This window comes from Urocampus carinirostris, chromosome 6 (assembly GCF_059441175.1).
Source record: "Urocampus carinirostris isolate Australia breed hairy pipefish chromosome 6, RoL_Ucar_1.0, whole genome shotgun sequence".
NCBI classification, from domain to species: Eukaryota; Metazoa; Chordata; class Actinopteri; order Syngnathiformes; family Syngnathidae; genus Urocampus; species Urocampus carinirostris.
The window spans coordinates 34,316,997-34,377,944 of NC_142354.1; the positions used below are offsets into that span (position 1 = coordinate 34,316,997).

The 60,948-nt window shown below is 39.0% G+C and overlaps 2 protein-coding genes across 2 annotated transcripts; both read left to right on the plus strand.

Moving 5' to 3' along the window:
* Window positions 1-23,378: 23,378 nt before the first annotated feature.
* On the plus strand, window positions 23,379-26,162 carry sp7 (Sp7 transcription factor). The gene is made up of 2 exons (XM_088337237.1): window positions 23,379-23,414; window positions 24,843-26,162. Exons 1-2 carry the CDS (start codon window positions 23,379-23,381, stop codon window positions 26,160-26,162), a joined length of 1,356 nt encoding a protein of 451 aa, XP_088193363.1.
* Window positions 26,163-51,658: 25,496 nt separating this feature from the next.
* Window positions 51,659-60,656, plus strand: tarbp2 (TAR (HIV) RNA binding protein 2). Its single transcript, XM_088338834.1, has 7 exons — window positions 51,659-51,889; window positions 53,094-53,408; window positions 53,637-53,718; window positions 53,792-53,909; window positions 56,752-56,879; window positions 56,998-57,193; window positions 58,322-60,656. Exons 1-7 carry the CDS (start codon window positions 51,837-51,839, stop codon window positions 58,477-58,479), a joined length of 1,050 nt encoding a protein of 349 aa, XP_088194960.1. The 5' UTR covers window positions 51,659-51,836; the 3' UTR covers window positions 58,480-60,656.
* The last annotated feature ends 292 nt before the right edge of the window (window positions 60,657-60,948 follow it).

Sequence of the window (60,948 nt, forward strand, 5' to 3'; positions counted from 1 at the left end):
ATAAGATGTATTCATCATTTTGTAGATTCATAAAAAAACATTCTTGTTAAATCAGATACAGTGAACCCCCATTCATCACGGGGGTTAGTTTCCAAGAAGAACCCGTGATAGGTGAAATCGATGAAATAGAACATTTTATCTTTGTTGTGTCCCTTATCATACAATTAACAAATCTTATAATAATAATAATAATAATAATAATAATAATTTCCTTGTATTGTCATTCTGTGCAACAATGTACACAGAACAAAATGTCGATTGCACCTGACCCGTTGTCGCGAGCCGATGCAGCCGCAGCCAACAGAGGGCGCCGCCGACCACTTTTTAAGTCTTAGGAATGACTCGGCCGGGGCGCGAACCACCGACCTCCCAGTCTCAAAGCGGGCGCCTTACCATCTAGGCTACTGAGGCATTGTAACTAAAGAACAAACCTTTTTTCACGCCCAAGAATTTCACAAATATTTACTGTACCGTCAAATAATGGGTGAAGAGACTAATTCAGAATGCGGAGCACAACGCACGATACAAATCAGTAAAGTAATGAGACTAAAAATGAAATTGCGTTATAGCGAGGGTTCACTGTATATACGAACTCAATGCAAAATGCAAACTCAAAAAAATGAATAACACACAAGTTGAAAAATCTATGCATCTAATTAAAAAAAAACAACCTTAAACTATTAATGTCAGGCTAAACCAACTCTTGAGTACAACGCCAAATATTATACAATTTCCTCCAAAATAAAGGCATATATATTGAAGTTTAGCATATACAATCATACTGAACATGCTTCATTTTGTTATCACTTCCTTAAAATAAGAGGGTTGGAGGGGCAGGCCTTGGCGTGGATGACCTTGGGATGAGGAGAGAACTGAAGATGAAAGTCTCTGGGGGAGAAAGTTGTAGTTTCGGCAGGTGAATGTCTTGAGCAGGAATCAAAACGCATTAGATACGTGAGGTGGGAGTCTGCTGTATTTATAGTAGAGGTGGAATTGTGAGGAAGACTTGAAAATGGGGTATTATAGATAAAATATATATTTATTGTTGATAATACACTCGAAAAAATCTTAAGAAAAGTCATGAATCTCTCAAGGGTAGGAACCGATAACAGTATTGAAGTCTTTTCCAAGTACAAATACTTTGAAATATGGCCAGGTATTAGGCTAGTGCATGGTAAGTCATGGTATTGGTACTCAACAATCCCTTACTGTATGTTTAAGTATTCCCGTTGGCAATACTTGTTGAGTATTTCGAATCAAAAGATTACTTTACTAGGCCATTGTCATGTTCTTTCAGCCCACAACTGTTAATATCAGCCTTAAACCCGTTCAGTTCCTCAAGGGCCAAAACCAGTATCGATGTCTATCTCAAGAACCGATAACTGAAAATAGGGTCTGGTATCTGCCCGATACAATACTTACCCATCGCTCTGAATGAGTATTGCTACAAGCAAACTTTCTTATATTTCAAATTAGATCAATACCATATTGTCAATGTATTTTATCAGTAAAACATTTGTAAAAATACCTGTTTATTTCCACTAGCCGTTTGCTTGTTTCTCTGCATTGTATTTAAAAAAAAAGGATTCCGTTTTGGGGCTTTCAATGGCAAAATGTTGGGTCCCACACTGCCTGATGTAAAGAGGCAGCGTGTGGGCAGGAGCACTGGGTGGTCTGACGAAAAGAAGTCAGGCTTCCTCTTGCACTCACATATGGCGCAGCTCGGGCCTTTTTTGTGTTTGTTTTGATTTTTGGGGTTTCAGGTTATAAGTAATAAAAGTCCGGCCCTGCTATATGCTTATTTTACCTTGCTTATAAGACCATTTCTATTTCACGACTGCGTTCCGACTCCACCCGCCTTGACTTTTTTTTTCCCTTCTTCCATTTTTCCCAATCTGAGTTGGTTGAATATGACAGCCTCTCCAATTTGGTTTCATCTTGATCCCTTTTTCTCATCTTGACCAGGAAGTGGCCGCACATCAATGCCCTCTCCTCAAAAGGAAATACAAATCAAGCACACTTCACTTGGGTTGCACCCAATCACTCAATAAAAGAGGGGGACACCCGATACTCCGGGTCACCCGACTCCCGAGACCAGGAGAACTGACGTGCTTGAAGATCCGCTCTTGCCGCCAACTCAATATGTCTCTGATAAATAAACGACGGCTCCCGAAGATCTCCTCCAAACCGCAACGTTGCGGGTGTGAGGAGGCATCGAGTGCGAAGTTCCCGGAGATTCTCCATCAACGGAAAAGGCGCTTGAGAGAGGGACATTTTTGTCTTCTGATCCGTGGTTGATAAATACGCTTTTTAGGAGACGTTTTCAGAGACATATTTTCCCTGAATGCTGCAAGTAAAATAAATTTGTCCCTTAATGTGATCAAACACACGAATAGACCTTAAATAGCACCACCAATATTTGTTGCCCTGGAGAGGGATGGGTGCCTCCAGGCTGTACTTGCCCAAGACACACCACAGGAAATGGTGCCCCTTCAACTCTATTGGTTAAGGGGTACTATTTTACAACATGCTTGATCAACGATCATTGTTTAATTATGATGATAATAAAGATTAATATATCGGTAAAAAATCAAAATATAATTGTATTATACAATTTATTGCTAACGCTTCAACGGCAGACACTCGTACACCATTTTTGTATTTCACTATAATTTTCTTCTTCTACTTAATTGTCGTCGTAACTGTTTTCCACTTTTCCTTTCCCTTATCTCTGACTTTCTTTGGAACCTATATTATGGGCAGAAAATGAGATGTGTTCCCTCTCCAACACATACAGATACAGATGCTCCCCTACTTACGACCCTTCGACTCATGAAAAACGGTAGATACGAACATTTTTTTTCGGGATGTCGAAAAATATCCGGACATTGCTGTCAGTTAGATTTAGTTTTGTGTGCACCTTTTTCCAAGTAGAGGACAGTACTGTAGTGGTTCTTTCTGCCGCGTGGCGCTGTGAGAGGTCACCCAGCATTCACCCCAAAGAAGAAATCCGGCTTCTACTTCCTAGTTTGTGTGTAAACATACTACATGTACTGTATCTCTGGTGCGCTAAGAACTTTGACGTTTTCATTATTCAATATCTCGTGCATCCATTCAATATAATTGGTGTGAAGTGTAAAGAAGAGGCGAGCCGTTTCTTTTGAGATGAAAGTGGAATAAGAAAGCTTGATGCGGTTGCGAAAATGGTTGGATCGCTTTTTTTTTTCGTCCACTCTACCACGAAGCAGGACGTCTTGAAGCAAATCTTCCCAAAGTCAGTTAAACTTTACTATATTTATCTTTATAGAGCATATTGTTTTATGAAATGTTTATTTTTTGGTACAAAACAATACAGGTTACTTATACAAGCCTTAAACATAGAAAATATAGCACTGAAGCAACTTACAATCAAATTTACCTTACGAACGATCGTCTCGTTCATAAGTCGGGCAGTGTCTGTAATGCTGATTGACTGAACAGGAAGAAGAGATCAGGCATTAACGTGTCTACCAAAGGAGTGTTATTGACCCTCCTTTTATTTCTTTGTTTTAGCATTATTTTGCCAGGGCAAAGGCTCACGACCCACTGAAAACAGATCTGCGACCCACTTTTGGGTCCTGACCCACCGGTCGGGAAAATATGTACTAAATAAAACATATTTTTCACTTTTAATCTGTTTTACTTGCACTGGACGGAGAAGCCCTCCAATTTTGTTATACTTGTATAATGCAGTGTTCATTTTACCCCTAAAAGTGATGGGTCCCGGGGACTCGCATGCCAAAAAATCTATGGGTCCCAACAGAGATCTATGGATCCCCAAAATTTAGTGTGCTCCATCCCCTTACAAACTGTCGTATTTTCCCTTACAATTTAAAAAAAAAAATTTTCAAACATGTTTATTTATGTAGTTTAACATGTTATATTGTACATGTGTTTCCTTATATCATATATCATATACTGGACTGTCTCAGAAAATTAGAATATTGTGATAAAGTTCTTTATTTTCTGTAATGCAATTAAAAAAACAAAAATGTCATACATTCTGGATTCATTACACATCAACTGAACTATTTCAAGCCTTTTATTATTTGAATATTGCTGATTTTGGCTTACAGCTGAAAAAAACTCAAAAATCCTATCTCAAAATATTAGAATACTTCCTCAGACCAAGTAAAAAAATAATTTTATAACAGCAAAACTAAATCAAACATTTGAAAATGTCCATTGATGCACTCAGTACTTGGTTGTGAATCCTTTTGCACGGATTACTGCATCAATCCGGCGTGGCATGGAGGCAATAAGCCTGTGGCATTGCTGAGGTGTATTGATGCCCAGGATGCTTCGATAGCGGCCTTCAGCTCATTTGCATTTGTAGGTCTGGTGTCTTTCATCTTCTTCTTAACTATACCCCACAAATTCTCGATGGGGTTCAGGTCAGGGGAATTAGCAGGCCAATCAAGGACAGTGATGCCATGGTCAGTGCACCAGTTACTGGTGGTTTTGGCACTGTGGGCAGGTGCCAGATCATTCTGGAAAATGAAATCCTCATCTCCATAGAGCTTTTCAGCAGATGGAAGCATGTAGTGCTCTAAAATCTCTTGGTACACAGTTGCATTTACTCTGGACTTGATGAAACACAGTGGACCAACACCAGCAGCTGACATGGCTCCCCAAACCATTGCTGACTGTGGGAACTTCACACTGGATTTCAAGCAACTTGGATTTTGCTCCTCTCCAGCCTTTCTCCAGACTCTGGCGCCTTGACTTCCAAATGAAATGCAAAACTTGCTTTCGTCTGAAAGAGGACTTTGGACCACTCTGCAACTGTCCAGTGCTTCTTCTCCATAGCCCAAGTCAGACGCTTCTTCCGTTGTCTTGAGTTCAGAAGTGGCTTGACCATGGGAATACGGCTATTGTAGCCCATTTCCCGGACACGTCTGTGAACTGTGGCTTTTGATACCTGGACTCCAGCTTCAGCCCACTGTCTTTGAAGCTCCCCCAAATTCTGGAAGCGGCTCTTCGTCACAATTTGGTTAAGGCTGCGGTCATCTCTCTTGATTGTGCAGCGTTTCCGGCCACATTTTTCCCTTCCAACAGACTTTTTGTGGATATGCTTTGAAACTGCACTCTGTGAACAGCCTGCTCTTTGAGAATTTTCCTCTTGTGTCTTACCCTCCTGATGGAGGGTATCAATGATGGTCCTCTGGACAGCAGTCTTCCCCATACTTGTGATTTAGTTTACTGAACCAAGCTGAGTGTTTTTAAGGCTCAGGAAACCCTCGCAAGGTGTTTCGAGTTAATTAGATGATTCAGGTGATTAGTTGAATAGCCTACTTGTATACTTTTTCATGATATTCTAATATTTTGAGATAGGATTTTTGAGTTTTCTTAAGCTTTAAGCCAAATTCAGCAATATTAAAATAATAAAAGGCTTGAAATAGTTCAGTTGATGTGTAATGAATCCAGAATGTATGACATTTTTGTTTTTTTAATTGCATTACAGAAAATAAAGAACTTTATCACAATATTCTAATTTTCTGAGACAGTCCAGTATATTGTTAATGAACATTTTGTTGTGAGACACCGAGTTGCTCGACATGAATGAGGTTTATTATAAAAAAAGTTCAAAAATGAAGTCGCTTGGACGTTCACTGTAGAAGGAAAAAATACATGCAAATATAATCAAGTAGAATAATAAATTTTCTTATTCAAATTATTAATTCATTTTCTGCATTAAATTATTGTTGGTGATATACTGATTAAAAGGGATCACCGCAAATCTGTCTTTTTTCATTTTCTCCTTTTATACTTCCTTTTTTTCTTAACTTATTTATACAACATAATCATTCGTAATATAATGCATCAAAGCCAGTGAGCTGTTTGAGAGCCGGTCTCTTCAATGAGTTGAGCTGAAAAAGCCGGTTCTCTAAAAAGAAACGGACTTTCACTACACAACTCGAACTGGAGATCGGCGTGCAGACGAAAATTCGAACCGCGAGACCAAAACAATAATGGCGGATCTGCCTCGCAAAAAGTTTGGAGTGCAGTAAATCTTTGTTAAAAAATGATGATGACAATTTCGTGTCAAAAAAGTTGCGGCCCGGGGACGCACGTTGATTTGACACGATGCGTCCCCAGCAAAAATAATGCGTCTTGGATGCAGGGACGCGGGCAAACGAGAACACTGATAATGACAATAAACATTCATTCAAATATTCTTTCAATCATGTATTGATTCATTTATTCATTCATTCATAGATGTATTCATTCATTCATAGATGTATACATTCATACATCAAATACATTTCAATTGGCAAAGAAATATCACTATAAAAGAATAAATAAATAAAAACATGCAAGCAAACAGAAGACACCCAGCTAATATTTAAGACTTGTTTGGACATGATATCTCCTTAAAGTAGCATTTGGAAAGAAAATGGATAAACGTGTGACGAAATTAAAAGTGAGTTCTTTCAACTAACAGAGCTATTTTGCCGCATCCTGAATTCCCAAAAACGGAAGCCAATTCATGTTAAATCGGGGCGTGTACGGGTTGCCGCACACCGGCACACGCGCTACACATGGAACCGATCAGGACGCGGATAGCGTAAAGATTTGGCCATATGAAGTAAAGCAGCCCAAAAAAAGAAAGCCTCCCTGACTTTTTTGGCTAGGCTCCACCGCGAAGTAATGAGCTCCCACCCAAACCTCAGCGGCAGCTGCTGTCAGGGTCTGGGGGCAACTGACTAAATATATAAGAAGCAGTTAGACAAGAGGGGAAGGTGCAGCTCACCCACCCGTGAAAGATGCCATTTTTCCGCCTATATTGCTCCATGCTATAAACGGCACTGACACGAAACCAGGGGCACGCAGTTAGCTTGGCGATTTGCCATTTTTGGAGAAAGGTGTGTGAGGCTATATTAGATACTTTTTGTTTCAAGTATGGGGTGGACAAACTACTGCCTGGAGCCCGTATACAGCCCGTCGGGATTTTTAATCTGCCCCGGCAAACAAAAATGTTAAAAGTGATAATATACATAAAATGGTTTAAAAAAAAAAAGATACAGTGGAACCTCGGTTCTCGACCATAATCCGTTCCAGAACCCTGTTCGAAAACCGATTTGTTCGATCACCGAAATCATTTTTCCCATTAAAAATAATGTAAATCGTTTTAATCCGTTCCAACACCCTGAATGCTTAACGTAAACATAAAGCTAACCCAGGCTAATCGTACGTCCGCGTTATCGTAATCTTCCGTACGAAAGATTACGCTAACATGAACGTGTAAAAAAAAAAAAAGGATAAAGAAAATAATTATGAATAGGATTTCTTACCTTTGTGGTGGTCAGCAGAAGGCGCAGGTGGACAGTGGGGTATTCCCTACCAAGATCAGACACTCGCACACCTCCTTCATATTTTGCTATTATTTCTTTCTAATTGCAATAGTTGTACGCACTACTTTTCTTTTTTCACCTGTAGTAACTTTGCTGCTTGCACTGACTTTCTTCGGAAGCATAATTAGGGGCTAAAACACTTCGTACACCTATATTAAAAGCGAAAGCAAAACAAAGCATGTCCGCACGCGATAACAGTTGGTCACGAAAAGAGCGATCTACACCCGTACGCCGCTCAGCATCGCACCCTAGTGTACGCACTCACGCATTACCGGCGTTCGAACTCCGAATTTTTGACCGAACAGCGAAGCAAGAATTTTATCGAAATTTTTGGTCGGACTCCGATTTGTTCGAACTGAGAGGCGTTCGAAAACCGAGGTTCCACTGTACTACTAATGCAGGGCTCACCAACCTTTTTGAAGCTAAGAGCTAACTTTAGTTAATAAATTGGCATGAAGGGCCGATGATATACATTTCTGAAATAACAATTTGTTGTCACTATGTTGTTACTATGTAATTACTAGGTTGTAACTATTTAAAGTTAAGTCAACCACAAAAACATCACTTCAATTTGAAATCGAATTTACTGTAAAATCGCCATCACTGGGGATCTATTTTCAGAAACTGTCCGAAGGGCTACTAAGGTGTTCTTAGGGGGCTACTTAGTGCCTGCGGACACCACAGAGACCCCCGCACTAATGTGTAATGGGCTCAAGGGAAGTATTAAATTATCTGTAACAAAAGATAAACAACACCTGGACATAATCTTTGGCTTTGTTAAGGTACTTTAAAGCAATGAAATTAAGCTGACAGAGTTGGAGTTAGTATTAATGGACAAAGTATAATTAACATTACATGATTCAAATATTTTGAATGCCAGCAAGGAAGGGTTTACAGGCCCTCACGGTCCACCACTGTTTTTTAGAAGTTTCTCTCCTTAATCTCAGGTGATCATTATCTGTTCATTAGAGAACTGACAGGAGCTTGTTAGGGGTCCTGAGTTGAAGAAGTGAAACCTCCCAAAAATACAGGACATGTGGCCCCTGAGGACCAGGTTGCCCAGCTCTGTTTTTTGCCTTTTTTACATTTAATGATAATGTTCGGATTAAGATTTTACATAGACAAACGAGTGAAAATGAGAAAAAGATGTGATATGTTTTTCACATGCAACAACTATTTATTGCCTTTACAACACTGTAAAAGCTGATTTGCTGAAACGTAAATCTAAACATACAGTATTGAAATCCATTCCACTGTGAGGAAAAGAAGTCAAATAAAACATGAAGAAAAGCAATTCCACATGACACATATCAAGACCAGGAAACATCCACGTGTCTTTCTGGCTCGACTCACAAATGAGTTATTGTCGCCCACCACACTCAGCTTCACCAGCTACAATGACTCCACGACTCATGTGGTGGCTTTCTTGTGTGTCTGACTTAGCAAGCTTAGACCACCAAGTTTACTGTCGAAGGGAACAATTGGTGTCATTTTGAAGTTTTGCAGTTCCAGACCCCCTAACTTTTCAAAAGTCTGTGCAGTGCTACCCTCTGTCATCGTGCCCAAGATTTTCTATAGAGGCCGTTGACCGGTGTTGGGCGCATTCCTGAAAAGCAGTAGTGACAGTCACTCGTTATTCCATTTAAAAAGTAATTGAATTAAGTCCAGACTACTGACACTGAAAAGTAGCACGTTACTCTGAAAGTAACCCTAGTTAATATACACTCGAAAAAGAAACCGACCTCCTAACACTGCTTTAAAATAGCCACAGAATCCATCCATCCATCCATTATCTGTACCGCTTATCCTCAGTAGGGTCACAGGGGTACTGGAGCCCATCCCAGCCACCTCCGAGCAGTGGGCAGGGGACACAGGGACAGACAACTCGCTCGCTCATTCACACCTAGGTACAATTTAGACCGGCCAATTCACCTGAAATGAAACCCACGCAAGCACGGGGAGAACATGCAAACTCCGCAAAGGAAGGTTGGTAGCTGGATTTGAACCCATGAACTCAGAACTGTGCCGCACACGCGCTAACCACTGCGCCGCCGTGCTGCCCCCAGCCACAGAATCAAATATATAAAATAACACGTGTACAAAAACCCTTGGAAAATGCAACACCTTCACATTTCTTGGCTTTTGCAATCTTAAGCGCTTGCAAACAAACATTTAGCCAAGATACATCCATTTTTACGTATGAACTAGGGTTGCAACAACATATCGATACATCAATTTAAATCGATTATTAAAAGTGTTGACAACGAATATCATGATCGATTCGTTGTTCTGCGTGATGTATGTTCAGCACGTTAAATTAATGCTACGAAGAGTGCATTGAACTTCGGTGTGACATTATAGTGTAGTTGGGCTGTTGAGGGGTACCACGGCGATCCACCGGAAGGCGACTCGAGACAGCATTTTGTTGCGCGAAGTCCTATTGATCCAGCTCTTTAGTCTCCCAGAGGACGCCTCAAGAACATATTTTGATGCACATGGTCCTCTTGATCCAAAGAAGTACTCACATTCTTCTCCAATCTTGCCTCTTCTTTTCTCGTGCTTTTTAAAACAAATTATCTTACATATTTACAAAACCACCAAATAGATTTGTATGTATTTTTGTTTATTATCAAGCTATTTTTACATACACTCGGACGTTTTGCTTTATATTATAGAATATCCTGTTGTTTTGTGCACTCGTTAGTAATGTTTATTTGTATTTCCCTTAATCACAAGAAGTCTCAAAGAGCTGTCCGTCTAAAATTTTAATATTTAAATAGAGGAAGAAATGTAAAATGTGTTTTTTGAATCCGATTCATCCATCCATCCATTCAACCATGATCTAAACCGCTTGTCACCGTAGGGTTGCAGGGTGTGCTTGAGCCCAGCTATCTTCGGGCAGTGGTCAGGGGACACCCTGAACTGGTTGCCAGTCAGTTGCAGGGCACACAGAGACAGACAACTCACTCACTCAATCACACCTAGGGACGGCCAATTAACCTGACGTGACGACCTGATGTTTTTGGAATGTGGGAGGAAACCAGAGTGCCCGGAGGAAACCCAAGCAAGCATTGGGAGAACATGCAAACTCCACACAGGAAGATTTGATCCGATTCATCAATTATTTAAAAAAAAAAAAAAATTAAACTGATTAATTGATAACAAAAACATTTTTTGTTGCAGCCCTACTTCAAACTCCTTGAAGATCTCCTTCTCCATTTCTGGCTACTCTTACTTTTTTCTCTAGATATGCCATTACACAAAAAACAATCCAGTAAAAAGACCAAAATTCAGCACACTTTTACTATAAATTCTGTGCACACCTTTGCTCCAATGATTTGTTGTTCAAGTATTAGCCACGCCCCCTTCCCCACACGCAGCCCACCATTCGCTAATATTGACAAAAATACAAATATGTGCATGCAAGCTCACCCCTGAATTAAGTATTTTATTATCTCATCTCATTTCATCTCATTAGCCATACCGCTTATCCTCATTAGGGTCGCGGGGGGCTGGAGCCCATCCCAGCCATCTCCGGGCAGTGGGCAGGGGACACCCTGAACTGGTTGCCAGCCAGTCGCAGGGCACACAGGGACAGACAGCTCATTCGCTCATTCACACCTTGGGACAATTTGGACCGGCCAATCCACCTGAAATGCATGTCTTTGGAATGTGGGAGGAAACCGGAGTGCACGGAGGAAACCCACGCAAGCACGGGGAGAACATACAAACTCCGCACAGGAAGTCTGGAGCTGGATTTGAACCCACGACAGGTTCCCGAGACATGAACTGTGCCGCACAAGCGCTAACCACTGCGCCGCCGTGCTGCCCGTATATACTTCTAAATTTTGGCTTAGGTGTGAGTATATTTGTATGGTAATGGGGATATTTATTAATTATAAATTAGCGCCCTCCTACTCTGTGCTTGAGCCGGTGCCACCAAACCTGTATTTAGTTCTAATGATGTTTCTGATTGATTAAAATGTATGTGTGACAACTCGATGGGTGCAAGAGTATTGCGCAATCAGGACACTGTGTAGGTCACGGGTCTCCAACGTGGTGCCTGAGGGTACCAGGGTGCCCTCTTAGGAAAGCCAAGGTGATTGTGATTTTCTGGTAAGTTGATTTTGGCAGAGTATATTTTACCCTACTGGTAGTTATTTTAGGAATGCAATTCAAACTGAGTGCTCTTTGCACAAATTAGTAACATAAAGTAGCTCAGCTGCTAATCTGTACATCTGTTTGTTTTGTTTTTTTGTCCTTGCACTACTGGCAGTTCTCTTATACCTAGCCACTCCTTTGCACATCTGTTCTCCTCTGCACTCTCGTACTCCAGTGTTATTGTTATTGTATAGTGACTTGTTTACCTGACTGCCCATTTTGCACATCTGGATAGCTGCTCCTCTTGCACTCTTTGCACTACTGTATAATACTATACATAGCTATAATTATTTAGTATATTATTAGTACTTCAATACTCCAACTCAATACAACATTTTATTTATATCCGTACATTCAAGGAAACTGTGCGGGTCAGATGTATCGATATTTTGTTCTGTATACACGTGTATAAGAATGACAATAAAGTATATCTGAATCTGAATCTGAATCTTAACTTGGAAAAAGGTTGAAGACCCCTGGTCTAGTTAGTGGAATAATGCAGTGATGCACCATGGAGCGACGACAGTAGAATTACAACATTTTATTATGTTATTATTATTGTTACTGTATTCGTTACCGAGAAAGTAATTGCATTCCAGGAACGCATTCCTTTTTTCCGTGTTAGTCCCAACACTGCCAGTGACACACTGCAAAAAAATGGGGGAAATGTCAGAATTGCCCGCAATGCAAAAGACGTGGCATTATGTCTGAGTTACATTTAAATGGCTTTGATAAGTTGCTCAGACAGTATTTCTCAAGAAAACGCTTTTCACTTTATTATGTTATACTTGGCTCCAACGTCCATTGGGAAGACGTATGGCACCGAGCCTCCACCGCTGCTGTTAAGGTTCCATTTTTGGGTTTGTTTTCTTTTACTTAAACAAGAGCCTTTCAGTTTGATTGTTTAGACAATTGCCCGAGTGTAATATTTCTGCCATGTGAAAATATTACACGGGGAGACCAACGCCAAGGGGATGGTATAAAACACAAGTCACTCATTCATACTTTAACAAAAAAGTACCAAGAGACCTGTCCAAAACATACTCGCCATCCCCTGTGAACTGGTCTTCTTTCTGGAGTTTCCTTGGAGCTGGAGTTCATCATTTTTTGGAACACTGATCAACCAAAAAGCTCAGCTATCCATTCATGTTCCTCATTGCTTGTCTCTAAAATGACTGAACGTGCTCTTTAGATGCATACTCCAATTGTTCAAGATCCTTCAAGCACATAAAACAGAAAGAGTAGTAATTCGAGTGATACAAAGGAGGTAAATGGGTCATAACTTCATAGTAATTAAATTCTCGGATTCGTGTTTGTATATTATATTTCTGTATAACATGGATGGAAAATAATTTTGGAAGTGGATGAGGGAGAAAGTACAAACATTGAAGCCACATATGATCAGTGAATCATGCAATCGAGGATATATTTGTAAAAAAAAAAAAAGTTTGACAATTGTGAATTTGATTGTATTTCAAATGATTAAATGATGAAAACATACAGACATAGGAAGATAAATGAAAAATAGGTACCATCAAATTTGAAGGAAAATTATCATAAAAACGCTAAAACTGTTTTAACTCCAAAGTTATGCAGGTTTTAAAACACCTACACTCAAAGCTAGAATAGTCAACTTTTGACTGCATCGATTTTACAAAACAAATTAATTCATTCTTTTATTCATTAGTTTATTAATTTATTGTGCGATGAGAGTCACTGGCAACCATTTCCAGGCACGGCCAAAAAGGAGGAATTGTACTAAAGACAATAAATAGATGTATCAAAATTCCATTTTTTTACAGATTTGAGCAAGAAAATGTATAGAGAAGTTTATAAATTGGTAGACACTCAAACTAAGAAGAGAAGACATCAATAAATTTTAAACTTGCAAGGAGAACAGGAGAGGACTGTACGGAAAACCCTAACAATGGCAGATTCCAAATCTGTTTAAAAAGCTCTCTTACAAGCACTGTCTTTTTTATTAAATCTCTTAGGTTACAAAAGCTAATCGACCCTAAAGGGTTTGGAAATCAAAGAACAGCAACGTTATTGACTAATAGCGACAATGATGTAATATCCTGTGATGTGTCTTGAGCAAGTACAGCCTGGTGGCACCGATCCCTCTCCAGAATAATATATGTTTCCACTCAGTCTTGAACCGGAGACCTTTCTGGTGTTAGATGAAGGTGCTAAACACTGCACTACTAAAACAAACAGTGCATAGTAGTCAAAATAACAAACTCATAGCCTATGTAATCTCCTTTGCAGGTGTATAATATAAGAAACATAATACACTCATCACTTATACTATAAAAGTAGATAAACTGCTGGAAATATATCATAAGAGGCAACATTTTATTATTTAGAAGTTTATGTTTTTTTTCTTGAAGATATTTGCTCAATTAAAGCTGTTTTTAAAAATATTCTTATTTTGAAATGTTTCCTTAGGGGGACCGTGTGTATTATGTATAAATAAAAATAAAAGAGCAATATTGATTTTTTTAAAAATAGCAAAAATACATTAGCCATCATATGAAGCATGTTTTAAAATACTCGTAGGTTGAGGAATCTGCATTGAGAGAGCAATTGTAGTCATAACAATTGCACACCATCGTGTTATGACTACAACCAAAGACCCAACATTTTGTGAAAGACTAGGCAAAAAAATTGAAAGAAAAATGGGGCTATTTGGTCACTTTGAGTCTCTGTAGTTTGTCTTCTTGCCTGTACTTTATAGCACGTGTTTACGGTTGCACTACACCAATAATCTAGCAGTCAAATAAAACACAATGTCCCTTTAACACTTACAGGCTCACACTTCAAAACTTCTAGAAAAATCATTTGAAAGAAATACAATAAAAACACTAATCCGTAAAAAGAGAACACAATAATGCCTAAAAATTGGCAAAATTGTTCGTCGAAAACAATCTGTATAATTTCTTTAAATGCCTTTGGTTTGATTAGATGGTTTCCCCTACTTATTGATGTTGTTTTTGTGTTTTATTGTAAGGTGGGCCATGATCGGACATTGCTTGAACTTGGAGAAATTGCAATCATATTTTTCAGTCGACAGCAGGTGGCAAAAAGGTCACCTCCTGACAAGGGGTGGAATTAAATGCCTAGAATTTGTTCGATTAACATTTAAGAAATACACTAAAATCACAGCCGGGCCTTTGTTTTTACATGTCTTCACATTAAAAGAGGCCCATTTAGTGACTTTGGGTGGACAGGAAGTGGCCCACGAACCATACTTTACACAATCCTTTTGAAATGTCTTCTTGAAATCAGGACGTGCCTACACAAATGTTTTAAAAATACCATTAGCTTGGTTCCACAGTGAAAGCGAAAAAACAGCTAATGCTATACAAAAATACCCGTTTTCATCTGGACATGGCCGCAGTCCAATGGAGAAGTGAGATTTGATACCGTTGGAAACACACAAAGGGGATTTCAGTCTCCTTGATGGACGTCATCTCCCAGTTTGCATCATGCCATTCGGAAAAATGTGCAGAGGCTGAAGCGTTACGTGCCTGCCGCCATGTCTGCTGATTGAATATTCTGTCCATCGGTTAAGCGGCAGTTTATTGGCGGTCAGATTACGCAAAAATCTGCCCCGAAGCGGAGTAGCTGAACACTCCAGCAGCCCAGGTTTTTTTTTCCTTTTCATCAAAAGGAACGTCATCACTTCTGATTCTTCGAAACGGAGCAAACGTGACTCAGGTCTGAAGCCGCAATCAACATTATGGATAAGACTGAAGAAATGGAACCATGGGCTCTGTTCTAAGTCAGTACACCGTGCATTGCACAGACACAAACACACATTTCTCTTACTCGCTCTCATTTTCCGTTGACAAGCGCTCTCAATCTTTGACCACACGGTCTGGAAAAATAGCACGGAGTCAGGCTGCAAAGCAAGTCTATCCCTGACCGTGATTCCTACTCACCACATTTCCATCAAGCAAAGGATCCAAACACATCCAATCCTTTCAATAACCCCCTCTTCTTACCTCCCCATCACAGTACTATGAACATTGTTAATTTTTCAGGAGGCCTGACAGGCGATTGGCTTCGAGGACAATTTATTCCATTAATCAGTTGCTGCAAACTTCAACGACACCAAGTAGAAGACAACAAAGGACACGCACATTAGACGGATGTGGAGAAAGGACAGCCAATTCACCTCTCCAAAGAAATGCGTTGTAAACAAGCGCGCCGTGTAAATCAACGTTCCAGCCTCGCTTCGGCTATTTCGGAATATGAGGCTGCTGGACGACCTTTTAAAGGAAGAGTGTAAGCCAACAGAGCTCGCGAAAAGTCCACACAAAGTCCTACCAAAAACTTGAGGACGGTTGTAAAATGTCTACAACATTGGGCAGCTAGAAATAAAAGATTACGTATGAAGGCAATGTCGACAAATGAATCAAGGGATCGAAACACGAGCAGATATCAAGACTAATTTCCGCAATGGATCCTTATTTAGATTTAACTTGCTCATTTTGGAATGTTGAAATAGGTCACTGCATACATAACCATAATTGTGTACTTTTTCCAAAACTTTTCATTTAATTATTCTAATCATCACATTATTATTGCAATTATTTTATTGATTTATGATTATCACGTATACATATATGACAACCTGTTGACATTAAAAAGTGGAAGACGTTATCACGCACTCCATTTTTATACAAAAAACACAATCTGTCTCCAGAATATAAAAAAACCCTAGGTAATTCACTTTGGTTAATTTTTGCTGTAATTTCAGAGGGTTTTTTAAATTATTCTTTTAACTTGATTTTCAAATGTTTGATATTTTTCTTGTTTTTCTAGAAATCTAGCACATATTAAAATGAACAAGAGTTATCTGCCGGCGGATCAAATAGTTTTTACCATGTTCTGACTATTTTTTTCATTCTATTTTTAGTAAGAATTTCTAGTTAAAATCAGAAAAAATGTTGTGCAAGATTTTTACTCAATTTGATATAATATATTATTTTTTTGAAATACAGTATTTAACACCATCATACAACAAAGTTATTCAATAACTGTTCTACCGCATGAGCAGGGATTTAATATATTGGGAAAAATATTGAAAAATAATCTGCTGACAACTACTGATTTGAAAAAATGTCACAATTACTTGGCTGATCACCGGGAAAAAAGCAAAAGTATTGGGAACTGGAAGGCTTTTTGTCCTATGATAATATCGGGCAATTTCCTAAGGCACATTTGACAATGTTTTAGGCACACAGGTTGAAAATGGCTGGGACAGAGCAAAATGTCACTTACCCGCTAATTGCCCTCACTTGCACTCACTTTTTCAGCCCCAGCTGCCACTCATTCCCTAATTAGCCCTCTTCCTATTTAAGCACGTCATTCTCGTTCACTGCTGGTCAGTCCGTCAGCGAACCTCAGTGCATGTAAGGCAAGCACTTTTGGCTCCGGCCCCCGGTTTGATACCGACCTGTTCCCGCTTCCTGCCTAATTCTGTCCCCTGTTTCCTGTATCGATCCCTGATCCACGCTCCGTCTCCTGTCTCGGCTTCCCGTAACCTGCCTGATTGCATCCCCTGTTTTGTGTATCGATACCCGACCACGCTTCGTCATCCAGTCCCAGCTACCCGACTTGTTCCGATCCACGATCACGCTTCGTTTTCCCGTCCCTTTTCAAGTTTGCCAGGAAAATAAGACAAATACATAAAGTAAGCAAGTAAAATCCCCCTAAATAACTGCAAAAATAAACTAAAATACATTTCCCGTATTACATACCTCCTGAGCCACCGTGACGAAAAATAATAAAATGACAAAAACTTTACATTGTCAATTCATAAAATGTAAGCTTTAAAAAAAACACTGAAACTGGTGCCAGGAATTCGATGGATGCGTTCCTCGATAATTTTAATGAAAAAATATTTGCATTGGCTGTACTTTAACCGACATATGCCCTTGGTTTTGCAAACAACACCAATCAAGTAGGGCCAGCATTGTAAGAAAACGTAGTGGCTAATATAAATTTCATCACAGAGAAACATGTATTAAAAAAAAAAACCTCTGCTACAACTTGGAAATCAAACTGGGAAAAGCCTTCTGAAGAGCCCATTGGGGGCTTTACGCATTCCCCTAATTACACCTTTTGCTTGCCCTGGTTTTGAGGCAGCAATAAACGGGGAACACGCCAAAGATTCAGAGCATGCCGATTCCTGTAAAGCGAGGACCAAGTGACACTTTGCAGTTTTTGCCTCACCTGCCCTGTCATTTTTTCTTGTGTGTGAAACATTTAACACTAACAAGGCCTTAAGGAGAGAGAGCACTTTTATTTTAATGGTTGCAACTTGTTGCAAATGAGAGGAGTTGAAAATCGTTTTAGTAGTCCAGAAAATCTCATTAGCTTTTCATTAGCCGTCTCAATGACATGGTAGGAGTATCATATCAATACTTTTTTATTGTTTGTGTCTGTGTTTTTGGTGTTTCAGCATGTTAGGTGGGGAAAATATGTATTTCCTTATTGTGTACTGAATGTTTTTATGCAGCACTTTGAGTATCATTTCATTGCCTGAAGTGCTTTACAAATAAATGTTGATTTTTGATTTGATTTTTGATTTGATTTTTGATTTGATTTTTGATTTGATTTGATTTTTGATTTGATTTTTGATTTGATTTTTGATTTGATTTTTGATTTGATTTTTGATTTGATTTTTGATTTGATTTTTGATTTGATTTTTGATTTGATTTTTGATTTGATTTTTAAATTGATTTTTTTATTGGAATTTATATTTGATTTTTTGATTAAATTTTTGATTAGATTTTTTTGAATGCGTTAATTGGGCAATTAGACATTGAGTGAGTGATGCGTGTATTCAGTTTTTAATATTAGGTAAAATGCAAGGGATATTTAATAGGATGCCAATTCATTTTTTTGACTATTATTGCAACATCATTGTTGCTATCAGCCCATTATGCTGCTGTTCGTTGTGACCCTCACCCCTTAGGGCTGATCTGTTTTTGTTTTGTATCCTTGAAGGTTTAATAAAAGGTGGGGGCATCAGTGGAGGGTTTTAGGACCAGATATAATGCTCTTATCTGAAAGATTCTCACCCTGTTCCTCTTTGCAAGTTCAAAAGGCGTTGATGTCTTCTCTCCTTATTTTAAGTGTCTAAAGTTTAAACCTAAGAGTAAGAAATTGCTTTAAAAACAAAGTGTTGAAAGTGTTGAAAATCCTCAAAGATCATAACTAGGATATTACACTTGTAATTTTGATGTTTTTTTTAATTATATAATCAGAATAAATACATGTGTTTGAATCCGTAGCATGTGTTGAACAACAACACATTAAATTGCTTTCTCAGGCACAAACTGGCGGCCTGTCCCTCCCTGCCTTCTATTCTTCTGTTTGACCCACAGTTGAAAAAAGGGAAAAAAAATTGGACATCCCTGATGCAGACGGACGGATGGATTGATGGACAGCACGTACCTTTGTTCTCTCACGAGCGAGCCCTTCTTGGAATGGGAAAAAGCGAGGAAGGTTAGCCGGCGTGCAGACTCCCTAAAATAGCGTCTGTGTTCATGTGAGGGCCAGACTCTCCCCAACGACAAGCCCAGCTCAGAGCCTGCCCTGTAATTGTGGAGAAAATAAGGACAGAAATTATATGTTTATTTTTGACAACAATTTTAATCTTCTGTGCTCGCCTTTACGAAAAAATGAGACGCCCACAAGAAGGAGATGGGAATCTGTCTTACTGACTCAAAGTGGCGCGGTTGTTTTTTTGGGCCAGTTTTTTGACCAACAAATGAAATAAGGCAAACAAACATAGATTTGCTGCTGGGAAAATAACAATATGTGAATTTTTAACATGTTTAACGATGAGGGTAAGTTTGAACTGAAAACAGAAAAAGAGAAAGGAGCTCAACGAAAACTGTGAAATAGTTTTAGCAGTATGCCTTAAACATGTTTTTTTTAAAAAACAGTAAACATACATAACAGCAATAAATGTACAGATTGTTCTTAACTCAAATGTGCTTGGAAACCACATCCATTTTCTTGTGGCTCTGTAAACAGTGACGTGCAGTCAGGGAAACCAGGCGAAGTTGGGTTTTCTTTATGAAAATTTCCGAATTTTCACATTATATCATGAATATGATTAGTACAGTTAGTGGGTAATATATTCAGAATGAGGAACGCAATTTTCTTGCCTCATGGTAGAGAGCGATAGTGAGAATAAGGATTCTGGTTCGCCACACACCAAACAAAATCATTTCTCAGTTGAGTTAAGCCATTTACTTCTGTTTTTTTGTCATAATGGAGGGTTACCTATCAATTGTTGCACTGACTTCATTTAGAAGTTACGGTGAGACAATAAAACATTTTTCTATGCTAAAGTTTATATTTTGTCTTCTTGCTCTGCCAATCAAATAATAAGATCTAAGTTCATTCATTTTTGAAAGTGAGTATGCCTCATCATATTTTTTTTGTTAGTTTTTTACCACTGGGGGATGCAAAATAATACGCACTGTCCCTTTAAGTGGCACCAACATGTTTTATTTAGGTAAGGAAAAAATAAAGCTGTTAATTTCTTTTCATCCATAAGATGTGGGAGGAACCAATTGGGTACTGATTCAATCCTTCAAGTTGGAAATATATCAAGATCTGATTCTTTTTTTTTACTCTTAGAGATTCATTGGAGTAATCCAATGGAAGGCAATGGCACATTTACCTGTTTTGGGAAGTTCGTTTTCATATTTGACAAATGACCCAAAAGAATATTTGCATCATCCTATTGATAAAATGAGCTGCATAGGTGGTTAGGCTGTTGGTGTATGAATATTACCTGTTTCTTTCAATTAATGTTCATGTAATGGGGGGTTTTATATCAAGGAAATGTTTCTTTTGTACGTGTTGAATAATAAAGATTACTCACAGAGTCATAAAGAAATGTTGATTTATTTATTTGTTCATATTGGAATATGTGTGATAGCGTTTCCATAGGTTCAATAAGGTTCACTAGTCCAGTGTTTTTCAACCTTTTTTGAGCCAGGGCATGTTTTTTACATTGGAAAATTTTTACAGCATGCCACTAACCAAAACTGTTATAAAATGACACTGAACAGTATGTGTAATTACAATATAATTTATAATACCCCCAGTTTTTACAGCACGGACACTTGACAATGACTTAATATTTGCAGACAATGATTCAGAAACGTTTTATAAAATTCAAAATTTAATAAAGTGACATTAGATAATTTCTCACATCATACCTGACGATCTCTCACAGCACACTAGTGTGTCGCGGCACAGTGGTTGAAAATCACTGCACTAGACTATATGCATCATATTTTAGTTGAGCCCTCAGTTTGTATGCAGATTTATTTAGTTGGTGTTTGACTTTGACACCTCTGTTATTGGACATCTCATGTTCAAGTGGAGTTGGTATTAATGACAACTCAGGAGTTAATTATTGGTATTAGTGTCCGTCTGAAAATTTGTGATATCAAATATCCCAAATGTTTTTTATTTTACTAGCAGCAAAAAGTGAGAAAAAACAACAACTATGTTTGGTTCAAATTCACAAAATGTAAAGAACTAACTCAATGTCAAGACACATGGAGTAGATACACTTTGAAGGGAGCGTGTGTATTATTTAGTGCCTCCTAGAGGTGAAGAAACAAACAAAATTGATTTAAATAATGAGCAAAAATACATTAACTATGGTATAAACCTGCATTTTTAAAATACTCCCAGCTCAATATATTAGCATTTGATTTACATAACATTATTCTCAGCTAAGGGAGTTGACATAATTGTCCCACATCTTGCTGCTATGGGTAACCAGAAACTCATGCGTTTTGGTCGCTTTGAGTCTCCTTAGTCTGTATTCTTCCCAATGCTTTTCAGCACTTGTTTTTGGTAGGTTTTTGGTTCTTAATAGAGCAAAATGGGTTATTTATATTTATAACCTTTTAAAATTTTAATATGATTAATACTTAATTACAGTACATTATGCATCAGTATTGTCGAATTAATTAAACAAATTCTAGCAACAAATTACACAAAGTGACCACAAGCGACAATCAAATGGTTCTTTATGAACAAAGCCAGAGACATTTCCACGAATTGCGAAGTTAATTTTACTACTGTTAATTTGCCATGTATTCCCTCTTACCATCAGTCATTTTCCTTCACAATATAAATGGCTTTTATGTAATATGATCTACCCTTTTTGGAAAAACTGTCCGACGCACGTGTGAGCCACTCAGTCAAAGTGAACTGTCATGTTGAAAAAGAGCTATCGCTTGACACCGGGATATTAAAATTGTATACAAATCTAATACGAAAGTATGAATTTTTCACTTTGGATGTGTTTTCCTCGTCTGTCTGAACTTTTTCCAAACATGAAATCTACACATACAATTTCATTGGAAAACGGGATTAGATTCAATGTTGGGACTAACGCTTTACAAAGGAAGGCGTTGCTGGAACGTAATTACATTCTCTGTAACAAGTACTGTAACACGTTATCAATAGAATTCTGTAACTCTACTGCCGTCACAACTTGCTGCGTTACTAATTTACTCCACAATTTTGTAGACGCAGTTCATGAATGTAACCTCTGATTGTTGAGTTCTCTTGCTTCACTTGCATGGTCACATGCCTGAATCTGTTAAAATCAATGCCTGGCGAGTGTTTATATTTACCTAAAAAATACAACTGAATACAGTTATGGTGGCACTAGCATGAGTACGAGGGCACTGAATATCTTCTCATGGACATATTCTCCCTTATGTGTATACTCACATCTCAACCAACAGTCAAGTCAAGTAATGTTTATTTGTATAGCCCGTAATCACAAAGAGTCTCAAAGGGCTGCATAGACTCCAGATTTTTGCAAACCACAGACTATTATTACACCATCCCCTGATCTAAGGTCTACATGAGGTCAAGGAAAAACTCAAAAACCTCAACATGAGGAAAATGGACATAAAACGGGAACAACAAAACAGTAAATCAATGAGGCAAACGTGACCACAGAATTTACGTTGAAAGTGGGTTGAATATTGGAATTTTGGTATTTTCATTCGTTCTTTTTTTTACAATGGACCATGCCTGAAGAATAGAGTAAAGTCTTGCACAGTGCCCAGAAATGGAGAAGGAGATCTTTCAGTGGTTTCAAGCCTGGAGACAAAACTGAGTGTCTCGATAAAGTGTTCGTTTGCAAGCTCTAAAAATTGCACCAGCCAAGAAATATAAAGGGTTCACTGCGTCTACAGATTGGTATACACATTTTCTTTTATTTCTTTTATTATGTGGCCATTTTTAAGCTGTTACAGGGGGGTGGCTTAGATTCGAGATTACGAGTATATACGGTAGTTTGTAACTGTATAGTTACTTTCATTGTACAACACTACTTTTAAAATGTAAGCAATCTGGGGGGTAACTCAATTACCTTTTAAATGAAAAAATAGCGACTGTAACGTTTTCTGTTACGTGCAAAACGCTGATTAGATTATGACAATTTTTCAACGTTGGCTCACTGATTGATGAGGAACCCATTGAGGAACCCATTCATGCGTCTGTGTTTGGGAAGGCGGTACTGCTTGCTTGCATCTACCAATCCGCATCCAGTTACTATTCATCTCCCTCTACCCAAGATCTGCCTCTTCCAGGAGAGCCTCAAGCCTATAATTATATGGAAGAGGGGGGGCGGGCTCATAGAGACTCAAAACACTTCCACGCGTTGCTCCAAACTTCTTCCAAACTGACCCGGGACTCTGAGCAGCACCTCTTCTGCTCCCACTACGGTTTCCTCTCGGATTTTGTTTCTCAGGGATGGCCGCATCTATTCTGGAAGTAGGGAATATCATTGTAAGTATGCAGCACTTTTTCTCCCTTTTTTTACATCAAAGTTGTTGATTATTTAAAGGAAGCCAAGTAGTTAGGTGATCATTTTTACTACTCTCTGATGCTGTTGAATGTCATTTTTATTTTTGCAACGGGGAATAAGCGTATGATACTGCACAAATTTTCAATAATGAGTGACTTAAAAACGTGAAATAATAATATCAAAAAAAATCTTCAATATTTACCTATACACCATATGCAACATACAAGAATTGAGTTTGTGAAAGCAATACAAGAATCGACTACAGTAGCATTAAATCTCTCTATTGACGCTGATTCAATACGTATTCTTTGGGTGCCAATTAATCCAAGAAACAGGAACAAAAGTAGTTCGAATCAGTGGACTACAATTCAATTGAATATCTGAAATATATGGTTCCAATATATCTTACTCAAAAAATATGAGTCCAAAAGTATCTGACATGATTTAAACCTGCAAGATTTAATGTGGTCTAGTTTCGTGTGATTTAAATAAAAAATGTACATATATAGAAAACAATTTTCCAGTTAAAATCAGATTTTTGGGTTACAACCCAATCAAATATTATTCATAATTATGTAAAGCGCCCTGCAATTGGCTGGCAACTAGTTCAGGGTGTCCCCTGCCCACTGTCCTAAGATAGCTGGGATGGGCTCCAGCACCCCCCGCGACCCTACTGAGGATAAGCGGTGCAGATAATGGATGGATTATGTAAAGCTGCACATCAATCAAAATGATCAACTACAAGTGAATAAAAACAACTGCAAGAATGTTGTGCACTGGTTAAAATTTCATACATATCAGATCATCACCTGAAGAGGGACGGCGCCACCAGGTTGTACTTGCCCAAGACACACCACAGGAAATGGTGCCGCAACGACCCTAGCCGTTAAGGGATCCAACCAACCAACCATATACAAAATACACACACACTCATTGTATATTGGTACATTAAAGATAAATTTAATAATCACAGTTTTATGCAGAAAAAAAACTTAAATACATACACAATAAATCATAAATCTAATAATTAGGTAATTTTCATATGTAAAAATCAGTCAATCAATCCTGATTTAAGAAGTTGAGAATGACATTATGCATACTCTAAAGTATTTATCGGAGGTGACTGTTAAGAATATTGAATAGTTTGCTTGAATCTGCTGGTAAAATCAATACAAAGATCAACACAAGGTTTAAAGTCAAACATGAAAAACATTTCAAATTGACAACTTCCTTCAAATAACTAAAGTTGCAGTGCATGACCTCCACAAGCATAAACATGTGCTTGCCATAGCCTCAAGCGTTTTGTTAGCACAGGAAGAGCCAGAAGGCGCGTCAGGGCAAATGTTTTTTATTAGAGTTGACAATGACACAAGTCCAGTGCACAATTTCATGCTGTGCTTCCTCCCTAGGAAGAAGCGCGTTATGGCTCCAGTCCCCTCGCTATGTTAACCGCGACTTGCAACAAATTTGGCAGCACCAGCCCAGAGAGGGACTCAGCGACACCCGGTAAGAACAACGGCCTCGCATCACTCAGGAAGCCTTACAACATGACCTCCGAACTCCAAGCGGCCAAGAACGGGCGCGGTGCCGAAGCTGGCGGGATGGCCGATTCCTACAGCAGCTCTTTCGCTGCCACCGGAGGCGGCGGACTGCTCACCCCGACTGGAAGTCCACCACCTTCCACCGGAGGTTACGCTGCAGAATACAACCCTTTTTCACACTCCTTCCAAACGTCCGTTTCACAAGACCCGTCCCTGTTGGTGTCCAAAACCCATGGCACAGCAGACTGCCTCACTAGTGTCTACACTTCCTTGGACATGACGCACGCTTACGGTTCGTGGTACAAAGCCGGCATCCACCCCGGTATTACGACCGCACAGGCTAACGCTACATCAACTTGGTGGGACGGCCACCCCAACTCGAACTGGCTGTCAGCCACCCAGCCTCAGTCGGACGGCAGTCTCCAGGCCTCTCTGCAACCAGTGGCTTCACAGGCTTCCCTAAGCCCTCAGCTCCCCAGTTACAGTCCCGACTTCACAACCTTGAACTCGGCTCCGTATCCCTCAGTGGGACTGAGCTCATCTACACACCTCCTGCAGCAATCCCAGCACATGATCCCCCAGGACATGTACAAGCCAAAGCCGGTGCAAAGTGCAGGGTTAATGGAAAACCCAATGGGGATGAAGCCGGCGAGGGTTTCAGGGGGGTACAGCACAGGATCCACACCCACAAGGTCCTCATGCGACTGCCCCAACTGCCAGGAGCTGGAACGACTGGGGGCCTCGGCCGCCTCCCTGAGGAAGAAGCCGGTTCATAGCTGCCACATCCCAGGCTGCGGGAAGGTCTATGGCAAGGCGTCCCACCTCAAAGCTCACCTGCGCTGGCATACCGGCGAGAGGCCTTTTGTGTGCAACTGGCTGTTCTGCGGCAAACGCTTCACCCGCTCGGACGAACTGGAGCGCCACGTACGCACCCACACGCGGGAGAAGAAGTTTACTTGCCTGCTGTGCAACAAACGCTTCACGAGGAGCGACCACCTCTCCAAGCATCAGAAGACCCACGCCGACTCTGCACTGCAGGGGAAAACCCCCGGCGCAGATGGAGAGACGGAGATCCGGGCCGAGGAAGCGACGGAGATCGGCGGTGTCGGTGAAACGGTTGCCAACGGAGACGAGAAGATCAGGGTGCCTGCTGGAGTGGAGAACAGCAGTGGACTTTTAGAGATCTGAACTCGTGACTACTTTCAGATCTTTTTTTTTTTACAAAAATATCAACGCAAAAAATGACTGTGCTGCGGTGAACCATAATTTCAAGAAAGAGTTCTTCAGGACTCTTTCTAACTTTTACTACCACCCCTCAAATGAAGCAGGAACCTATCAATACTAAAGATAGGTGATAATTAATGCCGAATATTGATAACTTGCATCCAAGTGCGATGCCAGATATCGGTATAGTGGTGAAAAGAGCCTCTAATAAGGTATTGGGACTATTGTAGCAAATACCCTAATTGGCTTCCTTGTACTGGTCAGTAATCGGAAAGGATTGTGAATTCCTATCGTATAAATACAATATTAGGGAACAATAATTTTGTTGAATTCCAAGATATTTATTTCTCTAGAATTTCCTAGTTATTTTTTTCAGGGGGAAGTAATTTTTATTATTGATGGTATCGGTATGTAGTGTCGCTTTTTACTCAAAGTTGGGTAGCGGTATCAGTCTGAAACAAGCAGTATCAAGCACAGTATTTTTAAAGCAATCTCTTAAATTGCTATAGTTTGCAAATACAAAATGCTACTAATTGGACAACACAATGACCTTTTAGGCGAAATCTGATTGGTTAAAAAGACAAATTTTCTTTTCAACGCATTATCTTTGTCCCCCAATCTAAACATAGCAAATTAATCTCAAAAGGCGGCCATTTTGCAACTGGTTACCCACTGAAAGTAACTTAAAGGGACAGTGTAAATTATTTAGCGCCTCCTAACTCTAAAAAACAAACCTTCCTTCATTAAAAACAACAATAATAACTTAAATAATACTATCATATAAACATGTTATTTGTTTAAATACTATATGGTTGAGGAAATTTGCATTTATTCATGATTGTCATCTTGCTGCTACGGGTAGCCAAAAACCTTCCAAATGGCTTAAAAAAAAGTGGGGTGTGTTGTTTGAAGTGTTCTTAAAAAGTTGAAAGTAAAATATTTTCTCTATTGAGTATGTGTTAACAATAACTAACTTTGTTCAAAGACCCTTTATAATTTTTTCCCACAGGCGTGCGGTTTTCTGCTAGTGTGGCATGAAAATTGTCACAGTTTAAAAAGGATTGTTTCAAACACAGTCCAACGCCATCCCAAACACCCCAGAAAATGAAAAAAGATAAGAATTTATTCCGGCGCATCTAAAAAAGGCACATATATGAACGTGCCACACAAGCAGCTACAAAATGCAGCGACATCTTGTGGTCAAATAATACACACTGTCCCTTTAAAAGCCTTGAGTGACTTCTGAACAGCCAGTAACAAAACGTTTGCTTTTGCCAACTGATATAGACTATTAAATTTAGCTGCTTAAATGTTATTTACAAAGTGTTAAAGTACCTGGGCAGATTACATTTGCATGGCAACATGTGTCTGCTGAAACCTGATTGGATTAGAAGAAGAAAATACATTAAATCCTTTCCACCTTTCACCTTTCCATCAGAAGTGGTGTAGAATCAATTGCGTTATCATAAAACGTATTTGTGCAAACAGATATCGTGTCAACAAAAGAACAATGAAGGATCAGGAATGCTCGTACGGAATTTTTGGGAAGCCAGCATCCATTTGGTTTTGTTCCCTTTCAAATGAACGCAACCACTGTGGAAATGGAATCCCGGGAGGCAGAGGGAAAAGCAGCCAAGAAGCCGCAAGACGCGTTTGTTTCAGAGCGAGACATTTAGGTTAGGACGGCGGGTTCTGAAGCAAACCTTCCGCCGAGATCTCCTTTGCAGCTGTACTTTGATACTTCTCTCATCGCTCTTCTTGAAACCATCAAGGCGCAGCGGGATTTGACGTTGCCCGTTGCCCAAAAAAAACGTGCTGTCACGTCACTAAGCTTTTCTCAGGCTTTCTAGCTTGTGTAATTTAAATACCTATTTACATGAATAATCTAATTTATCTCTTAAATTATAAACATTGCCTTGTTGCAGTGTTGCGCCTTGCAGAGGAAATGTACCGTCAGCGAGGGGTGCAAGAAGAATTGAAGCCAGCTAAATAATAATGACATGCCTTAATTTAAGACTATTTATTAGCTAAAACAAGGAAGTTAAAGATTTATTTAAGGATCTTGACGTTGACTATTTTAATGTATGTATTCTTTGTCTTGTGAAGTTTTGACACCAATGTTGAATCAAGGGCTACAAGTTTTCCCGATCTGAAATTGTAATTGAATTTCAGCCTACAGAACTGGATCGAATTTTTTCACAATTTCATTGGAAATCTTAGATACTGGTGCTCATGTACGAAGATTTATTCCAGTTTATGATTGTGCTTTTTTATCTAGCAACATCTGGACGTGATATGGAATTAATATGTGATTAAAACTATAGTTAGTCTGTATAAACAAGTGATAGATAGCATTGTCCATCCATCCGCTAAAATTAAGTTTGATATGGCTAGATAGAATCTGCTCTAAAAATAGAGCTGACCAAATTCAAAATTTGTTTGAAAAAACACTGGGCATGGATGTTTTTGTTGATATGGGCTCAGATATTATCGTATTAAATTATACTTAAGAATGCAATATCAGGAAAAAGTGGAAAACTTGTATCGGGACAAGCCTACAACATACTATATATTTGCAAAAAATATATAGATGCTTTTTTTAATCATGCTTTGTATTTCTGTTGTTTTGTATTGGAAATGTCACATTCTTAATGAAGCCATGTGCTTCAGTCAAACCCCCAAATCTGCAATGTTGGCATTTACAGCCTTTGCTTTTTTTTGCGGGATGTGAAATGTGATAATAATGTACATAGTGACGGGCATTTATGATGTACAGTACATGTAAGAGTCCTGATGTGTCAAAATGTTGGTGTTTAAAAAAAAAAAATAAGTAAAGATACTCCAAAGCATTTTGTTTGCTGAATTCTTCCTTATACTAATGTTTTACTTCCTTTTTTGTTTCCACCTCACCTACTTCATTGTCACTAGTTGGACAAAGTTGTCAGCACCCACCAATGAAGTACTCTGTTGTTAACAATTGCACCATTCTTAAGATTAAAAGGTGTAATTATCAGTCAAAGTAAAAACAAAAACACAGAAAAGAGAGAGATTAAGACTGAGGCCAAGTGGTTGCATTGTTCAGGTGCTCAAACAAAAGAGACAATTACTGTAAAACAGGATGCAGGATGACAGACATGATGTGGAGATCAGGGTGATGTCGTGGTTGGCAGGTTTACATTCCTTAGAGCATAGAAAATGCTTTAGGTAGATGGAAAAGGATATCTTTAAACATGGATATATTCACAAAGTGACTCAAAGAGGTCAGACTATCATAAATATTATCTAAACTTCAAATTGTTTAGAAGTTTAATTTTTTTTAAGTGGCATTTGCTTATTTATGCTTGTTTAATTTTGAAAAGGTTCTGGGACTCAACTCCTTTTGTTCTCCCAGTGCCTGCTGTTTTTTTTTTTAGGTATCTCAGGGGTCGTCAGCAGAATTTGGTTTAAAAAAAAAGGCCAAATATATGAGTGGCCAAAGGATTGATTTCTCTGTAACAAATCATCAGATACCAAAAGACCTAGCCATTTTTTCTTCTACGTATTTACGAATAATTTACTTGCAGGTATTTCATTAGATGTTTGTTTATAAATAGACAGTTTCATCATATTTGTTTTGAAACACTCCGAATTTAAGCAAATTAATATATTGTATCCCTTTTCAAACACTTGGAAAAGTCCAAAAACTCATTATTTTCAATATCTTGCTCAGTAAGATAAATACATGATAAAAAATAATGAACCAAATATTTTGGGGAGGTTGGTACTCATATGAAGGGAGTGGCATCAAAATTGTGTTATTATTGTTATCATTAATATTATTATTTATATTATTATTATTTACCATATTGTATACAAATAATATATTTGCCCAAGTCATTCATAGGACTTTTGAGAAAAAAATGCCTATCCACCAAAAAAAAAAAAAATCTATGTATCTGTCCGTCCGTCTCTCTCTCTCTCTCTCTCTCTCTCTCTCTCTCTCTATCAATCTATCTATCTATCTATCTATCTATCTATCCATCCGTCTTTCCGTCCGTCCGTCCCTCTCTCTCTCTCTCTCTCTCTATCCATCTATCTATCTATCTATCTATCTATCTATCTATCTATCTATCTATCTATCTATCTATCTATCTATCTATCTATCTATCTATCTATCTATCTATCTATCTATCTATCTATCTACCTACCTACCTACCTACCTACCTACCTACCTACCCATGTCATATTCTTCGAGAGAGGTGACCGACAGCAAGACGAACACAAAAACAAAAACAAAGAAAAGAAAAATGTGAAAAAGTAGCAAAAAACACAAAAAATTTGACCATGGCCAAACCAAATGCCCAAACACCCAAACAAGTTGAGCACCTCAGCACCCAAGTTGGTCATGCTTTCGTCCCTCCGGATGAGGTAAAACACGTTCAAAGAAATTTGCTCGTTTTAATTACTTAAAAAAAGATAACTGGCAGAACATTTTGGGTAATTTGAAGTATTTTTTTCCTTGAAAAACAATATAGAAAAAATTGTAAACCTTGAAGAAGCAAACAAAAATTAACTTAAATTTTAGCTAAATAGTAAACCAAATGAATAACCTGAAGCCTCTTTCCTTCTGAGACCGGGTGAGCAACAACTTTATACTGTCAATTTAGACAACATAACACTTTAAATACACAAATAAACAAATAATTAATTTAAACTGGTTGCGAGTATTGTCTTTTATACATTTTTGACCGTGTACTATGAGATTTTTTGATTGAAAAAGGTATGCTTTGGTTCAAAAATGGTTGGGAAACCCTGGCCAAGAGAAACTCTGTATGGCAGCAGAGCCTATGATGTATAATTTGCTGCAAAAATAACCTATGGTACCTTTAAGGATGAATCATGGACCAAAATACCTCTTACAGTTTATATTTAAGAGCTGAGGAAGGATGATGAAATGTCTTTTTGTTGATGGGGGGGGGGCACATGCAGTATTATTACCAGTATTATCTATCAAAGGGTGAAGGGAGTGCATACAATGGCTGCCAACAAGCAATGGTTAGTATTTACAGATGAGGTGAAGTACAAGAGGCTCCAAAATTGGGATACTCAAAATACAAAATAGCTCGACCTAACCTGGTTCAAACCAATATAAGGTCACAGTGAAAATCATAGTTTTATCGAGCATACTCATTTACTTACATTATAATGTATTTTTCAGACTAACACTGCACACCCCAAAAACACAAAATGGCCAGAAGTTCAAAGGTGTGCTTTGTAGCCCAGTGCACCTTATATACCGCAGAATACGGTAGATAAGTTTGGAAAAGCATACAGTATTTATTGGCGTGCATGTACATTGCGGTATACTTCCGTATTTGAGCAATGATCGAGCAATAATTGATCAATCGATAATCATCGCTGGCCAAAATCGCATAACATTGTACGAGATTTGAACCCGGGTCACGGCTGTGAGGGCATGGACCCTACCATTAGACCACACAGTGAAAAAATTGAGTCATTGTTTAATCAATCCAAATGCACTATGCAAAATGTTTCTGGCACAGTGAATAAAATAGTGTAATAATAACTCTAATGCCTTTTCATATGTCATCTGTACCACTGGCGGTCTAATGGTATCCGCGCCTTCACCATTGCAATCAGGATTCGATTTCAATTTAATTGATAATACTTATTGACTAATTAATGATTGCACTATTACCTGTTATGCCGTTTTACATGGATAAACACGGTAGCTTTTCCTGTAGTCTCAATTTTATGGGGCGAATGTATGAAAAATGTGACTCGCCCTTTGTCAGTCCATCAGCGAACCTTTGTTTATACAAGGCAAGCATTTTGATTCTGATACCAGTTGGTCCCGTTTTGTCACCCGTATCCCACTCGTCTGTTCCTGATTTCCCCGTTTGTCTCCGGCTTCGACCCGTTGTCTGACCCCGACCACGTTCTGATCTACCGTCCCAGCTAACGACCTGTTTTTCCCGTTTGACCACGCTACGATCTCCTGCTCTGGAAGATCCACTTCAGCATTCTGAACAGGCTCCGATCCCGTGAGCGGCTTGCTTCCCTCGTCCCTCGCTGGCCCTGGTTTTTTCCTCTTTATCTTAATAAACCTGTGAGTAACGTTAAGCATCTGAGTCCTCCTCCTGTTCTGGTCTTGACAGGTATATAAAAGAACTGGGTGTTTATAAGCTTTGTAGTAAACGGGCAATATCTAAAATGTAATATCATTCACCCCAAGTTTATATAAATGTTTCTTATTCTGCCGCAAAAGGAATCATTGTAAGTTTCCTTCTACAGTGAACCCCCCAGAATCCATGGGCTCACTCGTAACATTTACACTTAGCAGTATGCATGGTTCCAATTTAAGGCTTCTAATGAGCTGTAGTTGAGGTCAATTTATATAAAACATCCCGGGGCCGACTCTGTCATCAGGGAGCGCCGTGTTTATGGTGGTCTGAAGTGGGCGCACGGTCGAATCCGCAGAATAAAAAGGAAACGGGGGCAAAGGGGGGGATTGAGGGTGGCTTGAGCTCGGGTGTGTCAGACCATTGAGGTAGGAAGAATGGGTGGAGGGTTTAGACAAGCTGGTCAGCACCGTGGGTATTTTCTGACATTTTTCAAAGAGTCGTTTCCCCTCGGCTGTGGCGTTGCTGCGGTGGCCAGTGCTTTATTTTTACTTGTTTTATTTAAAACGGACAGGAAACATTAAGTGTAAACCAAAAGGAGAAAAATAATCAAGCCGAGACACACAAAGGCAACCACAAGGTGGACGTTCGTTTTTTTTCCCGTATGTCTGAGCCACGAGTACACTTCTGCTCCACTTCATGTAAAAATTAGAGGTGTGCGATTTTAGTGTCGATGTCCGTAAATATAGGGTAGTATTGATCGATACCGATCAGATACCGAAACTTTTTGGGAAATGATCATTGAGTAATGAAACCCTCCCACTTGAGTTAGTTTATATTTACGATAAACACAGCACAAAGATATTAGGCACTAAAAATGTTTCATTTTTTAAATGAAACAATCTCATCTCATCTCATTAGCTGCACCGTTTATCCTCAGTAGGGTCGCGGGGGTGCTGGAGCCTATCCCAGCAATCTTTGGGCAGTGGGCAGGGGACACCCTGAACTGGTTGCCAGCCAATCGCAGGGCAATGAAATAATGACAATTCAAACTTAAACAGTATAAAAGATTTGATAGAAATGTTTTCATTACAAATGTTTCAGAACAAAAGTCATGAGAGTCAAATAAAAACAAAAATACATGTCAATATGTCAACTACATTTCCCCTTGCACAATATTTTTGAATATAAAATCAGAAAGTGCAAATGGTGTAAACAATATAATTTAAAAACATTTACAGCATTAAAAAAGATACTTTTGTTAAAACCACTGTTACAGAGAAAAATTCAAAGGAGTCAAACCATAAACTTATCACGTAACGAAAAATACCTTTCGCCTCTGTTGCCACAGCAACAACGGATTTAGAGGTTTTTGTTCAGGAACAGTAACATATTTACATTTTTACATTCTTGGTTGCAGCTCATTACTCTCTGTAGGGAGAGATTTCTTAAAGTAAATATCCCAAACTACCAGACAATGTTAGCACTGACACCTGACATTGCAAGAGTGAGAGAGGAGACTGCGCTATCTACATATAGAAGCGGCGCTTTGAGGGAATTTGGAAATGGGTACAGTACCAGGGCAATAGTATTAATAATATTGATATTTGTATCAACTGCAGTAATACTATTAGGAGGCACTGAATAATCCCTTTAAAAACACTGATTTAAAGCGCTGGTAGTTTAAAACAATGGTCGCCAACTTGTTCTATACCACGGACAATATTCTCACGGCCCAGTCCAATAATAATAATAATGATAATATTAATAATATTAATAATAACAGTAATTATATGCCTGGATCCACTGTGTAATCACTAGACTACTACGGATGTAGATGACATAAGAAAAAACATTCCATTGTATCTCATAATCACACTATTTTGCTCATGGTACCAGAGATGAATGTTAGAACGGAGAAAACAGAAAAAGCATGACGAGGGAAACAACAATGAATTAGACTTTGATAGGCGTTTAATAAGTACATTTTAAATTTTATTTTGGTATTCTGTTCATAGATTTTGTTGTGAATACATGATTTAGATTTTTTTCTCTATGTCATCTACATCCTTATTGCTATATTATTGATTAGGATTTGGCATCCTCAGTTCTGCGACCTGGGTTTGATTCCCGTTACATTCAAAGCTAAGCAAATGGGGTATTTATTTAGTCACTCGCTGCTTAATGTGGTGATATACTACGATAAACCTTGTGAATAACGCGCGTCCAAACTTTGAGTTATCTTGTGGGTAAACAAAAAAATCATGTTATATATGCTTGGTTGGTTGGTTGATTGGTTGGTTGGTTGGTTGGTTGGTTGGTTGGTTGGTTGGTTGGTTGGTTGGTTGGTTGGTTGGTTGGTTGGTTGGTTGCTTGATTGCTTGGTTGCCTGATTGCTTGGTTGCCTGATTGCTTGGTTGCTTGGTTGCTTGGTTCGTTGGTTGCTTGGTTGGATACCTTAACCACTAGGGTTGTAGTGGCAACAATTCCTATGGTGAGTCTTGGGCAAGTACAGTCTGGTGGTGCCCATCCTTCTCTAGTCCAACAAATGTGTCCACCAGGTACAAGCAAAAAAGCGTTTTTTCCTAAAATTACAGCAACTTTTATGATTTTTCTTTGAGGCCCGGTACCAAATGACCACCAGACCTGTTCCGTCTGTGACTCGGTTTTAAAACAAACATTTCTAATCAGATGCAAGAGAATCAGCTGATTTAGTTGTAAATGTTACCAAATGAATCAACCAAGACCATTAATCCATACTGAAGAGGTAATACAGAATGTGTGTTTTTTCAGTCAAACATTTTTCCTCTTATTTTTTTATAGTAGCTCAATGATGTGCACAATCACAAGCTCGGGTGCGTGCTTTCGCATGGCGATGAGAATGCGGGGGTGGCTTAAGATTTTGGAAGCGGGACAAAAGAACAGGTGTCCGCAGGTGTGAGCTCAACTCTACAGCAAAACGCTGGAATGTCGGCGAGCCCCGAGGCTCCCCTGAAAGGTCGTGAGTTACAACAAGGTAAATCCACCCTGCAAAAAGGAACGGTAACACAACCCCGAGGCCAATATGTGACGGGACTGAAAGAGGAAAAGCGGTTAGAGCAGTGAAAAGGTCTAGCAATCGGAAAGAGGATCCTTTGTCTGTCATTTCCTTATCAAGTGTAGACATCAAAGAGGTCGACGGGAGAGGAAACAAACACTAGTGATGTGAAAAATTGACAATGTCTTTATTGTCTCCGTGGCGGTTGTACTGTGATGATCTTTTCCTAAATACAAGTTGTAAATCTGTTTTTTTTTACCTGAGAACACCAACTTGACATACGAAGCACAGGATAAAGGTTCTCCAACCGTTTTAAAGCAGGGAGCAACTTTTTGGGCTAATTAGCAGAAAGAGCACCAAGTTTGACCAAGTTATCATGTTGCCATTTTGTTACTATGTTATTACCAGGTTATTAGCATAAGTAGGGTTAAATATACCAAGTCAACTACTAAAAAAAAATCGAGAAAGTCACTATGACCCAGCACTGGTGAGCTATTTTCAGAACAGGTCCTTGTGCACCTCAGCTGTCCTTGGGCAGAACCCTGGTGCTCGCAGGCACCACGTTGGAGACCTGTTCCTCTTTTATTACAAGCAAGTTACTAACAGCTTAATTATTAGAAGTGGGTTGAAAAGGAATAGTCCATCCATCCATCCATCCATCCATCCATCCATTGTCTTCCGCTTATCCGAGGTCGGGTCGCGGGGGCAGCAGTGTTAAAAGGGAAGCCCCTATCCCCAGCCACCTCCTCCAAGAAATAGTCAACTACTAAAATACCTGTTTACTAGAAATGCAAAATGACACAGCACTAGTGTGAGTTATTTTCAAAACAGGACCACAGGCACATCAGCTGCTCTGAGGAGGCAACCTAATGCCCGCTGCCACCATTTGAGACCCCTGAAGTTCACTCAATTTAATTTACATTAAAATGGGCTGCAGTGGTAGTAGTAATTGTCGTGTTTTTGTTGTTTTGTTGTTTACGAGAATATGAGTATATGACATAATATATGGTCTACTCGAAAGGTGAGCCATATAAGTGCCTGGGCTATACAAACGTGAAATCCTATTTAAAAGAAAAAAAGATCACAAAATATAGTATGTTATGAAACATGAACTGCAACTGATGTACTAAACTCTTTCATTTGTTCACTCGTATATTGGTTTATTTATTTGTCCTCTTTATTTGTCTGTCTCTGTCTGTTTCTGTCTGTCTGTCTGTCTGTCTGTCTGTCTGTCTGTTTGTCTGTCTGTTTATTTTTGATTTTTTTCTTTGTTCTGTGGTAACAAAATTCTCTTGGAACACATGTGAAAAAGGAAAAACTACAGCGTGACAGTTGAAAAAAAAAAACTAATTTTGACTAAAAGATAATCGGGAGAAGAATACATACTTTTATCCCTTCTCCCTGCACCAAGAAATTCAAACACACACCTAAAACTATGAGGATTTGTTTCAGCCTTTTATAGATAGTATTTATACATATACATCCATCCATTATCGTCACCACTTATCCTCATTTAGGTTGCGGGGTTCTGGAGCCTATCCCAGCTATCATCTGGCAGTGGGCAGGGGACACCCTGAACTGGTTGGCAGCCAATCGCAGGGCACACAGAGACAGAAAACTTGATTCAATGACCTCAGAACTGTGCGGCATACACGCTAACCACTCGGCCGCCGTGCCGCCTATACATATACATTGTATACATAGTATAAAAGCAATATGACTTCATACTGTACCAAGCCAAGAGGCAAAAGACAATGCCAGTGACATCCATTGGCAAGTTACCGATTCCTTTATTCAAAAGAACGTTTGCATGGACTTCGTTCATAAGTAAAGATAGGGTGATACATTTTAGATGGATTACTTTTTTCTACATTGTATATTGCTATGTTTCAAACAACATGTTACATTTTGTAAATCAAATAATGAATAAGCTGTACAGTAGGTTTATATCAGGAAACCAGAACAGACCAGTGGACCCCAGAGCATTCGTTTAAGTCTTTTATTAAGGAAGCGTTCAGGGCTTGTTGGAGACATGATGGCCGTCAGACGTCAGCAGCAGCGCCGGGGAGATAACTTCTTAGTGCGGAAGTCAGGCAGGTCGTGTTTAGCGGGGCTGGAGAGGAGATCGAAGCGTGGGACGGAAACAGGTCGGATCGGAGGCAGGCAGAAACGGGTAAGCAGCTTAAATGAACGGGATATCAGGAGAAACACACAGAGTTACAAATGTACACTCTGACACAGGTCTCTGGACGCAGCGCGCTTAAGAGAGAAGTGTCAGCCAATCAGAATGCACCCACCCAGCCGCCACATGATTGCTCCAGGTGATCTGAGTTAGTAATCATGACAGTTTATTTATTTCAAGATCTGACTCTGCCTCACCAGACATGAAGCTCACCGGACAATGCCACGCCTAGACACGGCACAACCATACAAAATAATCTGGACACCCCTCAAATTGTGACCAAACCACGTATTTATATAACATTTTGAAACTGGAAATGTTTTAGATTAAGCGTACATTTACAAATATGTAGATTTAACATTATAGTCGACAACTATCAGGACACAACCCGTCTTTGTTTTGTGAGATGTAAGAAATGTCAGATTTATGGGGTATGTTACAAAAATATGTAATAAAACACAAAAATCCTATATGACCTCAAAGCTTACTCTGCAATTCCCATGCCTACATTTTATAAATCAGTTTTACAAGGTCAGAAAACTCCAGCAAATATAAAATCTGCCTTGCTTATATCATTTTATACATATATATAAATTATTTAGTTTAATTCGGGTGTGCACCATCAATGATTAAGTGCTGCTCATATACTTGACACTAATCATACATATGTAACCACTTTTTTTTTACACTAAAGCCGCCTTTAAAGTTGAAAAGGGAGCTAGTCTCTCGTTGCTAAGCGCACCAAACGCAAGATTTTGCTTATAAAAAGCTGTGGGAGGCTTGCGGGTGACTCTGCGCTCCTTTAAAAGATAAGGGCTCTCAATTTAATGGCCTCCGGATGACAAATTACTTCCAGGGGGTAAAAATGAAGTGAGGAAAATTGCAACATGTGACGTGAAACGAGACATATATATCTGTGTTGAACATCCATAATCTAATTAGAGGCAGCAGAAGCATTTTTGCCAATGAGCCATGATCCACGCTCATTTCCTTAAGGTTTACCATCGAGTAATATAAATGTGACGACAAATACTCATTGAGGTTATTTTATGATATATACTTAGTGGCTTTGGGATCCATTTAGACCATGATGTTTTTTTTTCAATATCAAATTTTGAGAGAAAACTCTGATTACCTCATGTGCTGTCCCTTCTCAAGGTTTCTTCATTTTCCTTATCTTGTGGTTTTTGAGTTTTTCCTTGCCCTCATGTAGGTTTTAGATCAGGGGATGGTGTAATAATATTCCGTGGTTTGCAAAAATATGTTGTCGGTGCAGCACTTTGCGACTTCTTGTGATTAAGGGCGATACAAATAAACTTGACTTGACTTAATCAGTTATACAATGTCTAAAATAGGGCCTAAAAAGATTAAATGTACCAGTAATCATGTGTTTACATGCCTCACTTCAATGGAGCTCTTAAGTTTAGGCTCCTTGAGACACTACCTTACAGTATCAAAGAGAGTAACCACAGTGCATTTCTTAAAACATCTTTCTTTGGTTCACCATTTCTTTATCTCCATACATAATGTTTATTTTTTTTCTAAAACCCTTCTATTTCCCTCCCTCGTGGTTGGAAAAACACTTGTGATTTTTAGATGATTCTGACTTAATATCCTTTCAGCAAAGCTTTAAAATGTTCTTTCCTTTACAAAAAAAAAAGAAGAAAAAAACTATCTTGACTGGATTCTGAGTGACGTGCAGCCTAAAATGGCTCTTGTTTTCTTTCTTACACTCAAGCCACAAAATACTTCCGTGGAACATTTTAAGAAGGAGGATTTAAGAGAAGAGGGAAAGGGGGGGTTTATTGTCAAAGAAACACTTTGTATCAACTGAAAATTAAAATAAAAACATGAGATACATAGTTGTTGTTTTTTTAAAGAAATAGGATTTAAAAATATCCCAAAATTAGGGTGAAAAACATATACCGATACCTTACTAGCATTTTTTTTTATTCAACTTTATGGGTTGTGTTGTAGGAAACGACCCAATCTTTTCAGTTTTTCTGGAAAAATGTATTTTAAAAAAAACAGATTTTGCTCAGTTATTTTATTCAAAGTGACCATTCTTAGTGGATATTAAAAGGAGCGCCCAGTTTTTCAATAAAATTATCCACCTTTGGAGTTGTTTTGATCAATATGACCCCTTCTTTAACAAAACAACCCAATTAGGTTGATGTTGTTGTAAACACACAGAGCATTTTTTTTGTTACTATATTTTCACGACAATAATGTTATTAAATAAAAACGATTTGATTTGATTTAAAATGTGCGGCCTGTGTGCGTGCTGATGTTTTAGGGCAGAGGTAGAACACAGAGACAGACACCATGAGAACATTAAAAGGGGAAATGTGAGAATTATTTGTATAGAGAATAGAAATAGAAATTGCTTGAAAGTGATTTCCTGCTCATCCATGGAGTTTTTTGTTAGTGTAGCATGAAAATGGTGAAAATAAGAAAAGGCCTGCTTCAAGTAGATTTCAAAAGCCAACCCAAACCCCAAGTAAGAAGAAACTGAGAGTTTGTTCGAGTGTGATAAGAAATGCCCGTACTTGCACGTGCATCATGAACATACTGACTAAGGCTGCATTGACATGAGCCAAGAGATGGCGGCAGCGAGTCAAAAATTTCCAAATTCCGAACAGCTCCTTTAAGGGTAAGAGTTATTTAATAATTTTTTTAGATCTCGAAAGTTTTATTTTCACTTAAGTCGTTTAATATTTGAAGAGGGTATGTGTAGAATTTTCAAATCATTTGTATGTGCATTATATAATTAACCTACACTTTTTATGGTTATCCTTCATCCTCAAACCCTTGCCAGTGGGACTGCGCACAAATTTGCAACAAAGCTATGACCTGTCATAGAGCTTCTCTACTCTGGTGACTGACAAATAAACAAACAAACTATCTTAAAAAAGAATGGTGGTTTTCAGCAATTAGAAGTAGAGAAAAAAAGTGACAGCAAGAGAGTCAAATTCTGGAACGAGAGCAGCGCGGTTGGAAGCGGGAGTTGGGATTCGGGCTTGGCAAGGTTTTGGTGGAGAGGAGTGTGGTGGTTCTGAAGTCCTCCAGCGCGAGGAGGCGCCAGTGTGTCCGGCGGGGGCCCGAACCGAGAGCCACGGCCGCAGCCTCCCCTTCCCGTCGGCCATCCCGCTTTCACCTCCGCCGCCAAGCCCTTCGACCCCCAAAGCCGCTGGAGGTCTGCGCTCCACTTTGTTTATTTAATATTCGCTAGAAATTGAAATATCTTTTGTGGCTTACAATTACATACCACTTACCAAGATGTATAGACACACACATGCACGCACAGGCCGCCTTGCATATATACATAAATAAAGTTGGGTAATACGGTTCTCTTGATCTGTGGCCAAGAATAGAATCAGAGAAAATCTTTTTCAAATGGTGGAGGGAGTGACACGATCCTTAGCCAACGCTACGTCTCCATTGAATGAATATTCTTCGCCTGCTGAAACCGAGGAGTTTCCGTATTTCCGAGGATTTTATACGTCAAAACATCAACTGATCCCACGAGGAAAGGGTATTAAGTTCCCTATAGAAGAGAGGTCCACAGGTGGCCTGCGGGCCTGTTCCAAATATAGCTCTCTAGTAATAGGTGGGTCCCTGCGATTTTCTAGGATATTCTAAAATGCATACTCTGTCACTTTATAAAAGGCGTTTTAAATTGAAAGTATCTGTTTCCTGACTACTGTAAGAAATCATTAACATAATCAAAGTTTACAAATACATAATAAATTCTTAAAGGGACGTTATGTATTATTTAGCACCTCTTCATGGTTAAAAAAAGCCATTCCTTAAAAAACAACATTGATTTCAATGGGAAAATACATGAACTGTCATTTAATACTCATTGGTCGAGAAATTTATATTCATTTCAAATAACATGAGCCTTATGCAGAAGGAGCTGGCATGATTGTCCGCGCTTTTGTTTTTTAGGTTACCCCAAAAAAACAAAACCTTGTGAAAGGCTGAGAAAAAAATGGTGCAGTTTGGTCACTGTTGTATTTTTCCTTGGTAGCACTCATTTTTGGTTTCGCTACACAATACAGCGATTTCTTGTCGTCAATTATTACACAGTGTTCTTTAAGATTTCTGGATACCCCTTTTAAGATTTACACTATCATTCATACAAGTGATCCCCATCTTACATGTTGAAAGTATCGGGTTTGCTTCGCGCTCGGTCATACAAAACCTAGCACCCTTTTTTGGTATTTTTCATTTTGGAAAGAATGGAATGTGCAAACAATGACACAAAAAAAAATGTAAACAGCGATCAACTACTTTATTGTCATTCTTGTACACATGTATACAGAACGAAATGTCGATACATCTGACCCGCACAGTTTCCTTGAATGTACAGATATAAATATGTAGTATTGAGTTGGAGCTTTGAAATACTAAATAATATACTAAATAATTATAGCTATGAGTACTATACAGTAGTGCAAAGAGTGCAAGAGGAGCAGCAGAACAGATGTGCAAAATGGGCAGTCAGGTAAACAAGTCACTATACAATAAGAATAACAATTGAGTACGGAGTACACAATATATAAAAGTATATTGTGAATAATTTTGCCGCTTTTAGTGGTAAAAAACAACAACACTAACAATAACATTGTTCCGAATAATTATCAGAAATACATTCACTATAGTATAAAGCTCACCAAGGCCACACGGCGGCTGGGTGGTTAGCGCACAGCCCCACGGTGCAGAGGTTTAAGGTTCAAGTCCAGCTACTGCTGCCGTGGAGTTTGCATGTTCTCTCTATGCCTGTGTGGGTTTTCTCCCACATTCCAATAGCAGGGTAATTGGCTGGTTTGAATTGTCCCTAGGTGGGAATGGCTGCCCACTGCCCAAATATAGCCCATCCGGCTACAGCACACCCGCGTCCCTAGTAAGGATAAGAAAATAAATGGATGAATGAGGCTCACTTAGAGGAAGCCAACAAGATTGTTCGGCAGCTTGCTGCTAAGGTTACACCAAAAAGCAAAAATCCTTGTGAAAGGCTGAGCGAAAAATGGAGCAGTTTGGTCATTTTGAATTTCCGTACTGTGTATGATTCCTTGTGCTCTTTAGCACTTGTTTTCAGTTGTACTACCAACCGTTTTGACGCTAAATGCTACTTTTTGTTACTGATTGGCGCGACAAGCTACCAAGCATTTCTTAAATAACTACGTTATTACTATGTTGTTACCATGTTATTATTAAGTTATTAACAAGTTGTAATTGTGTGAGGTTAAAAAAGGCTAAGTCAACCAGGAAAGCTCTTGCCAGTAAGAAACCAAATTTCCTAAAAATCACTATGACCCATTATTTATTCACAGAACCAGTCAACAGGCTACTCAGGTCGTCTTAGTATGCTACCTGGCACTCAGTTGGGAAACACTAGTAGACGTAAATGTGTATATACTGTAAACTGTAAAACATATTAAACTTTCTGTCAGTATTCTACTGAATAGTAGAGAGCACATCCCCATTGCGACTGTGATCATTAACAGAAATTTCCCCAGACGCAAATCCCTTAACCAGTCTTGGTTTTTGGTGGTTGGCGCTGCACCCCCATCCCTGCCAAGCAACCGCCTCCCCCACCCCCCAATCAGCCACCAACCACGGCCGTGGCCAAAAATAATACGGGAGCGCCACTCGAACCCCAGGCCTTGCCACAGCAGCAGCTAGGCCACAAGGGTGGGATCAAAAAACACACAAAAAAGGAAACGCATCATATTGAGGAAGGGAAGGGGGCGGTGGAGACCGGAGGGAGAGTGGGGGTCCGTATCTGCTGATGATTTTGGCAACAAAGGGGAGCAGATATACTTGTGCAGCAACACGTAGCGAGGAAAAGTGGGTTTGTAGACACGCGCCTACATTAGGAGTGGGCGATAGTGGGAGTTTTGGGTATTAATCCGATACCGGGTAAACGCAGGTTTGTATCAATACAATACCATTACTTTCTGCTTAGAATTGTCATGGCATACCTCTCAACTTCTATGTTTTCCCCTTATTCTAGACATTTTTTGTGGCTCAGGAGGTAGAGCGCTCGTTTTGGGATCAAGAAATCGCAGTTCAAATCCCGGCTCCTCCGTGTTACATGTCGAAGTGTCCTTAGGTAAGCCACTGAACCCCTAATGCCCCCAATAAGCAGGTTAGCGCCTTACATGTCTACACAGCCGCTCTTGGGAAATGTGGAGCACACTGTAAAGCGCTTTAGGAGGTCTTGACTTGAAAAGCGCTTTATAAATGCAGATAATTTCATTTAATTTCATTTCATCATTGAATTATTTAATAACTGCCCTCCCCTGAGTTATTTTATTACAATCATAAACACATAAACACATATAAATGTTTTCCTTTATGTTTAACATGCTGTACAGAATTTGAAAGTTTTCTACTTGCTGACGTCATTGCGGCCTTTGTCAAGCATGTTATAAGTAGGGGCATTTCTTAGACGCGCTTTTTTCATCTTTTTGGGGCATTGGGTTGGTATTGGGACTAAAAGGGACTCGAATGAGTTTCTTACCCCACCATTTTCATGCTACACTCATAGATTTTAAGAAAAACTGTGGGGACAAACATGATGTCACTCTCCTGCTCTCCCCCAAGGACCCGTTCCTCGAACCTAATGTGTCCTCCTTGAATAGCTTAGATAAAAGTACTATAAAGGCAGATATGCGCAGTGGAGAATAAAGAATAAAGGCTCTTTGAACTAATTTGTGTATTGCAAGCACATACCCAATAGAGAAAATATTTAACTTTCAACTTTTTAAAGACACCTCAAATGACGCACTGCACATTCAACACTAGAAACAATAAAATCGTTCTACAAAACAACTGATTCAGAACAAAAGGCAAGAGAGTAACAGGTCCCTTAATCACCAGGATCGTTGGACCAGCACTTACTTTGGTGAGTTTTGGGCAAGTACAGCCTGGCGCCGCCCATCCTTCTCCATGCTGTTTTTTTAGCTAGGGGTTTGCTCCCCCAAATAAAACAAATGCTAGGTGTTTCCATGGTTAGCAGTAGCAGGAGAAACCTCCTCATCTGACTCAGATACAGCACTTTCAGCATCTGGTCGCTGCTGTTTTTCATTGCAAAACGCCATCCCACTTTTCAGAAACGAGCATCTTGGCTTTGACGGGCATCGGCGTTTGTGTGACAAGACTGATATTAGATCCTAAATCAATGGCTGAAAAGTCTGAGTAGTTTTGGTTATATTCACATTGTATGATACGCATAGCATCTTATGACTCTCATGTCATATGACTTTTATCGTTGGACTGTACTTCCCAAATCCATTCAATACATGGACTGAGCAATTAGGGAAAAAAACACTGGACTGTGTGTGCAGTAAAATCAAACATCTAGTTGGATCCGCCCATCTCTGTCTGTCCCTCACCCCCTCATACACCCCCCCTCCGGAGGAAAACACAGCCTATACAGCAAGGACAGTACAAACATCTTCTTTGTTCCTTTATCTCTTTGTTTTCCTTATCCTCACTGTAAAATGTGGACCTGGAGTGCCACGTCCAATTTCATTGTCACAATATATCCCATGTTGTAACAATGACAATAAAGGTATATTCTATTCTATTCTATATTTTTCTTTAAAACAAAATTTGTGGCGATAACCTTACCTCCTTTGCTTTTGTCCTTTACTTATTGTGAGAAATGGGAATACAGTAGTAGTATCAATCCGAATCAAGTTCTCACTCTTTAGTGATAATATCAGTATCTGGACTGATCTGCCAACCCTAAGGGAGCATTCCGGGCGACGCGTAACGTAACAGAGAGACGAGCATTTATTCCTGATCTCATTCGGCTGATGATCTAACCGCCGACCCAATAAAAACAGCAGCGAGCCAGCAAATAAATTCCCGCTGAAACACGAGCGCACGAGGCAAACGATTAGCAAAAAAGGATAAATAACGAGTGGTTTGACTCCCGTAAGGGGTTCCACTCCTGGGCCGCTTCTGCTGTTGGGCTTGGCAGAAACGCCGACGGATAAAGCCGTCACAAGGCCCAGTGCCGTTTCGACGGTGTCGCGGGATTAATTTGCTCGAACCGCAAAAGTAAAAGACGGAAAAGCGGAAAAAATTCAGATGAGATATTTCATGGAAACGCTGCTACAACAGTTGGATCTGGGCCGGCGAACTTGTGGGAATTTTTGTGGGGTACCGACAAACGCATCCCAAGCACCAACGTTGTAATAGGAAAATAATACAGCACTTGAACATTTGTCAAAATAATCAATAAATCAGATCCTGCTTGCTCGATTTACAAGGGACGTGATTTTTAACAAGAAACCGAAACTGATTTCAATCCAGGGTTTAGTGTTTAAGATTTTCCCGCTGACACACCAAATGAGATGATAATCTGTCAGGCAATTGGCCAAGAGGAATGAGGAGAGTCACACTTTTTTACTAAAATTAATAATTGAGTGAAAGATATAATTGGAAGTCATGTAATCTCTTACTATGTCTCACTTTGTGGCTAAATATTGATAAAACATAAATTCAAAATTGCCATGGAAATTGCCTTTAGGCCATAAAATGATGGCCACCACCAGAAAATATGTCCGCGCATCAGCTCAAGGCACGAGACGGGCCATCTTTTCAGGCAGGTTACCAGCCAGTCACAGGGAGAAAGATGAAATAAAATATGGATATCACGGTATATTGCTATTTCTTCAGATAAACACAGTGTTATGAATTACAGGGGCTTGCAAAACTATTTGGCCCTGTTGAACTTTGTGACCTTTTTCTACATTTCAGACTTCAAACATCATGGTATAAAACTGTAATTTCTTGTGAAAAATCAACAATAAGTGGTACACAATCATGAAATGGAACACACTTTATCGGATATTTTAAACTTTTTTAACAAATAAAAAACAAAAAAGTGGGTGTGCAAAATTATTCAGCCCCATTGAGTTAATACTTTGTAGCGTCACCTTTTGCTGCGATTACAGCTGCAAGTCGCTTGGGGTATGTCTATCAGTTTTGCACATCGAGAAACTGATATTTTTGCCCATTCCTCCTTGCAAAACAGCTCGAGCTCAGTGAGGTTGGATGGAAAGCGTTTGTGAACAGCAGTTTTCAGTTCTTTCCACAAATTCTCAATTGAATTGAGGTCTGGTCATTCTGACACCTTGATATGTTTTTTGGTGAACCATTCCATTGTAGCTTTTGCTTTATGTTTTGGATCATTGTCTTGTTGCAAGACAAATCTCCGTCCCAGTCTCAGGTCTTTTGTGGACTCCATCAGGTTTTCATCCAGAATGGTCCTGTATTTTGGCTTCATCCACTTCCCATCCTGTCCCTGCTGAAGAAAGGCAGGCCCAACCCATGCTGCTGCCACCACCATGTTTGACTGTGGGTATGGTGTGTTGAGGATAATGAGCTGTGCTGCTTTTACGCCAAACATAACTTCTTGCATTGTTGCCAAAAAGTTCGAATTTGGACTCGTCTAACCAGAGCACCTTCTTCCGCATGTTTGGTGTGTCTCTCAGGTGGCTTGTGGAAAACTTTAAACGACACTTTTAATGGATATCTTTAAGAAATGGCTTACTTCTTGCCACTCTTCCATGAAGGCCCGATTTGTGCAGTATACGACTGATTGTTGTCCTATGGACAGATTCTCGCACCTCAGCTGTAGACCTCTGCAGTTGATCCAGAGTGATCGTGGGCGTCTTGGCTGCATCTCTGATCAGTTTTCTCCTTGTATGAGCTGAAAGTTTAGGGGGACTGCCTGATCTTTGTAGATTTGCAGTGGTCTGATAATCCTTCCATTTCAATATTATTGCTTTTACAGTGTTCCTTGGGATGTTTAAAACTTGGGAAATCTTTTGTATCCAAATCCAGCTTTAAATTTCTCCACAACAGTATCTCGGACCTGCCTGGTGTGTTCCTCGTTCTTCATGATGCTCTCTGCGCTTTAAACAGACCTCTGAGACTATCAAAATGCAGGTGCATGTATACAAAGACTTGATTACACACATGCGGATTCCATTTATCATCGTTAGTCATTTAGATCAAGATTGAATCATTCAGAGATCCTCACTGAACTTCTGAACAGATTTTGCTGCACTGAAAGTAAAGGGCTGAATAATTTTGCACACCCACTTTTTCATTTTTATTTGTTAAAAATGTTTAAAATATCCAATGAAGTGTGTTCCACTTCATGATTGTGTCCCACTTATTGTTGACGCTTCACAAGAAATTACAGTTTTATATCTTTATGTTTGAAGTCTCAAATGTGGCAAAAGGTCACAACGTTCAAGGGGGCCAAATAGTTTCGCAGGCCACTGTACATACCCAAAACCTGTTGCTCTACTCAGACAATAACAATACAGTATTTGTATTTTGCCCCTACATCATCTTTGATTATATAATAAGGATTTATTAAACATCGTGTTTGAACAGTGTATAATATTTGACCACTAGATATCGCTGTATTCAATACAATAGAATAGAATTTACTTTTATTGTCATTCTTTGTAACAATGGACACAGAACGAAATGTTGATACACCTGACACGTACAGTTAAACTGTAGCCAACCGATGCACTATACCACAGGTGTCAAACAGGCGGCCCGCGGGCCAGGTCAGGCCCGCTAAGGGTTTGAATCCGGCCCGCGAGACAACACTCAAGGAAGTGCAAGAGAAAAATGAGCTGCAGGTTGAAATATGTCAACTTGATGTTGCCAAAGCCAGGTGCCTCAAACAAAGACACTGTACTTGTATTTCTCTCTCTCTCTCTCTCTCTCTCTCTCTCTCTCTCTCTCTCTCTCTCTCTCTCTCTCTTTTCCACCCTTTTCTCCCACTCTCTGTCTCTTTCACTCTCTGTGTCTCTCTTTATCTCCTCCTTCGTTGATCTTTGTCTCTTTCTCTCTCTGTGTCTTTTTAACTTATTTTGCTCTAACTACCTTTTTTCCTTTTCTCTCTTTTCTCTTTCTCTCTTCCTACCCTTGGTGCTTTCTTTTCTCTTTTCTCTCCTTCCGTCTTTCTATTTCTCTTTGGATTTCTTTACTCGTCTCCCTTTCTTTCCCCCCTCTCTCACGACTTTTTATCGCTTTTGTTTCTCACGCTCTTTCCCTCTCTCTCTTTTTCTTTCTTTGTCCTGCCCTCTCTCCTTTTCCCTCCTTCTTTCTCTTATTTCTTTATCTCTTTTTTTCTTTATCTTTAATCTACTAGTCCGGCCCCCGACAGAATTTTTGTTCTATCGTGTGGCCCCCGAGTTAAAATGAGTTTGACACCCCTGCACTATACTATCCAGTAGTGCATCTGAAAGGGGAATACAAACCATTGGAACTTAAAGTGACCAGACTTCATTATTTTTCCTAAAACAAAAAATCCATTACCACCAGAAACAAGTGCACAAGACTGTGAAAAAATAGACATGTTTTCTATGTATAGAAAAATGGGTATATCGACTGTTTATGTAATTATATTGCTGCTAAATGTTGTTATGTTTCATTGCATTATATTTCTGACGCACTTACAACTTACACCAGGCTCCAACCACCACATTGTAAATCTATTTGCTTATTTTTCCTAGTATTCTTTCATTATTGTATTTTTCTCTTTTAAGTCTGTATTACATGTTTATATTAGAGGGGCATGTCTTATCTCGTCTTAAACAATGTTCTTACTATATTTTTATTAACAACAAAGACTATTCTAATCCAAATAACAAGAGCTCGTTGCATACCATTAAACATGAAAAAAATCATGAAGGTTGAAGGGAGACAAGACAAGAAATCTTTTAGAATTTTGAAGTCGACATGCTTGTGAAAATGCACGAATCACATTTAAAGCATAGGATATTATGATTAGATGTCGCCCTCTTCTGGATTGATCGGACTATTTTTACATTCCGAGCTACTGAAAACCCTTTTTACATTTCTTGCAATTACAATGCGAATGAAAAAAATGACGACCTCAATCTAAGACAAGTTCTGTACTGTATTTAAAGGGTTCTATCTGCATTCTTCACTTTTACTTTATTTTAACTCATTGATTTTATTATGTTTTATCTGTGGTTTACATTTTAAAAACCACATTTGAAATTTTCAATGTCTTTTCTTCTATGTTTTAACTGTAATTGTGTGTTTTCAACCTGTCTCTTTGCCATTTCTGTAAAGCACTTTGAATTGCCGTGTGTATGAATTGTGCTATACAAATAAACTTGCCTTCCCTTGCCTGTTTGTATTTTTCCATCTTATACTAGGAAAATTTTGAAATCATATTTGGGATAAATATTACTTTTCAAAGTGCGCACATTTTGATTCTCATTCCAATTCAGGGGCAATTTTAGGTTCAGACCTTTGGGGATGATGAGCACCCAGAGCAGGACCTACCTAAGTCTTAATGGGGCCCTAAGCAAAATTAGATTTGGGTCCTGTAATAATAAAATCATTGAGACTAGCACATTGTTCTAAATCATCTGCCTTATGTTGCTTTAATGTACTACTCTCCGGTGTCCCGAAGTCCAAAATCAAGAGCCTTCAGCTGGTACAAAATGCTGCAGCGAGGCTTTTAACTAAGACAAGAAAGTTTGATCACATTACCCCGATTTTAGCTAAGCTGCATTGGCTCCCTGTTAGCTTAAGATGTGATTTTAAGGTTCTGTTGGTAGTATACAAAATCATGCATGGACTTGCTCCCTCATATTTTTAAGATTTAATTTCACCCTATGTTCCGGTCCGAAACCTTCGCTCTGTAAATGCTGGTCTACTAGTGATCCCAAGAGCCAAGAAGAGATCCGCAGGTTCGAGAGCGTTCTCCATCCGGGCCCCGGTGCTGTGGAATGCTCTTCCCCCTGAGATTTGATCTGCAACCTCAGTGGAAATGTTTAAATCTAAGCTTAAAACACACTTCTATTCTATAGCATATGGATAGCTATATTTTATGTTGACAATATGTGTGTATTATTTGCCCTCATGTAGGTTTTAGATCAGGGGATGGTGTCATAATAGTCTGTGGTTTGCAATAATCTGTGGTTTGTGCAGCTCTCTGAGACTCTTTGTGATTAAGGGCTATACAAATAAACATGACTTGACTTGACTTGACATGTTGTAGTATTTTAATTTTCTCTTCCATTTCATTAGTTGTTGATTTTCTTTGATACTCTTTTGATGTGGCTCGAATACCTTTTCCAAGTTTGCTCTCCATTTTTACCGCATTGTTCTTAAATACCATGAAGTCTTTCTTGATTTATGTCATTTCTTTACGCACGTTTTCCAGCTGCTTTTTTTGTTTCCATTAGTTCGTTCAGCATTTTCTTCATTTCGTGTTTCTTTATTTCTTAATCCATCATATCAAATTGATATCAGCTTTTTCTCAAATCCCTGTTCTACAGCTGATTTTATCGAGTCCATGTCGTCCGTTAAATGTAGGTTTGTAAGAAAGAGGAAAAACTAACAGCAGCAGCAGAAAAAAAATAATTCCGAAGCGATAAAAAGAAAGTGAAGAGTAGAAAACAATCGCGCAGAAAGTGATACAAGAAGTAAAATTCAATTATGATATCATTTTACTCAAAATATTTTGCGAAAAGGATTTTTGTTTTAAAAGTCTGGTTTTATCAATTGAATGCTCGTTTTAAAGTTGTTTTTTATCTTTTGAACGTTCTTTAAGGGCCGTTTTGATCAATCGAATTTTCCAGTTTTTTTAAGGGAATTTTGGCACTCTTGGGCTTCCATAATTACAATAAAGTACTTTCACGTAGTACACTACAGCCTCCATAGTCCCCATAGATGGGTGCTAGGAATCAAATGGACTGAACCATAACAGGGAAGTGGAGTATTTCCGACGCTGCATTGTTCACATTTTTCCTTTTTTTCATATTCTAGCTAGCGTTTCTTCGATATATTTAAGCCCATCCTGTCGTTTATTAAGGAAAAGAGAGTTTTAAAAGTGCTATAATTTCTGGAGGTGCTTGGGTTGAATTTGGGGATGCTTGAGCACCATCAAAAATGGGCTGGTTACGCCCATGTTCCAATAAATTTTAATATTGCTTAAAAAAGCGCAGTTATTATTTTTAATTTATCTGCACTATAATTACCACATAAAATATGGCAAAAAAACAATCACCCAATCAGAATTGCGGAATTCCGTGCACTGTGCTACGTCATATTTGTGCGTCCGATCTTGCGACTGAGGCTAAAGAAGACGAAGGGCTGCAGTTTTCCATGTTTTGTGGGGAAAGCCTGTCTAATGAAAGAAAGAGTTTGTTTTGGCGGCGGGGCTTGCCAAACGAATCCTACCCGCTGTCCGTTTAAAATAGGGAATGAACGACGAGACAGCCTCGGACAGCTGGAACAGAAATGCCGGGTGCTCCAGGTGAGAATTGCATTTAGGCTAGCTGATTAGCATGGTACTGTCGGAACATACTCACTTTGATTTGTTTTTGTTTAGCCCGTTGATGTGAAGTTGTGTGTTTGTTGATATTGTAGGAAGAGTAGAATCCGCGACAATTCAAACGGATATCATTATTGTGATAGTGTAACACACTTGTGCTCACAGTGTGATCACTGATGATATAGTTTATCTAAAGCCTGCTTCATTCTATCTTCAAACCCACCTCTTATATTGCATGCTTTCCCTCTTTGCTTAATTGTGCATCAGTGTTTTGCAACAACTGGGCCGCACATAATAAAAAATAAGGTTGCCTCTATTTATTCCTATATTATTTTTATTCTTATATAACGCACTTTTTGAAAAGAATAAAGAACTACAATTTTAGGCGTCAGATACAAAGTTTCACAGTAGTACAATACCGAATTTGAGTAATGATTGATCAGTCAAAAATATCGCTGACCACATTTGCACAACAGGAATCTAACCTGGGTCGAAGTAATGAGTTCTAACCACTACTAGGGATGTAGATCACACAAAAAAGCTCTAGAATTTATCTCGTCATCACACTATTTTTACTCACGCTGGTAATACGTTGTTGAATACGAAGGCCCAAGGAGAAGGATGGGCGCCACCAGGTTGTACTCGCCCAAGACACACCACAGGAAATGGTGCCCCTACGACCCTAGTGGTTAAGGGATCTAACCAAACTATGAACACAATACCAAAATAAAATTGACAATCTATTTGTTGAATGCCTTTTCAAAAGTCTGATTATCATCATGTACACCAAAACGTTTTTCCCCCTGTTGTTCATTTTTGAGTTTATTTTTATCTTTCAGGACAGTGACTAAAAACAATGTTATAATTGGATAAAACATAATACCTTTTACAATGTCATATACATCCCTAGTGGTGTAGTGATTAAACAGTGGATTTTGGCTCATTGGAAGTATTATTATTGTTATTATTAGTATTATTATTGGTTCGGGGCGCGAAAATATTGTCAGACATTAGACTGAATTTACAGAAAAGGTTGGGTGTGTAACCTTTTTGCTGTTGTTTGTTTCTTACTCAAATTATTTGTTGTTCTTCGGGGCACCTTAAAAACGTTGAGTTCATTCAAACATGTTACTTACTTTCGATTGACCAACCCTCTTTAATATAATTGTATTTTGTTTCCATACAGTATTGAGCAAATGCTGGCTGTGAACCCCGGAAAGACGCCGATTAGTCTGCTTCAGGAATATGGAACGCGGATAGGAAAGACGCCGGTTTATGACCTGCTGAAGGCCGAGGGACAGGCCCATCAACCCAACTTCACGTTCCGCGTCTCAGTGGGAGAAATCAGCTGCACGGGCCAGGGCCCAAGCAAGAAGGCGGCCAAGCACAAAGCGGCCGAAGCGGCGCTAAAGATGCTCAAAGGGAGCTTGGCAGGTCCTTTAGGTTTCAGTCTTGAAGGAGAATCGTTCGTAGGGGTCGATGTGCCAGCAGATGAAGAGAGGTCAGTTACAATATAACGCCATTTGCGATAATGACTTAAAAGTATGAATGTACAGATTTTCCCTTAAAAAACTTCCTAGTGGTCATGAGTGGTTTTCAAATAGTTGTTTAAGATGTCTTATAAGTGGTGAAAAGTGACAAATTTGTTGTTGCATACATTGAATAGCAGGAGAGATCACTCCGTTTGTTTAAATAATGCAGAATGAAATGTTTCATTGTGACATTGCAGTGTTGTGTGCAACTCTCCATGTGAGATGAAGATTTTAGGCACTTCACAGCAATCCGAATGCAACCCGGTTGGAGCGCTGCAGGTGTGTTATCTAAATTGAACATTATTAAATAAATACATTCAAATTTTGGTGTCATACCTTGTTTATCTGCCAGGAGCTGGTGGTGCAGAAGGGATGGCGTTTACCCGAGTACACAGTGACGCAAGAGTCTGGTCCGGCTCATCGCAAGGAATTTACCATGACTTGCAGGGTGGAGAAATTTATGGAAATTGGTAATACATCAAAACACAACAATCCTTACAATCATCATACAGTAATACTTTTTGAGTGACATTAGCTGTATAGAGCCGTCAGGGGGTGCCATAGCGTTATATCCCTTTGTTGGCCAAGTGCTGCCAGGTAGCTTTTTAGATGGTGACTGCTCTGTGAGAAAACAACTTATGAATATTTGTTGGAGTTGATGCTTAATTGCTTGCTTTAAATACTAAAAATAGAGATTTAAGTTGAACTGTATCTTCAAGATTTGACATGTTCTATGTACCCAGCGTTATGTACAATTCTAATAGCTTCTCTAGCTTTTCTGTATGGTATCTCTTTGTATATCCCCATAAGGTCATAAACATGTCTGCATCTATTTATTTCTGCAATGTTCTTTGCTAATTTGTTTAGTGTACTATTTATATGGGATGTTCAACAAATACCATGGCTAAGAATCACTCAGAGAAACTTCTACTCTTTCAACTTTTTCTATTTGAACACCTAACTTTATTTGTATTTCGGTGTCTTTAATGGATTTTTCAAATACTATTTTTTTTTATATATATTTATTGATAGTGCCAGAACAATGGGGTCAATTTGCAAAGACCCAATTAAAATCCTATAATAAATAAGCGCTTACAATTGTATAGAAACAATCCAATTCTGAATTCGGGGGTTAGGACAGCTTTTTGACATCAGAACCTTTACAAATCATGAGAGGTAATTGGCAAGAAATACACCTTTTCTACATAAAGATCATTTTTTTTAATCCTGCTTCAAATTTAACGGAAAGCAAACTATTTTCTATGAAAGAATTATTAAAAACGGTATAAGTTAAAAACACCTTTGTAGACATTTGACAGTGACTGATGTAGTAACTGACTCATGTCGTAAGGCATCTTCTCTAGCGTGTTTTTTTCCGTCATCGAGTAAAAGGAACAAGAGACGTGTGTTTCACTTAAATAAGGAAACCACATCTGATTATCAGCCCATGCTGTCACCTACTGTTTCCTGGGGAGGTCCTGCCTTTTATGTCTTTGATCAATAGAAACTCCGCCCAAAGAAATAATACAGTGTTATTGTAGTGCATTGGTTAGCACTCTAGTCTAACATGTGAAAGGTCCCCGGTTGGAGAGCGTATAGAAACAGTTGTTGGCCTGGAGGGAGATGGATGCCACCAGGTTGTACTTAACCAAGACACACCACCGGAAATGGTGTCCCTGCGACCCTAGTGGTTAAGGGAACAACCCACCACACATACTTCAAAGCAGTCGTGTGTTTTTTCCCTCGGATCGGACAAATGACGTGACAGTCTACTCACAATCCAACTGATGTCTGGCTGAGTTCAGGTTATGATGTAGATAAGGCTGCCCAACATTGTTCTGTATGTTCTCTGCTCAGTTTGGTCCCCATCTGGTGTCAGATCACATTTTGTTTCGCTAGGTTTTGCTCTACCTTTGCTATCAGCGATGCCAAATCTTTTCAATATTTGGTAATATATCTGGATTGATTCATTTTAACATTTCCTTCTCTTTATGGGAAATAAGCCCCGATAAAGTGAGTGAGAATGCCAAGATCTTTCATTTTAATTTTTTGTTTGAGGTTCTCTTTAAACTTTCATAAACTCATCTGTCTTCAGCCACAACTATATCATCAACCCAAACTAACAAGATGACCTTATTGTTATCAGACCGTTTAAGTGCAAATACTTTGGTCAGTCTGACACTGTACAAAATTTTGTATGATCAAAAAATCATGAAGCATCACATTCCAATTCTTACCTGACTGCTTCTGCTTCAACAGTGACTGTTAATATTGCTCTTGCACACTATTTTAAAGGATCATTCTAAATGATCGAAATCGGCATACATTGGTAAACAGTTTTTTTGGGGGGAGCATCTGGCTGACACTCAAAAAGTCCAATATACCAGAAATCAGCCATCCTATATGTCGAGGGGGTCGAAAGTAAATTGACAGAGGGCTGAACAAACAATTTGGCTTCAAGCCAAGTGCCATACTGATGGAATCTTGAACCTCCTTAAAACATAACATGTATTCCAAGATGATCTGATAACACATTTTTTTTCTCCGAGTGCACTCTGTAATCTTGAATTTTTCATATGCGCTAAAACAAATTTTCTTTACAGTAATCCCTTTTTCTTGCAGGAGTTACATTCCATAAAAGAACCCATGATGGGAAAAATCTGTGAAGTAAAAAAACTTTATTTTTAAGAATTAATATACAAATAAATACTCAATTGTACTCTGAAACAAAAGGTCACACATTATTTACAGGCTCAGGATTTTTTTTTTACAATTAAAACGAGATTTTTTAAAACAACTACTGTACGGTCAAATAAGCAAGGAGACTGTTTAATGCAGAACACAAGGCAAGATGCAAATCCGTGTGATAGCGAAACCTTGAAAAGTAAACCGCGTTATAGCAAGAGTTTGCTGTTTTTAAAAATCCCCCTAATTTGAATATTAAATGAACAAAGCCTATATTATTCAGGCAGCACAGGAGCCAGTAGATTTTTGTTTCTTTGTTTTTTTTCTACAAAAGTGGGTACCTTTACTTTAAAGAAAAAAAGCACAATAGAAATTTTCTATAATTCACTCAAATCTTTTTTCTTAAATACAATGAAGTGCTAACATTTATTAAACATAAAACTTTCATCAAGAAGTAATGTACACAGAAAAAATGCCCAATTATTCCTGCTGTATGATACACTAATAAATCAAGGTCCTCTCAGGGGCCGCAGAAAACCAGCTGATGCCCCACACCCGGCCCGTGGGCCTTGGTTTTGACAAATGTGTTGTACATGATTAAAACTTGTTTGCCCTTTTCTCTGACAGGAAGCGGAACGTCCAAGAAGCTGGCCAAGAGAAATGCAGCGGCCAAAATGCTAGCGCGGATACACGATGTCCCGGTGGACCTGAGGACCAACAACGATGGTGACGGAGAAGATGACACATTTAGCACGGTCAGTAAGGCCTTCCCTTATAATATTTTAAAAAATTAAGCAAGTGTTTAACTTTGAATTCAACGTCATGCTGTATCTCTGTCTGCCCTGTTCAATTTTAATTTGTCTTTTATTACAGCACGCAGGGGGACGGTCAGAATCAGGCAAAAGTAAAGGCTACAGCTGCACATGGGACACACTCAGAAACTCTGTAGGCGAGAAGATCCTGCAGCTGCGCACTAACCCACTCGGCATCCCCGACGACTCCAACTTCTGCTCGCAACTCTGCGATCTGTCGGCCGAGCAGTCGTTTGACGTCAGCTACCTAGATCTAGGTAATCATCACCTTGCTGCATTCTTTAACATTTATAAGTCCGTATGAATTTACAGTGATACCATTACGTATGAGAATTATTCGCTACAGCATTGAGTTTGTATTGAGCGTTAATCAAATTTCAAACACATTTTGCGAGTTTATTATGAGCACTTAACATGAAAGGAGTCGGGGCAACGAAGGTGTATGCGTGGTGTGGCAGGAGTGACGGAGCATGAGTGACTGTCAATATATGTAAGCACTTACAGTACATTTAAAATTAAAGTTACTGTAACTTTTAATGAATGTCCACACAAACATTTTTGACAGCATACTCTTTTTATTTTTATTTTTTTATTTTGTTGTAATGAAACAAAACGCTTCAAAAGTGCCTATGCGGCTTTGTAACCTGCACTCACTGCTTCCCCATGTCGTACCAATGAATTTGTGCAACAACTCATACTCTCCTTGACAGCATCTCACGCTAGCTATTGGTTACGTATCCATAATCACAGAAAAGTCTTCTACTGTTGTGATCTTTGAGGCAGACGTCATCATAATGAGCGATAGCCCTTCTTTTTAACACTTTTTCTGGGTGATTCCTTTCCACAAGTTCTGAGACGTCATAGGCTTTGCAAAATGGCTGTAATTTGGGCTTATGGAATGATGGCTGCATCCTCCTCATTGTTGTTTCTAAACTCCTCCTGCACAGTGGTGCGTTTTTATACCTGTTTATTACCTCTTGCTCTCTTTCGATGGCCAGAAAGTCTCTTCCTCTTCCTTTCTCTTTGTTCACTTTTCTGTATGTCTTTTGTGGCGCCTATTGTGAATGATAGCTCTTCATAGCAGTACCATACAGTAGTCTGTTTACAAAGCCGGAAAGTGACACGAAGAGCATTCACGCGCACGCTCGGGTTGCCAGGTAGAACTCTGAGAGCAGTAAATGGCAGCGCGTATTTGTGACTTACAAACACCTTTGTAACTAGAGGCAATATTTCCCCTTATAGGTACTTTGTAACCTGAAACTTTAGTATTTAGAGTCATTTGTAGGTAAGGGTACGACTGTATATCAAAATTCTCTCATCTAAAGGTGTTCGTATATAGAGGTATGATTTGCTTTGTGTTTATGGGTTCTTGTGTTTGGTTTCAGAGGAGCGAAGCCTGAGCGGCCGATGCCAATGTCTGGTGGAGCTCTCCACGCAACCAATTACGGTTTGTCACGGTTTCGCCATGAACGTGGAGGATGCTCGAGCAAACGCTGCCCACAACGCGCTGCAGTATCTGAAAATCATGGCCGGGGCCAAGTGATGAGCACAAATGCCAACTACAACAAATACCTCATGCTTTTTTTTTCACAATACATGACATTTTGGAGGAATAGGGGGGACTAGCTTGAAATGAAAATGTAGCGAGTTTTTCTGATTAAATCATAATTGACACACACCCCCTGCAAAGGCACTAGTAAATGTATATTTTAGCCTTTTTTTACTTGGATGAATCTGAAAATAGTAAAAAACTGTTTTATCTGTTAAATTATTTTGTAGACTTGTTTGCAATGCAGCTTTTTAGACCAGTAAAAGGATCAGTGGCCAATTTCTTAGTGTTTAAAATTCTCAATGCAATGCAATCTAGACGATGTGGAATTTTAGTATGCCCATTTTAATCCACATGGTGTCACCAATAAAATTTTGTTCATTTTATATATATATATATATATATAATCTACAGATACTTCTAAAACAATGGCGTATTGTGATAAAGTTCATCATTTTCCAAAGTGTAATGATAAAAATGAAAGTTTCAGATATTTTAGATTCATTGCACACCAACTGTAATATTTCAGGTATTTTATTGTTTTAATATGAATGATTTTGGCCTACAACTCATGAAAACCTAAATTACCTATCTTAAAATGTTAGAATATCATATATAGCGGAAAGCTACTGACCTAATCATCTGAGTCAACGAGTTAATTCTAGATACCTGCAAATGATTCCCAGCCTAGTTCATTACTCAAAACCGCAATCTTGGGTACGATTGCTGACCTGATTGTTGTCCAGAAGGCCACCATTGACCCCCTCAAGTAAGAGGGTAAGACACAAAAAGAAATCTTTGAGTGACTAGGCTGTATCAAGGCACTTCATGGGGAGGTCCGTGGAAAGAACCAGAAACCAGGAAGGAATCCTAAGGAAAATTATGGAGAACAGCAGATTCCAGACCTTGAGGTACCTGAGGAAGCAGTGGACTAAGATTGGAGTAAAGCATCCATACCACAGACGCGTTCAGGACATTGGCTACAGTGCCACATTCCCCTGGCTAAGCCACTTTTTAACCAGACAGACAAAGCGGCAGAAACGGCTGACCACTGTGACAGAGAAGCAACACTACTTTTTTCGGTTGAAAGCAAAGTTTGCATGTCCTTCGGAAATCAAGGTGCCAGACTCTGGAGGAAGACTGGGAAGAAGGAAAAGCCAAAATGCCTGATGTCTAGCGTCAAGTACCCACAGTCAGTGATAGTCTGGGGCGCCATGTTAGATGCTGGGGTTGGTGCACTGGGTTTTATCAAGGGCAGCTTGCCATCAGATTTTGGAGCACTTCACTTCATCTGCTGAAAAGCTTTATGGAGATGAAGATTTGGTTTTTCAGCACTACCTGGCACCTGATCGCAGTGCCAAAACCACTGGTAAATGGTTGACTGACCATGGTGTTACTGTGCTTAATTGGCCTGACAACTCTCCTGACCTGAACCCCTTCGTGACTTGGTGGGATAGTGTAAAAAGGAAGTTGAGACATCAGACCCAACACTGAATGAATTTAAAGGCCGCCATCGAAGCATCCTGGGCCTCCATAACACCTCAGCAGTACCACAAGCTGATTGCCTCCATGCCACGTTGCAAAAGGATTCCTGCCCAAGTATCAAGTGCATAACTGTCAGGGTTGGGTAGGGTTACTTTAACTGGATTACTTTCAATTACTTTTGGATTACTCCAATACCAAATATGCTAATAAAAGACAAAAGAAACTAAATATGAATAAAATTATGACTCACAACACGTAGTAAGCTTTCTCTCCTGGCTTTGATCTCCGGCAAAACTAACATAAAATGCGACAGAAACAACATGAAAATAAATCCAAACAGCTTGCCAACATCATTTTTGCCGTTCCATGTATTCCGTTACTCCCCAAGCCTGCACAAAATTTAGTAATTTTATTCATATTTAGTTTCTTTTGTCTTGTATTAGCATATTTGGTATTGGAGTAATCCAAAAGTAATTGAAAGTAATCCAGTTAAAGTAACCCTACCCAACCCTGATAACTGAATATAATTTTTTTGAAGGTTAACTTTAAAAAAAAAAAAAATCCAAACACTTCTTTTTTTTTTTGGGTCGGATGAAATATGCTTATTTTTTGAGCCAGGGATTTTTTTTTTCCTTACTATTTTTGCCAAAATCATCAATTTAAAAACAATAAAATGCTTGAACTACTTCCGTTGTGTGTAATGAATCTAAAATATATGAAAGTCCAATGTTTATCAGTACATTACAGAAAATAATGATCTTGATCACAGTATGTTAATTTCTTGAGAAGGGCCTGAATAATATATATATATAATTTGAACTTCATTCCTTTCTAAGGTGCTGCACTATTGTGTATTAGGCCATGTGCAGGCATATGGATCTTTGTACAAGTATCTTTTAAAGGTGCTGGGAAAACATGTTCTGTCCCATTTTTTTCTAAACTGACAGTCATGCAAAAAGATATTGAATTCAATGGAAC

Excerpts from the sequence above, each read along its gene's own strand:
- sp7 (XM_088337237.1), top strand. The coding sequence starts at position 23,379 with ATGGCCGCATCTATTCTGGAAGTAGGGAATATCATT. Across the intron at positions 23,415-24,842 it reads TGGAAGTAGGGAATATCATT|GAAGAAGCGCGTTATGGCTC; the intron begins GTAAGTATGCAG and ends CTTCCTCCCTAG.
- tarbp2 (XM_088338834.1), top strand. The coding sequence starts at position 51,837 with ATGAACGACGAGACAGCCTCGGACAGCTGGAACAGAAATGCCGGGTGC. Across the intron at positions 53,409-53,636 it reads GTGCCAGCAGATGAAGAGAG|TGTTGTGTGCAACTCTCCAT; the intron begins GTCAGTTACAAT and ends GTGACATTGCAG. Across the intron at positions 53,910-56,751 it reads GGAGAAATTTATGGAAATTG|GAAGCGGAACGTCCAAGAAG; the intron begins GTAATACATCAA and ends TTTCTCTGACAG.